This window comes from Anopheles bellator, chromosome 1, assembly GCF_943735745.2.
Source record: "Anopheles bellator chromosome 1, idAnoBellAS_SP24_06.2, whole genome shotgun sequence".
NCBI lineage: Eukaryota > Metazoa > Arthropoda > Insecta > Diptera > Culicidae > Anopheles > Anopheles bellator.
The window spans coordinates 41,253,053-41,314,000 of NC_071285.1; the positions used below are offsets into that span (position 1 = coordinate 41,253,053).

At 48.9% G+C, this 60,948-nt stretch overlaps 5 protein-coding genes across 5 annotated transcripts; 2 read left to right on the plus strand and 3 right to left on the minus strand.

Annotated features, from left to right (window-relative positions):
- The first annotated feature begins 4,505 nt into the window (after positions 1-4,505).
- LOC131206088 (Krueppel-like factor luna) lies at positions 4,506-25,910 on the plus strand. Its single transcript, XM_058198482.1, has 3 exons — positions 4,506-5,556; positions 5,638-5,790; positions 25,735-25,910. Exons 1-3 carry the CDS (start codon positions 4,515-4,517, stop codon positions 25,908-25,910), a joined length of 1,371 nt encoding a protein of 456 aa, XP_058054465.1. The 5' UTR covers positions 4,506-4,514.
- LOC131206087 (carboxypeptidase N subunit 2-like) lies at positions 17,223-19,230 on the minus strand. The gene is made up of 2 exons (XM_058198481.1): positions 19,057-19,230; positions 17,223-18,991 (listed from the first exon to the last, which is right to left on the minus strand). The coding sequence occupies exons 1-2, from the start codon at positions 19,086-19,088 to the stop codon at positions 17,392-17,394; spliced, it is 1,632 nt and encodes a 543-aa protein (XP_058054464.1). The 5' UTR covers positions 19,089-19,230; the 3' UTR covers positions 17,223-17,391.
- An 8,602-nt stretch (positions 25,911-34,512) lies between the features above and the next one.
- LOC131215607 (uncharacterized) lies at positions 34,513-42,959 on the plus strand. The gene is made up of 5 exons (XM_058209998.1): positions 34,513-34,611; positions 34,677-36,112; positions 38,990-40,301; positions 40,764-40,916; positions 40,988-42,959. The coding sequence occupies exons 1-5, from the start codon at positions 34,586-34,588 to the stop codon at positions 42,855-42,857; spliced, it is 4,797 nt and encodes a 1,598-aa protein (XP_058065981.1). The 5' UTR covers positions 34,513-34,585; the 3' UTR covers positions 42,858-42,959.
- Positions 42,960-44,690: 1,731 nt separating this feature from the next.
- LOC131215608 (WD repeat-containing protein on Y chromosome) lies at positions 44,691-45,050 on the minus strand. Its single transcript, XM_058209999.1, has 2 exons — positions 44,883-45,050; positions 44,691-44,807 (listed from the first exon to the last, which is right to left on the minus strand). The coding sequence occupies exons 1-2, from the start codon at positions 45,048-45,050 to the stop codon at positions 44,691-44,693; spliced, it is 285 nt and encodes a 94-aa protein (XP_058065982.1).
- A 4,552-nt stretch (positions 45,051-49,602) lies between these two features.
- Positions 49,603-54,930, minus strand: LOC131215609 (breast cancer type 2 susceptibility protein homolog). The gene is made up of 5 exons (XM_058210000.1): positions 54,390-54,930; positions 52,790-54,208; positions 51,832-52,672; positions 50,761-51,757; positions 49,603-50,691 (listed from the first exon to the last, which is right to left on the minus strand). Exons 1-5 carry the CDS (start codon positions 54,928-54,930, stop codon positions 49,603-49,605), a joined length of 4,887 nt encoding a protein of 1,628 aa, XP_058065983.1.
- Positions 54,931-60,948: the final 6,018 nt, after the last annotated feature.

The window sequence follows — 60,948 nt, forward strand, 5'->3', positions numbered from 1 at the left end:
GCTATGAACCTGGAGGAAAAACTTAAAATATTGTATACCCAGTAACACTTCAATAAATGACATTTAAGTCAACGGTTTAAATTTCCTAATCAACTGTTTAACTATTCATGTTTAATAGAACCAAAACAAAATACCCCAAAAATATGAAAATATCCCAAAACATTAGCTTTCATTTCCCAAAATCCAATTTCCACCTAGTTCAACATTAAAACAGAACGACAATTTAGTCAGCATTCAGCACACCTTAGCCACGTTTATCTGTACGTTAAATTATATCGCAATTGAATTATCACTGATTCGTACAGATTTGGCCCTACCACACCCGTTTAGGCCAAATGTGAATAAACTCGATTGGCGAAGGAAAAACTGCTCTAATGGATGATTGTCCCAAAACCTCCGAGCGGTAATTAAATTAGCGTCCCAAAGAATATGCTTGCGCTGCGAAAGCATTCACGCGATGGCTAATAATTTTCACACTCCCGTCACGGTCTCAATGCTCGCGGCACCACCGAGGCGATGTGTCAATAATTTCGTTTCACTGATGCTGTCCTCTCCAGAAGAACCCCTTTCTCCGGGTCCCGGCCGTTCGACCGGCGAGTGTAAACCGAGCCACCGCGGCATCCAAGGGCAATTCGCGCGGTAATCGTCACCGCGTCGCGAAGGTGCTTAGAGCGAGATGATAGCCAATAAATAATGAATGACATACGCGTCACGGTGGGCCGCTTTCGAGGGCGATAAATCATGGCCACCTTCTACCGGCATCCAGGATCCGGCCGCACCACAGCACCGGGGGGCCACGCATCCCGGAATCCGAAATGGGCCTCGTTTTGGTTATAAATCAAATTTCAGACATCATTTACCCTTAATGACTGGCGGGAACCTATGGCGCACGAGAAGGGGGCCTTTTTCCCCGGCGCCTTCTCGGGAGGTTGATTTTCATTCTTTCTCCACGCCGGCCTACCCCACAGGCTGTGCGCCTCATCGCAATTTTCCACACCGACAACCCATTAACCAATCCGGCGAATAATCCACCTGTTCACGGCCGTCGTCGTCGTCGTCGTCGTCGACGTCGTTGTCCTGGCCGTTGTCGATGGCCGGCCATATATCTTCCGGAATGCCACCCCTGGCAAGGAAGCCCGCAAGCCAGTTCATCGCAAATGGCTTATAAATAAGTCAATCTGTTAAGTGTTCGGCTTTATGGAATCTGCCTCCGATGGGGGCTCAGCCCGGCCCGGTGCAAAGGTGTGCCAGGAGTAGAAAGGTCGATTAGTGGGGCAGGATTAAGAATTTTCCGACGCTCCCGTCCCATGTTTTTCGTCGCCATTTCTCCTCGGCTGGCCGATTTTCACCGTTAGTCGGGATCTTACGCCCCTGGCGCTCCGCTCATTCACGGTGACGTTTTTCTTTCGATAGAATTTCCCCGCGTTCCACGGAGGGTCCTGGTTTGTCCTGGTTTTTTCTTCTCACTTTCTTCATAACTGGCCACCCTACGGCAAGGGATTTATGGACTTAAGATGCTCTAGACGGGATGGGTACGATACCTTGCAAAGCCCGTCACTGTGGTGGAATGTCCGGGAAGCCAAATACGGACCAATGGCAATAAAAAGGACTAAATAACGAACGCTCACAAGGGCCCGGCGATACATGGCTGACTTCCGGTCGAACAGTGGTACGATACTTTCAATAAAGATTAAATTACGGGTTCCGCGTGCCTTCCAAGAGCACGGTATTAAGTCAGTCTGCCGATTGGATCAGTATTAGTAACAAGTTGCTATTGAGCAACAGGAAAGGATGATAAAGAATTCAACGAAAACAGAAATCGAGTTATGTGAAGCTCTAGTTCTTTAAAATTGCTGCTTGCGCATGAATGTTTCAAAGAGTATCCCAAGATTTTTTTGTATTTTTAAACAAAATAAGACGCCTTTTTTCGTTCATTATGTATATTATTTGCCACACTTTTATCTACTGCAATCATACAAAGCCTTCAGGTATTATTGTTAATCAGATTGTCTGAGGTGTAAAATCTTTTACTGTGTTCCTTAATTGATGATTTTATTTCCCTTCTAATTTTGGTAAGCTTTCGAATCAATGTGACACAGAAAAGCCACCGACTTACCAGTTTCAAGCAAAACTGAATTATAGGCCTATGATGAATTTCGAATTAACTTCCGAATGTGATTATGAGAGAAATTGTCGTCTCATAAATGAAGTTTGGCCGTACCGACAATTCTTCAGTCCAGAATCGAACCACTTTACACGATCTGAAAGCATTAACGATAGCCTCGAACGAGATCGAGTCGCAGACCCTACGTTCCTGTTCCTTTGTTCCTGACTGTTGTAAGAAATTGTTCAAATGAAACGAAAAGATAGAACAACCTCTCATTAACCTATATTAAAATAAAATACTAAAACAAAAGCTGGTTGTTTAAGCCGCAACATCTTCCATGTGAAATTGCGTTAATTATTCAATCAACTCGCTAGAAGTCACGCACGCAGCGCACACCACGCATTATGGAAGCAACAGGTTAGCCCTAATAAGCAGCCGGTTTAAATACCTTCGCCAACGGATCGTGCAGAATTATCACGAGACACGAGCCTCAAATGCTTGTGGAGGGGAATGTGCGAAAGAGGGAAAAAACCATCCAGCCTTCAGGGAAAACCCCAACAATGCGTTCAACCCCAACTAATCCCGTACTAAGTCGCAGCCAGAATTGTTCACCGTCGCCGTTTGACACCTGACGCGTGGCGGCCGTGGGTAATGTCCCATTAACAACAACTCTTCCAACTTCCAACATCGCGAAAGTCACCAAATCAGGCCCGGGAGCTTAGCACTCCGGTCTCACCTTGGCGCGTGGCGCAGCAACTGTCAACCATCAGCGCGCCACGCTTTTACTTAACGTAAATTTTCCCATTAAATAAATTTAAATATACATAATTTCCTCACCGTGGGGGCCACACCATGGCCCACTTCCGTGCCGCCCCCGTGTCGGGTGGGGTGGGGCGGCAAAAAGAAAATAATCCAAACACGAAAAGTGCCACCGGGGAAAACCGTAAACCGCCGCCAGCCGGCGCATTGAGGCCTCCGAAATCGGGACAGCCGCCACGCCGATGTCGCCGGCGTGCCCAAGTAAAAAGTATTTCGTAATTAAGAAGTTTACAGATTTTCCGGCTCCCCTCTCGGTGGTCCCGGCGCCTGCACCGTGGCCGCCATGGATTGTTTTCCACGCTTGAGCTGGGAAAGCTTTTTCGTCTGCATAAATTGTATTCATATCTTGTTTTTAATTTTGATATTGTTTTAATTTTGTTCCGCATTGTTTTGCACGCTCTCTGTCCTTCTCTCTCTCTCTTTCTCTCTCTCTCTCTCTCTCTCTCTTTCTTTGGCCCACGCACAAACGGAAAATTGAGTGCCGCTCGGGTCCTTAAGCATCCTGGTGGGACACTCCACAAGATGGGCGCGCGTCAAGGACACGGCAAAAACGGAGATGAATAAATATATCCATTACCGTCCTGACACGCCTCCGGACGGTTTACAGGAAGGAATTCTTTGTTTTCCACACCAACACCCCCCCAACGCACCGCCGGCACCCGGCCAACGGGGTCGGGGTTGGCTGGGTGTGGAATGCGGGAAAACTGCGGGGGGGAAACTTGAGAAAAACACTTTATCTCACGACGCTCGGCACGATGGTGTGAAAGATGGAAATCGGAAAAGTTTATCACTCAAGCCGGGCATCGGATCCGGAAATCGGATATCTCCGGGCACCACCTCCCCGACGACTGTCCCGACCCTCGTGGCAACCGAAGCGCATCCGTCGCAGCACAAACCGAGCGCGGCTCACATTTCACGCGTTTCCGAGTTTTCTTTTCCGAGACCGGTGGGGCGGCTTTTCATTTTTCCGACTTTTCGACAACCGCGTTACACCGGTACACTGTTTTGTGGACACCGTCCGCACCCGAAGAGAAGACTCCCGGTGTTCCCGGGAGCCGGCGGGAGCCGATCATGATGACGACAACGACCACGACGAGTTCGACGATGATGGTGGAAGTTTGTTGGAAAGTATTTTCATTTTCGGGCGAGCAGCAAAATTCGATCGGGTTGCCGGTAGTTGGCGAATAGTTGGGAGCGCCCAAGCCGGGCCACGTGTTTCCGGCAAAGTCCTTCGGGTTTCCCAAATCATTGCGATGATGGCAAACCGTTTTTCTTGGGGACATTGGATGAATAACTGTCAAATCAAATCTTCACCAACTTCGCCACTCGGCTTCGGGTAGCGCTCTGTGTCAATTTTCGGTCGAAGTAGGCGTCAATTAACGGCGAGTGTTCCTGGAGGTTCCGTGAGAAGTGTTTAGTAGAGTCAAGAGGCGATTGGGCGCTCAAGCGAAAGTGTCCAATTTCGGACACACTCGAAGGTGATCCAACTCTGGGCTTCCTTGGCAACTATTTGACAACTTCAAAGTGACAGCAAAATGACCTACTCCTCTCTCTGTCTCTCTCTCTCTCGTTGCAGACCTGCTACGAAATGGAGCGATACCTGAAGGACGAGCCGAAGCTGCGGAAGTACAAGAAGCTACCGACTGACACACCGTGGGACCTGTTTGCGGCGCCCGGCCCCCTGCCCGGCTCCTGGAAGGTGGAGGTGGAACCGTACTGCTTCGACGACCTCAACCTGAACGACCGGACGTCGGACGCGCGGTCCGAGTCGTCCTCTTCCTCGTCCTCTTCCTCCTCCTCCTCGTCGACATCCTTCGCGTCCGCCCTGTCCGAGGTGGGTCTGGTGCCGTCGTCAACGGCAGCAACCCCCTGGCCGACGGGCGCCGGCGGCACGCTGCTGAGCTGCGCCTTGGTGGTGAAGAAGGAACCGATCGATGACCCGGATGACGATCCGGAGTCGGACAGCTACCTGGACAGTGAGCCGAGTGAGAAGTACCGAATCAAGGCTCGCATCATCACCACCTCCGGCGGAAGTCCCGCGGATCCCGACGGCATGGCTCGGGTCAGTCCAGACCAGCAGCCCACCACCGCCATCACCACCGCCACCGCCAAATCGTCCGCCGAGCGTCACCATCACCACCGTCATCACCTGCACAGTAACCATCACCACCATCACCATCATAACCACCACAGCCAGCCCAGCAGTCACCCGCATCTGCACCCGAGCGGGCTCGAGCTTCGGTTGGTGGCGCGGGCGACGACGGCCACGACGGCCCCCGAGCTGCTGCCCACGCTGACGCCTCCCTCGTCGCCCGAGTCACACCTCAGTCTGAGCGCGAAGGACACGGCACTCGCGGTCACGACGTCGCTGGCGTCGATCAAGAAGGAACCGGGCGTAGGGACCGAGGTGGCGCTCCTCACCGACCGGCCCGCGGGCCAGATCCTGCGGGTATCCGCCGGACCGCACGTGGTCCGGCTGACGACGACGGCGGCGGCGGCGGGGACGGCGGCGTCCAACGGCAACGGCGCGGTCGGCAAGAGCGTGGTCGGCCTGGCCCGCGTGATACAGGTCAGCGGCCACACGGTCATTGCGCAGCGAACCTCACCATCCGCCTCACCGAGCGTTACCAGTAAGTCCAGCGGCCGCGCCGAAGAGCGCCCGGGAAGGCGAGCCCAGGGAACTAACGTGTCCGCCCGCCACTCCATTGCAGCGCCACCACCGCCCAGCTCCAAGCACCAGCACCATCGGCAGCAGGACCACAGTCCGGACTCGAAGCGGCGGATACACAAGTGTCAATTCCTCGGCTGCAAAAAGGTCTACACGAAAAGCTCTCACCTCAAGGCGCACCAGCGAACGCACACCGGTAAGTGCCGCACGCGGGTTCCACGGGACCTTCGGGGTGTCAGGGGTTTTTGAGTTGAGGTCTGTAAGGATTTCGGGCAAGATCATAGGGTCATATCCATATTCATATCATATCATATTGGGACTTTGAATTCATGTGGTTTTACAAAACTGCTCACTAAATATATATTTTTTAGAATGTATTTGACAGCTTCTGCCATAAACGCATCTAACGCAGTATAGCTTTTTTAATCAAAGTGTAAACAAGACCCGTTATTAAGCATCTGAAAATATCGAGTTTAGTTACTGCTGTTGCAGTGTTTTCACGGGGAATACTTCTTCATTACTTCAATATGAAGAAAAGTGCTACCGAAAGTCATCACATTTTAATGGATGTTTATGGTTAACATATCGCAGAACCAAAACAGTTTAATGATGAAAAATTGCCAGCATTGCTCGATCGGGATACATGTCAGACGCAACAAGAACTTGCAGAAATATTAAGAGTTGACCACACAACAGTTTCCCATCGCCTGAGTGCCGTAGGAATGATTAGAAAAATGTCTCATCGGGGAATTGAAACATGAATTGAAAAAGAGGGCCTTTGAAAGAAGGAAAACCATTTGCGAATTACTTCTTGCACGGCAGAAAAGAAAGGGGTTCTTGCGCCGAATCATCACTGGTGATGTAAAGATTGAGAAAAAACGCCATTAATGCGTTTAAAGCAAACTTTGGCCAATAAAAGAACCAGAATGGGATAAAAGACATGATAAGATTCTTCTTCTTAATTTTTAATCTTAGAAGAACGAAACGGGGTCGTATTTATTAAATTTACCTAATAGTTAATTTGATCGAACTTAACAAGGTTAGCTTTAAAAACATGACGGAATAGCTTTATCCCGGGCTAGCTCGGCTGCCAGGTTCACTTGTTACGAAAGTATTGAAAAAGGATCTCTGAGTAGATCGCTAAAAAAGATACGAAGTTCTGTCATCGACATGGAATCGAGGAACTACCTAAAAGACCGAAGAAAGTAGTAGTTCACGACGGACAATACTTGAATTAAAGAATTCATATGTTTTGTTGTATTTAGGCCACAATTGTTGAATAAAAACCGCAAGAACTGATTCAAAGTTCTAGTAGAATTTCAGGCGTCAATCACATCAGAAGTACACTCACCGCCATATAGCTTACGGAAACTTATAGAAATCGCCCCTGTTCAGTCCAACTAACCAGACCACCGCGAGACTTCACTACGTCCATTGTGCCCAATATGTCTCGGCGAGTGTTTAAATTGTATTAAAAATTTAGATCGTCCTTTTGCGGACATGCCCACACGCGCGCGCGCACACGCTAACCGCTAAAACCCGAAACACCCGGTCGGAGCAGGATCTTGGCCACCGCCCGTCGCCTCCCGGCCACCTTCTTCGTCAACCGGGCAACCGGGGAAAGCAATTAAATTAGATCAACGCATATCGCCGGAGCCCCTTTTACGACGGCTACCGGCGGCTCTCTCTCGGTGGCTCATCAATGATTCATATGCGAAGAAGGACAACAGCCGGCGGTCGGGCCCCGTGTAAGCTCACGCAAAACCGACCGACGGTATTTATTACAACGCCATGATTTAATTATTCAAATCAATCTTATTGCCACTGTTGACAAAGTTTTTCCCTTTAAGACCATCGTCTTAAATGGCTCATCCGATGTTTTCGGTCACCGTGTCGAGCCCGAGAGCCCCGAGATCGTTATTTTGGCGGGGCCGGGCCCCCGACGCCCGACCCGTCCAGTCCGATTCAGTCCTTCGTTCGGGTAAAGTTGTTGGTTCAAGTTGAATAAATTAGCACAACTTTTGGGCGGGGGGGCGGGGGCCCGCCCGCTCGGACTCGGTGGTCTGGGTGGCTGCGGGAGGAGAGCGAATGGACGGAGTCACGGACGGCTGCCGTAGGTTTATGTGACCCGGTTCACTAATTTGGCCGCTCGCAACTTTCGCCACAACGAATACGTCCGAGGACGTCGCTGGACGTTCCGCTTCCGTTTCTGTTTTCGGTTCCGGATTAACTTTTACGCGTCCGCGTGCTGCGCCGTGCGAGGGTCTCTCTCTCCTGGCTGAGTCTCCTGACTGGTTGTGGAGTCTTTCAATCAAACCCTCAGACAGCGCTCCGGGTCCGAACTGGCGGGGTACACTCTCCGAGAGCCGTAGAGTGGTTGTCGGTAATTTACGATCGGAGATTAAAGCTTCGTCCAAGGTTCGGTCCTGGAGTCCTGAAGGTGTGTCCTGGAGTCGGGCGTAGTACAAGACAAATTGTGGAAAGTTTCCTATCGACCATCTTTGGCGACTGGATACGTCGGGGTCACTTTCCGGACTTTCATCGGCACCTCTGCAGTGACAACATCAAGTGGTTCACTCATTACCTTAAAGGTAGTGGCGAACTCCGGACACGTTCGTTCGGTTTCGTTTGTTGCTTTAATTGACACTCAGCCACGGCGCAGTCAGTCTGTCTGGCTGGCTCGCTGGCTGGCTGGCTGGTCGACCAGCTGTCGGGCGAACAAGGACTCTCCGAAATCCGATAAGAGATTGACGGAACCGTTGCTCGCCCGTTAGGGCCCGCGTGCCGTGTGGACTTCCTTCGCCAGACATAAATATCAATCGTTGAGACACTCGAGGCGAACGGCGCTGGGCGAAAGAATGGTCGGCGGAGACGGCCATTAGAGGGCTCCGGCGTTGCTCCCGAGGGCTACTAATGGGTCCCCCGTAGGCCGTTAAATGATAATTTCTGTTTAATCCTCTTCGCTTCGGTTCGGTCTGTGCGGCCCGAAGTGGGACATTCCGACCCTTCAGTTTACCGCAACCAACGCACGCACACATACACAGAGGAGTGCGCCATCCAAAATGGCAGCGCGCCCGCCAAGAGGCGGCGCAAAATGGCGGCAAAATATTTATCCTAATAATTTTTGACTCATGCCTTATCTCTAAATCACCCTCATGGAACCACTTTCCCGGTGGCCGGAGGCACTTCAAAACACCCCGTGACCCGACACCGTTCCGGTGCCGCCCTCGACGACGTTTATGCTCCATCTTCCGGCCGCGAACGGAAGTCAAAACGTCTCGCGCGCCCGCCCATAACTTCTGCCTGCCGGAGTACGCCAGAGAGTACCCGTACCGGAGGCGGAAGGACGCCCTTGCCCCGCTGCCCCCGGTAACCCTCGCTCTCGGGCTCAAGTTGTTTCAAGTGAAGTGTATCCACTTCGCTCCCGCGCCCGATAAGCGCCGCTGTGCCCGCCGCGGAGTGCAAAGGGACAACGATAATTATCCTCATAAAGTTCTCGAAAGCCCTCGTCTCAAGCCCGTCCCCACAGCGTGTGTATGTGTGTGGGGAGGTCGAGTGCGCGGGAAAAAACAACTTTCCCAGACGCAGAAGGACTTTAAAGTGCGCCCGTTGTGCCATGCCGTGCACACACTTGAGGCCCGAGCCGCCAAATCGATCCGCCTTGGTCGGTGAATTTTCTTCCAAATTCCACCGATCGCTTCGCTTTCGAGGGTTTGGTTTTCCGCCCGGTTCAGTGGGCGATCGATTAGCCAGTGGCTCGCGAAACAAGCGCCAAAATGGACTACTCCGAGCTCTACCGGAGGCACCGTTGGGGCCCTTTGGTAGTCGAATGAGACTTAATTTAATAAGGAACAAGAAAAACCACCGCCCTGCCCGGGGGGCGTGCTGGGCGGCGCGTGGGCTTATTAAAATCATATTTTATGTGGCAACATGTTTTGTGCCCACCGGGCGACCGTAGTGCGCGGCCCCCCCGGCGGTCCACCGAGGGAAGTGTATCATCATTTCGGACGGTACCGGTAACGTGCTCAACGTTTTTGTTGGGGTTTCTGCCCTCCTTTTTTTTTTCTCGAGCGCAACATCAAAAATTCTAAACCGGCCCAACCGGGCGTCGGTGCTGTAACTTTGGGGCCCGAAAAAAAAAACCCCCCCCCGTTGGCTAATCGGGCTCGGGGGTTCCGGATAATGCCGGGCGAAAGGCGGTCCGGGCGAAGTTTCTGGTTAAAATTCTCGCTCGGCCGCCGTGGCACTCCCGGAACCGCAGAAAACAATTTAACCTCTCCGTGCGGCGCACATGAAACATAAAATGCCATTTACATCCCGAAGGGAAACATATTTCGGGCTCCGGGCCACCCAAAAGATGGACCGGAACGGGGTGCTGGGTGGTAGAAAGTGCAGCACATTTCTTGATGCTGCCCCACTGATAAGTCGAGTCCGGGCGGCGTGGAATGTTGTTTTATGGCGCGCCTTTGGATACGTTGTCTGCCGTGGAACGGTTTTTTTGGGGAGCACCTAAAAAGGGATGCTTCTTTTGGAACCGTCAACTTCATGCGTTATTTATGACATAAATGTTCGGTTTTACTTGATTTATTTGGGAAATTTTGTCAAGTGAGTTTACTCAACGTTTCCGGGTTTTATGTTTTGAAGTGTACCATTTTTACTGTTGCACAAGATGATCGACGAACATGCACGACATTGTAGTTTTAGAACTTAAAAGATCAAAGATCACGGTTACCATTTGCGTCACGCGACAGAAAACCATTTGGTGAGCTTTTACTAACACTTTGTATGGAAAAGTATTGGCTTAAAATTACTTGCTTAATGTTGTATCAAGTTGAGGAAAAACAAATCCATTACTTTCTCGGTAACAGATAGCTGCATCAAGCATAAACTGGCCTGCCCTCGAAAATGTCGGTACAATCATAGACATAATCGAAGTTGATGGGCAAGTTACTAGTCACAGCCCAGGAGCTAATAATCGATCATAAAACAGTTTTAAGCCATTTGCGCAAAGCTGGATTGAAATCGAGCCCGATTTTTGGGTACTACACCAACTAACAACAAAAACATGAAACATCGAATTTTCATCTGTTTAACCTTGTCCAAAGAAATTAAGTCGATCCAGTTCATTAACCAGATGATAACTGGTGATGAGAAATGGGTTACTGTGCAAAGAAGACTGTGGTTCCACTGTGTGTTTGGTGAGACTTGAAAGGAATCATTCAGTAAGAGTTGCTTCCGAATGGAGAAACACTAAATGCAGATCTCTTTTGTCGGCAATCGAACCGTTTGAAGCTGGCGATTGACCAGAAACAGAAGAGGAGTTGTGTTCCATCAGAACAACGCAAGGTCACGTCTGAAGTGACTCGCCATCAGCTTTGGGGACTTGGTTAATTCTTGAGGAATGAGATGAGATGAGAAAATTGTGAACATCGCTTTCTATAATTTTCCGACAAGGTACCAAGACCTCTATGAGATAGACATTATAAAGTTACCTTTTAAATGACATCAAATTGTGAGATAAAAGGTTTCTTATTTGAGAAAATGTTTTGAATTTGACGCAAAAACAATGGTTTCCTTTTTCTCTAAGCTAATGATCTTACTTTGAAATAGAATTGCTCTGAACTGTTCTAGTTTTGTTCTGTTAGTTAGTGAGGCGCTAATGTTAGTTATGTTGCGGTACAGACAGAGGATCAATTTCAGCTTTACAAATCTGTTGCTTTTAATCCAATAATCAAAAATTAATCTAAAAACGATGAAAGTTCGGCGAAGCAAATAACTCTTCCGACGGGTAGCCTATTCTTTTGCGGTTCGCACGATTTGACAACGATTTGTCTTTTTAATCTGCATTTTAATTCAACTTTAAACGGTTTCGTCACCTTTTTGTGGGACAATAAGCGGTGTTGAAGGTGAAACTTGAACCGAAACCGGAGCGACAAAGCAAATTATAAATTAACAACTTGGTAATGACGAATGGTTGCCGCTGGTAGGCAAGTGCCGACCGTGCGCCACCATATGCTAGCATAACACGCAACATAATTTCAATCAGTTCCACAAAGGAAGACCTGTGCGCGGCACCGGCTTCACCCGGACGGTTGGCACCGGGTTGGCCGCGCAGCAGGTTGTTCCAGCGTTCTAGGAGCCTCCGGTTCACCGTTTCTCCACCGAGCGTCGTTACTCGGGCAGCATGGCGACGTCGACGTTTGAAGTTGCCGTGCGCAGCATAGCGAGGCACCGCACGAAGCATCATGTTGGGTTTCACCATTCAACGGCACGCGGCCGGTACCGACGCGGCGTAAGGGAGAATGTTTTGAATTTTTCATTAGAACGGGCAGATTTTGCCCTACGAAAGAGGACCCGAGTCGCTGGTCCCAGGGAATGCTTTTCGTATCATTCCACGCTGTGTGCCATTCCGGCCCATTTCGGTTGCCCATTCCGGGGCCGTGCCATTCCAGACATTGCTCGGCACGACGGTTGACGGGAGCCGGGGGATAAGAGGGACCCTGCGCACCCTGCGAGTCACGCAACAGTCATCACCAGACCACCTAGGGCCTCGGCCCGGCTAGGTTCGGCTTGAAAGACCTTTTAAAGTCTTTCGCCTTCAACCGGAGTCCCTCGGAAGCGTCAGTGATTGGCGAAGAAAAAGAAGGAAAAGGGAAAACGGTTACCAAGAGTTATACCGAGAACCGTGAATCATTCAAAAGCTCGTGTGTCGCCCCCGAGTGGGGAGGTAGAGGCGAGCGGGGAACGCTAATTGCTGGCCGGCAGCGCCAGGCGCCACTAGCGAAGAGGCCTCCGCTTCTGAAGGATTTCAATTAGCGATTAAGACGACCCGTTTCACAGCCAGCAGCGGAACGAGTTGAATGGTTACTGTGGGTGTACTTCACTTTTTTGCGCGTTCCCTTTTCCGAACCGTGGTCCCGTTGGAGGTCCTTAAAGACCACCCGTCCAGCACACCGCCGTCGCACGTCGCACGCACCGCGAGGGTCGCACGCCCGCCAGTACACGTCAGTCGAACCGAACCGATTTCCTTCTCACTCTCATCGCTTAATCCTTGCGCCACTTTGGCAGCGAGACAGGGATGTGGCCGCGTGTAACACAATTTTTAACTCCAACGCCACCAGCGACTGACGGACTGGGCTGAGTAGTATGTTAATTAAAAATTAATTAGTAATTATCCTTCAATGATGGCCGGGGCCCGTTATCGGTCCGGGCGCAGATTATCGGCGAGCGATTGCCTTTGTGAAGCGAACGTAGCCCTGCCGCCTGTCTGCCGTTGCCTCTGGTCACGCTTCCTTGGCTGGCATAATTAATTTCATTCAGTTGGGGTCTAATTTTTGTTTTTTGGCCACTTCTTTTGTATCTCGACTTGAGTTTGGGAAATTCGCGAGGGAAACCGCCTTTGTAATGCGCCGCGCAATCCTTTTGAATGGAGCCACCCATTTGTCATTCGCCCTTTAACGTTGGTGGCTACGAACGGAACCGAAACGACGAGGTTGAGGTCGCTGGGCGTTCAAGTTATGAACTGTAGGCAACGGATAAGGTACCCATTTTCCGGAAAACCCAGAACGTTCCGGGCTCAGGCGGCACCTCAAGGAGCCAAATGGTGTACAAAGGGCGGCCGACGGCTTTCGGCTAGGCAGACAGCTGTCCACCGCTGTCTCGGCGGGATTACGCCGGACTGAAGCACCACGGTGAAGAGATTAGCTTCTCCGCGCGTTCCAGGGCGCGTTCCGATGCACCGAAAAGTCGGTCTGTATGTGGAGCTTACTTGTGTGTGTTTCGCGCGCCCCCGACCTCGATTAATGATGGTGCCAAAAGCAGGCAACTCTCCGAGGAGCTTTGCCGAGGACGCTATCACCGGACGGAACGACACGGAAACTTTTGCCCGGCCGCAGCGGGAGGTCCAGGGCCTGAGAAACACGGAAAGCCAGAGCCTGTCAGCTTTACCGCCAGTGACCGGTGATGGGTGGTGGGAGACGGGGGGATTTGCTCCATCGTGACCGGTTCAGCCGCAGGACATGCTTTGCACTTTCTTCTGCGGAAAAAACGTGGTTCACTGAAGACGAGCCGACGTCTTACTTTGTCCGCGTCACGCACAATACGGGAGCAACAAACTAGTTCATTTTCTGTTCTTTTGCTGTTTATATTTAGTCGATAAGGACATTTTTCTATGATACTGTGTTATTGAATAAGTTTTGCGCTTCAATAGCGGTGGGCGCTGCTATGAGCCTAAATTAATTTTGTTTCATTGATTTTGATTTTTTGTTTACAAGGTAATACTTTCACACGTCAACATTAAGACGTGTGAAAGTATTTTTTTGGAAAAAGTAACGTGCAGTGATTGAATTTTTGTTTCTGGGAGGTTTAAAAGTAAAGAAAATTTGTGAACGAATGTTGAAAGCATGTAAAGACTCTTCGCTGAGACTTGGGTCTGTCAGCGTGATCCTGAATCAAAATAATAGGCTAAAGAATGGTTCTTCGGTTCTGAAACGAGTTCGTGTCCAGAAATTGGCCCAGAAGTTGTTGGCTTCAGTTTTTTGTGATGCGAAATGATTTTTGTTGTTGTTTTACTTGCAAACTGGTAAAACAATAAATTCTGAATATTATTGTAACCTTTTGGACCAGCTGAAGAAAAGAAATCGTTCAAACAAACTCGGTTTGCCGAAGAGTGGTTTTCATCAATTAATGACGTCATAACAGTTGTGGAAGCGTTTTTTGCAGCCCTTCCATTCTCGCTTCAGGGATGAAATTCATAAATTGGAATCTTGTTGGAACAAATTAATTGATATTCAGGGAGACCAAGTGTATTTCAAACCATAAAATTGAGTTTTTCTTATCGAAGCGCATAATTTATTGATCAAAACTTGGTAATTTTCATTGCATCTCGAGACGTTATGACAGCAGTATCGATGGTTAGAAAACACAGTCCAAATGTTATGTTATTAAAAAACGAGCCCTTCGCGAATTCTGAACCCAAATGGCATTGCTTATATCCTTCTTTATCTCCTTTGGTTTAAAAAAACACAATCTAAGTTTGAAGGTGGTTAATTGTTGAATCCTAAAAGGGGTACAACGAAAGACTTTAAATGATTGAATTCATTACCTTCATTTGAATTGATGATGGAAAACAGTGGAATTTGGTTCTTGTTTATTTTTGGAACATCAATCAACATTCAACGAAGAAAAGAAGACCTTTCGAGGTACACAGAGGAACAGAACTACCACAAAAAGCAAGACGTTGCAAGCTACAAAAGGAATAAAGTTAACAGCCAAAAAATGGACGTGCACAAAAACACCGCAAAACAAACAACCAGAGATCAGCTTCCCGTTCGAATAACCCCGGAATAGAATTTCCGATTGGTGAAGAAAATAAACCAGGCATTCAAAGTCTTGAAGTCACCCATTTGCATAGTGTTGAAGCATAGATTCAATACAAGGATATTTATGTAAGAAAGGGAAAACTATGCTTCTCGTGCTTTATTCTCTCTTTCTAAAGTTAGACCGCTCTGGTCTACTGCTGTATTGCGACTGACTCTCTTCGCTCCGACCTCCTCCTTTTATACTCGAAGCTGGTCTCGGGGTTGTCCTCCGCTATCTCTCGCTCGAGACCGTCCATTCTCTCACTTTCCACTTCTTCCTCATTCCCACTCTCACATTTATGTCCCCTTTTTAAAAAAAAGTACTGACAAAACACATGAAAACTTAAGTTTCTTAGGATTTTTTTATCATAAATTTGGTACTTTGCCATTATAGGTGAAACACAACATCATTCAAATGGCCGCCTCGGAATCTATGGCAACATTCGATTCTCATAAGATATTTTTCAATTTCGGGTGTTACCTCGGCCATAACTTGGCGAATGTTATTTTTCAAACGCTCCAAAGTTGCAGGCTTGTCAGCATAAACACGATCTTTTGTGTAGCTTCACAAGAAAAAGTCCAACGGTGTCAAATCGCATGATCTTCAATCGCAAAATAATCCTCGTCGCTTATGAAAATTTTGCTAGAAAAACTAGCGCTTTTGAATCCCCCTTTTGTAGTCAGTTTTAATCTACGAAATGTCTACGAAATGGATAACCTTTGAAAAAAAAAGAAAATCATAGCGAAGATCATATTTATGGATCAACGAGAAAAGTATGGTCTAATCAATCCTATGAATCAATCTCTGATATCTTTCGTATCTTTTGAAGCTTTTGTAAGTAACAATTCGCAGACAACTGGAGCGGTGCGCCACTGACACCCAAGATTAATGGATGTCAAATGCCTCTTTTTTGTACTGATGTTTGTCTTTTTAGCAACAAGATTAGGCAAAACCTTCTCCAACTTTCCACCAGAAGTCTCAGCATGTTTATGTTGCCTGTGTTCTGTTTTGTTCTTCTTCGGGTGTTCCTTAAACAACAATTCATAACTCCCCGTGGGTGACATTCTGCGACTTCTTCACCGACTGGCAGTATCGATTTTTGCCACTCGGGCCGAGCAAACGGTTGCTTCATGGCGTGTGCTTCGTGTTGACACCGAACCACTTTTTAGTTTTGTCATGGTTCAGAAAGTTCCCGCACCACAACGACCGGGGACGGATAAAAGTTCCAAATCAGCCGACTAGCGGAGCCTTTCCCTCCTACGGTGTAATATTTTTATTCTGCCCAGGACGCCGCGTGTAGGTCGCTCGTCCACGGAACCGACCCGGCGTTCCTCTCGACCTCGACGAATGTCAAGGTACCGGTTGCCACTAGATTGGCATCATTTTATCCGGAATTTTCCAATACTACCGCCACGGTCGTTAGCAACCGGGAAGCCATAATCAGGGCTCTGCCAGCAACCGGGAAGCCACGGAATCCGACGGAATAGGGTTCGCCCGTGCGACGTGCTAGTTCCACTGATATGAGCAACCTAATCGTTAGCACCCAAGCCCCGTTATTAGAAGCTGTAGTCGGTTGGCTGGAGCTGGCTTCAGGTCCGCACTGCAATCTCCAGCTCGGGGCCAGCACGATAAGAATGATTGTAATTTATAACCAAATGTGCAGCATTCGCTTACGTTCACGCCCGGATCCGGAACAGTAAACCACGCCCGGGCACCCTATTGCTTCCGGCGACCGACGACAAGTTTTTCTTCTCGCCCCGTCCCGGCTGGACCGGGCCCGGTAATGAAACTGGACACGGGCTGGTGGTTCATTTGCCGGGAGATTAATAGTGAGAAATCGCTGTGAGTGTTTGGCCTGTTTAATGAATGTTTTACTTTCTCACCTCCGGCACCACAGCGCGCCCCGTGAGACCCACCGGGCGCAAGTTAATGGAGTTCCGCAAAGTCGGCTGCAACACCACCGGCTATATCATCATCAGCTCTCTCTCTCTCGCTGGGCGTTGCTCATATTTTTCTGTCCGAAACCCCGTCAGTCCCGGCCCGGAGGACCTTCACCGTCACTTCACCGTGCACGGCAGTCTATAAAATTTATCACATTTTTAATGGATAATCATATTTCACGCTGTCCGGGCCCGGGCTCCGCAATGGGCGCTCGTCGTCAGGATGCACGTGCGCCAACGCACACACGCGCGCACACTGCACCGAGGACTGCTGGGGAAATGCTAAACGAGGTCATAAATAAATTGCACAAAACCAAACGACGCCGATGATGGCGGTGAAAAGAGTGTAACGGAGAGTAGCGTTGCGAAGTGCAAAATACCAGATCCGCGCCATTGGCCTGCCTTTATTTTTCTCACAGGCGCTCCTCGCCCTCCTGGCTAATGGAGTCGTCTGACTTCGGGACGTCTCAGAGGGTTGGGTCCTGCGGTTGTGTTGACTATTGAATGATCAACGTCTGGCCGGTACGCGACTGCGTGACGGGCCCGCACCTGGCTAGCTGCGCTCTGAGGCTAGCCACCTCAACCTGGGACCGGCGCAGGGCCGCCTGTGGGTCGGCCGAGACCGCCGTTCCCCGGCTGGCCGCATCCTGGAGGGCCTTGGTTTTCGCCTGTTCCTCCTCGAGCTCCCGGGACAGCCGCCGGTTGGTCGTCTCCAGTTCAGCCGTGGTCGCTCGCAGCTGGCTGACGACCTGCAGCGCTTTGCGCAGCATATCGGTCATCTTGGTGACGTCACCACCGGCCGCCGCTGGGGACGGCAAGAGTGGTTCCTGCCTGGAGGTGGTAGCAGCAGCTCGCTCCCTCTCTAGTTCCTGCCGAACGCGGACCAGCCGCTCCATGTAGGGAGCCTTCAGCTCCCGACAGCAGAGCTTCCCACGACGGACCTGGTCAACCCGGGGACACGCGCCCGTCGTGGCGTCCCCAGCCACGGCGATCGTCGGTTTCTTCGCCAGCGTGGCCTGGATCTTCTCCGCAAACTCACACTGCCAGTCATTGTGGGCCAACGTGACGGATGTGAGTCGCGGCCAATTCAGGGCGTTCTCGTGGAGCTCCCAGTTCACCAGACCGTTACCCTCCAGGTGGAGCTTCTGGGTGGACGCCACGCCTGACGCGTTGGCAGACGGTAGCGTGGTGAGGAAGTTACCCGACAAGTCCACCACCTTCAGGGCAGGATGGTCAGCCGAAGGACCCCCGAGCGATGTCGTTACCGTGAACAGCCTGTTGGCGGCCAGGTTCAGCTCCGCGAGGGAACGCATCGACCGGAACAGCCCCAAGTCGACCGTCTCCAGGTGGTTGCGGGAGAGATCAAGGTGAGTCAGCTTGGCGAACCGTGCCAAGCCGGACACGTCGCGTAACTCGTTCCCGGCCAGCTCTAGTCGTTCGAGGACGAAGATGAAGTTACTGGCATCGGTGCTGACGGTCGAAACACGGTTCCGGTTCGCTCGCAGCACTCGCACCGATTTGGTCACGAACACCGACTCCAACCGGTTGTCACTGACGTCGAGTACCTCGAGGGTCCTCAGACTGGCCAGCGCTTCCCAGGCTGCGATCCCACCGAGACCGTTGCCCGATACATTCAGCAACCGCAAGGGCGCACCAGCAGCAATCGCTGCTCCGTCAAAGTTCGTCAGCGAGTTGTTCTGCAGATGTAACTCCTGGAGTGCGGCCAGCTTGTGGAAAATGCCCGCCGGAAGCGCTTCCAGGTGGTTGCTGGACAAATCCAGTGCCGTTAGCTTCGTAGGACGCTCGAAGGAACCGGTTGGTAGCGTCTTCAACGACACATTGGCCACCACCAACTGCTCGATGCTGGGGAACTGCTCGAAAAGGCCCGCCGGGAAGGACACGATGGTGGACTGTTGGAACACGAGTTTCCGATCGTTCGCCGGTCGGCCAGAAGGGACCAGCGAGTCCCCTTGCCGTAGGTTAACATCCTTCAGGATGCATCCTGCCGCTGGTGATGATCCGGCCGCCGGGGAGCACTCGAGTCGCACCGCCTTGCCAGCGTTGGGCGTTTGTTGGCCTCGCAGGGTGGCTACAATGCTACACCGACGGACAGGACACTTTAATTGGCATCTTTCGCGCGACAGACCGGGAACAAAACTCACCCAAACAGCAGCAATCCGCGCAGCAGTAGCATCTTCGCGCAGGGGCGCTCGCCAATCGAACTGACCGACCGAAACTGGCCGCCCGGCAGTTGGACTGGGCACGCTTCGCGTTGATAACGGTTGGCGAAGGTTATCGGTGGGGAGCACCGAGTTCCCGGAAAGTCCGGTTTTTGACGTGATTCGGACGCGACCTTACCTATACTCGACGGGTGACTTAATAAGACTTGCCGATGGACGTCAAATGCTGCGGTGCACGGTGTCGTGTCGTGCTGTTTGTCGCTCGCAGGTCATTTGAATTAGAATGAAGCCTGACTTAGACTGAAGCAGCTGTTGGCCGCTCCTTGCTAGTCTATAATTATACCACATGGGATGAAAAGTTCAGACACCAACCATTTTTTTGGCGATAATCTTATTGCATTCAGCGCTTTTCCAGTCAGTACTAACCTTGAAACGAAAGCTGTAACATTTTCATGATACCCGTAAGTTTATAAGTTATTGTACTAAGAGTAATGAGCTAGCCGACATTGTAAAAATATACAAGGGGTGTTCAAACATTTTTGCGACATTTGAATTTTCTCGGGCTACGTACATCCGATTTTCTACGTACATCCGATTTTCCGATTTCTTTGTGCCGTTAGGTTGCTACACATCTCAGTAGGTTATGATGAAAAATTCGGCCATTTCGAGTAATCGGTCAATGTTTTACAGCTGTTTCACTGTGCACGTGTCTTGGGTCATCGTCGACTTTTCTCTTTTCCGAAAAAAGGATGGCAAAGAGCCTTTATCAAATTTTGTGTGAAAAACGAAATTAGGAGCTCGGACGCTATCGAAATGTTGGTTGTGGCTTATGGTGAAGCTATTATGACCAAAACTAGCGCTTATCGGTGGTTCAAATTTTTTTCAGAGGGCCTAGAAGCTGCGAACGTCGAAAAGCCAGTTTGGTAGAATGTGAACAGTTTTGCTTACAATTTTCTTCGATTGCAGGGTCGTGGTGCTTCATGAGTTGTTGCCGGTAGATAGAACGATCAATAACGAATATTACCTGCAAGTTATGCGCAATTCGCCCGAAAAAATCCGTCACAAATGCCCGGAGTTGTGGGAAAACCAAAATTGGCTATCGCGCTCCTGTTCACACATCGTGGTTTCTGTGTGAAATTTTGGTCAAAACAATGTGCTGCATCAATTTTCGGCCCACAAAGGATGCCTACCGATACTGTGTTCCCCAGATCTGTCTTCTTGTAACATTTTCCTGTTTTCAAAACCTGAATTACCTCTTCGTGGTCAATTAGTTTTAGAGTACTCAAAAATCGACGATGGGCCAAAACACGCCCAAGCTAAACAGCTGGCAAAAACTGACTGATAATTTAAACTGGCCAAATTTTTCACCATAAGCCACTGACATATGTAGCAATCTAACGAAACAAAAAAAAACGGAAATCGGATATACGTGGCTCGAGAAAATTCAAATGTCGCAAAAAAATTTAAACACCCCTCGTAAAAGAAACGTGTTGACCTGATGTTGCATGAGCATTTCACAATAAGAAAGCTCTGTTCAAAATACGTGCCGCGTTTTCTGATTCAGCAGAGCAGCGAAATGTCATCAACAGTGAATATTATATTGCGTTATTGGAGTGTTTGAAGGCCAAAATTTTGAACAAACGACAGCATATGACAAAGAAACAAATTCTGTTTCATCAAGACAACGCACCGTGTCATAGGTCAATCAAAACAAGGGCAAAACTATATGAAATGATCTTCGAATTGCTGCATTCATATCCATCTACAACCGCCGGGCTGGTTTGGCCTGTTCCAAAGACAAAGTCTCTGTTGCTTTCTGTAACGTTGTGGAGATAGAAATCGGATGTTTGAAGGAGGATTATGGTTTATTCATCAACGTTATCTCGATTAAGTCTCCAATCTGTATTTCCCTAATCTCCGTAGCCAATTTCAAACACAAACACAATGTGTTTTTTTTCTTAGTCTTGGGACTTTTCAGCCCATGTGTTACTTATTTTTGTTTCTTCGCATTAGTCTGTTCTGCAAAAGAATAAGTTGCAGTGTGCAATTTATTAGCTTTTTGAGTGCCTCCCGTCCAATAGCTGATCAGCGATTGATTGAAAGCCAAACCAATCTTGCCTAAGCCAAGGTTTTGGAGCACCTCACACAATACGGCACACAAGGCCACTAATTTTATGTTAATAGTTTCAGTAGCTTCATGGAAGGCTAGAGAAGAACGTTAGACCCTAACTTTCCGAGTGCTTAGAAGGCAAGTTCCGGCCGGTGGGGGATGTGTAAAATTTAATTTTACCAGCGCCGGCGCGAAAAAAAAAGCCGATACTCTCATTAAAGAGTCAGCACCAGCCCGCAGGTTCGCCGACAGCTGGCCTCTTTCTTTTAATGCGCCCCGCGTCCCCTGGTTGATCGGTTCGCGAACACAGGAGCGTAGTAATTTCTGTTCAGCGCTTCTCTGCGGCAGCTGCGTGGAGTTTAGTCGAAAAGTTTACGAGACGCTGCTGCGAGCTGCATTCCGAGCACGTAGCTTCCGGCTACCCGGCCACGTGGGAGGGGGCCAAGGATCCGCACGCCGACGACGGGTACAGGTCGTCGTGTGCTGAATTTTCTTAAAAACCTCCCCCCCATCCAAACGTGGTGTGTGTGGGAGACACGGAACTTCGGATCGGTAGCGCATAATTACATTACCCCCGGCTGGGTCGTGTCCTTTTTTTCGCCCCGGCCCAAGGATACACTCGGTTCCGTTGCGGGCGAACTTCCGGAACTTTTTACTTCACGAAAGCGTGTTTTTCTTTCTGCCGGCTGGGGCGAAAGGAAAGGCGCAAAGTGGCCACATATGTTCCTCTTGTGCGCAACGATATGCGTAGTGGTTGGGATTCACCCAGCCACTGCTGCTCTCTCACCGAAACATTTACCACGCGACGGATAGGGGATGTTGGGCGCTTGGTCCCTTGGACCCACATCCTTCCCCCCCGCGACAACTCGGCACCCCCAGGGCCCCTCCGGGAAGAGCAGAGTTCAGCGCCACGCGACCAGACGTTATCCAGATAAATTCTAATGTCTATAATTTAGTTAAAGGGTAACTTTCTAAATGTAAATATATGTATCCTGCGCAGTGCCGGCGGGGTGGTCCCCCTTGCATGTTCCACTGTGGCTCAGGACCGCCGGGTCCTCCCGGTGGGGATCGTCGTTGCTTTGCATCCGACACCCGGTCAATCTCGGGCGGGTGGCCCATTTGGAGAGCAAGGTGATAAAATGCTTTTATCGCACCCTGCCGCCCGCATCCGGACACACGGGGAATCGTAAGGACTCGGACCCGGGACAGGTCCCTAGCACGATGGCAAGGGCGGCGACATTAGGAGATGGGTTTACTTTTATCGCTGCCTAGATTTCGGTCAGCCCGGGGTCAGCTCACGATTGGCACGCATCCTGCGGGCTAAAGTTTCACTTAGCCCACCATCTCTCTCTCTCTCTTTCGCTCTCTCTGGCTCTCTCTAGCTCTCTCTCTCTGAGAAGCCGAAAGGATGATGCTTTATACCGTGTAGCTGCAAATGAAAACACGTAATTAGTTAGGATAATGGGATTATGGGCGGCTGGCCGAAAGGGTGCAGCGCAATGGGAAGAAAAACGAGATTTAAGGAGGGCAATTAACATGCGTGTTGGAGTGCGTGTTCGGCGCCGGCCGCACAACCTTTGTCCGAACGCAGCCCATTAGCAGCGTACGCTAATCGTGGCAGCGCAGGAATCGTTACGAGGCCGCTGGAGCTAATCCTTGGCCCCTTTGGTTTCCGCTTTTATGCTCAAGTTCAAGCTAATTTCCGGCCCCAATGTATGTCCGGGGTGTGTGTGGGTTTTGAAAGGTTCCTTACCTAAGCATAAGCGAATTCCATTTTTTTTTTCCTTTTGCACCAATTGGGACAATTTATTGCTTGTTTTAGGCTCCCGCGTTAAGCGGCACCGGAGAGCTGGTGCTAAGGTGCTTAGCCCCTCGCACACGTTCCGTGCATTATGCTGCATGGGACCGGGCGCGAAAGTCGTGCCGTGGGCCGTTGGGGAAGGCAGAAAGCCCCATAACCATTCATTGACTGCGGGTAAAATTGAATGAAATGTAATTTACGAGCACCACACGGCAACAGTTGCGAACGGTGTCGGGATGTTTTTTTGCTGCTTTCAGATAAAACGAACACCTACTGCGCTGGCTGCGGGGCGTGAAGGAAGTGGCCAGACAGCAGGACTCGTCGGCAGCAGGTAGCCGTTCCCGTCCCCGCAGCCTGCCAGCCGGTGGCGGGTCCATAAATGTCTTCATCTTGCAATTAAAATGAATTATGCACCATTAGTGATATCCTCCCTGCCACACTCACATACACCGGGGCGCTTCCGGAGGCGCTTCGGGATCGAAATTATTGTTCCGCAGCGTCCCGCCAGCCGGGCTTGGCCGGTGTGAAGTCATTTGTTGAGTTGCCGATGCAAAGTGCGACTGATCTCTCCGGCTTGGGCTTCACTCACTTCACGGACCGGGACCGTTGGAATGCTCCGCCGGGTTGCAGCGGGAGAGATAAATTACGGCAAATTTTCCGAGCTAATGCGCCCATTTCCGTGCAAACACGGACCCTGCCCGGACCGTTTCCGGCCCGATGCATAATGAAAGCGCACGCAGGAAATGGAGCGCTCCCATAGCAGCGCTCGGTACTCTATTACCCGAGCGCCGCGCCGGGTTCGGAAGATGAACCACACCTGGCCAGGAAGAACCTCACTCTCGCTCTGTGTGTGAAGATTTTCTTTAATAAACGACCCATTCCGGAATCAACTACACACTGCCTAGAGGTCTAGCGCTTTATGTTTTACATTATTAAAACGAGATACTTTCGGTGCCCTTATTTGAGGTAATTTACACCTTCCGGACCACGGAGTGTATTATCGAGGTTGCTTTCGACTTTTACGCGTTGATTCGCGAGATTTACGGCCGAGCAGGAAGATGGAAAACTAATCCGTTGGGAATTTCGAGAAAAACAGCTCACACCCATTCGAATTATGTTTAAGCTCTTTCCGAGACTCTTTCGATGTTTGATCCTTTTTTCTGATCGAATCAAAGTATTGATTTTAGCATTTTATTATAGGCAATGGTTTGGCATGGAATGTTTTTGTGACTCGACTGAACACTCGCTCCTTTATGTTAGAACCGTTTGCCACGGTCGCAGTCATTCTTCGGGTGCCTGGCGAGTCATTAATGAATTTACAGGGTGAAAAAGTGATACACTCATTCGAGTGCCCATCGTTTTAGTTTTTACAGCTATAGGTCCGATCTTTGTGTTTCGTTCACCAGACAATTGTAATGGATTCTTATGGATAAGAAATCAAGATCTTGCATCTTCAAAACCTCACAAACATTCAGATAAAGAGGAAGCTGTCAAATCTAAGCTTGTCCAGATTATTCATCCATCAGGACCATCAAACGTTTCAAGGAAACTGGTACAGTTGTCCCCAAAAAGAAACCGGGGAAAAACGGGCTGTACCGACTTCAGTGGTAATCAAAGAGGTGAAGGAGCGTATTCGACGAAATCCGGAGGATACATGCTAGGAAAGTTAAGTAACGTAAAGCATATGAGTTTGAACACTTTTTAGAATCATTTAGTCAAAATCTGGGATGAAATGCCGAACGAAGTCGAGCGTGTGGCGTGTGACGCTTCCGAAAAGCGAATTCGGGCCGTAAAGAAAAGCAAAGGTGAAAAATTTGAATTGAGCTAAATACATTGTAAGTTTACTATTGTAACATGTTATTAAAACAGCTAGAAGAGAGAATAAAAAACATTCTGATTTTTACGACATAATTTAAGTGTATCACTTTCACGTTGCCACCCTTTATGATCATTTTGCAATTGTTTATTGTACAATTTCTCGCAGTAGAACTGGAAAATTCCGCCCGAAAGTGCGCTTTGTAAAGTTTAAAATTTAAAATTACGTACTTTCTGCTTGCAGGAAATGTAGCAAAAAACAATCGTCTTTGAATTCCGAACCATTTCGAAATATCTCTCTGCCCACAACCGCCTATTCAGTTGTGCTTTCCGCGGATTCTTCCGATCGTTCCTCATTAGGGATCATCAATTTTGTGGTAGAATAATTTAACAATTTTAACGGCTATACGGATTTGCCACGGATTGCCGATCCATTGTGGAAGCGTCAGTGGTTCAAATTCTAATATTTCAATCTCTCTAGAATCGTTACTGGGGCCCTCGTGCCGAAATGCTTTATGCGGGATTTTCGAGTCTCCGCTTCAGCCGTGTACTCGTGTTTGTGAATGCACCTTCACTAAGCTGCAATTTTAGCGAAGCAAATGGCTCATTATATTCCTTCCGGCCCGATGCCCGCAAGCGACCGGAAAAAGGATCTTACAGCTAAGTAACCCAGGCCCCGCCAGTGTGCCATCGCGGAAATGGCGGAACGTGCCCGGAATACTAAACGTGCCCAGTCTAAACGCACCATTAGCCGCCACTCGACAGGATTTGGCTCCTCTTCGCCGTAATAATGATATTGCATGCGTTCGAGCAATTTATGTACTTCGTTCCGGTCGCTCGCCAATTTTTTTCCTTTTTCCACCGGTTTTTGGTTTTTGTTACTTTCTGCACCCACTAATCGATTGCGTTTGATTTTCATTCGTTCACTTCGCAGGAGAAAAGCCGTACAAGTGCTCGTGGGAGGGCTGCGAGTGGCGGTTTGCGCGGAGCGACGAGCTGACACGCCATTACCGGAAGCACACCGGCGCGAAACCGTTCAAATGCCGGCACTGCGATCGATGCTTCTCGCGTTCCGATCATCTGGCGCTGCACATGAAACGGCACGCCTAAACACCAGCATCAGCGAGAGAGAGAAAGAGAGAGAGCTTTACCGGAAGAGATCAGTGCAGTGAAGGCGAGATCAACGATGCGGCCGAGAGCGAGAGATAGGGAGAGAGTGGGAGCTTTTCTATGTTGGCTGAACGTGATACCAAGCAGTGCGTGAATATTGATTGGTTGAAAGCATAACGACGACGGTGACGACAAGCAGCGACGACGACGGCGGCTACTAAACGAGCATTAACCGGCGAAAGTGGACCGGCCAGCGAAAGCAAGCGAAGTCGTGCATAATGATCGGCACCACCATTAATGTATTTCCCATCGCACACACATCGTAAACATAATCATCCCGTCGCGATCATCTCGAGTTCAGCGAAACCGAAATCGGACAAACCACTAAATTAAACGGCACACAGGGAAATCGAAAAAAAAAACTAAAATGAAAAGTGAAGTCAACCACGCATACAGACCAGATGCAGTCGGGTGCATGGAGCAAGAAACACATCTCGATGACGCAGCTTAGCCCAAAGTCCAAAGCATCAGGTTACCACCACCAGGGAGGTGGCGAAACCCACGAGTTGGTGGAAAACTCGCACCGAAAGCCGACACCTTCCGCTCGGCTCGCCACTCTAGAGTGGTTAAGTGTTTCCGTACAAGTTAGCGTTTGTTTGGTTTGTTTTGGTTAATTTAATGCTAAGTGTAAGGTTTTGCCTTAGTTTCCATCTTTTCATGTTTCGTTCAACCGTTCTTTTGTCTGTTTCAGTTATTTGTTTTTCGTTCACGTTTTCGTTCCATTTTATATACGTTGAGTTGAGGTTGCAGCCAGTTTTTGTTGGTATCAACCTTTCTTTTCATCATTCTTTTACACCATATTTTGTATTAGTAGTATGTCGGCCCACGAAGTGCATTCCTCTTGGGAGAGAAAGTGGCAGAGCATGAGTATTTTCTAGTTTGGTCTAGGAGTTTGTGTAGTCCGTTCGCTTCGATTGTGCCCAATCGAAACGTAGAAAGAGTTTGCCGGGCACAGTTCTGTTCCGTTTGTGTTGCCCACTTCCATTGAAACTTTGTTGTTAGTGCCTAAATCTAGACCAACAGTTGTTTAGCATTACACCTTAGGCTTAGTTTGTAACGAAAGTGGCCATTAAACCATAAGTTTACCGGTTTATTGTTTAGCTTAATTGTTCATTGTTTAGATTTCTACCGTACGGTATTCCATGTAAGAAGAGATAGTTCGAAATTAAACTCTTGAAAACGTACATTATTTTTCATTTTATTATTATATCACTACAATGTTATTAACAAAGAGAGAGGGAGAAAAATAGAGGGAAAACGAGAAATAGAACGGTCCCGTTTCGGACACGTTTGAGAGGGAACCCGATTCGACTAAACATCACTGCCAATACAAGCGATACCGTAGCCAAGTGCAACTGCGTGACTTTAAGGGCAGCGAAAGCAAGAAGCCCGTACTCTAGGGAAACACTCACAGCAACAAAACTCACAATCACGTATCACACAGCGGCCGCGCGATTTTAATTCGCGTTACATCATCGCCACACTCTCCGAGGTTGATCTTCAGTTCAATTCCACTTCGACCGTTCTGCGGGAACATCCCTTCCTTATCTGTGGCTCGAACCTACATTAACCTCCCTGGCCGGGAGACATTATCAAACACAAAACCACCACACACCATATGCGCATTGCCAGATTGATTGCTGCTTTTCGATTCGGTTCGGGGTCGGATCATGCTCGAATGAAACGAAAGTATACTTTATCGCTGATCGCTTCATTGTGGGTTTGTCTGCGTTGCCGTTGTGGTAACAATTTGTTCACGGAAATCGACAACATGGCGACTACTAGGAAGACGTTATTTATAATCCTTAATCGGGGAGAAGCGTAAGGTTGTTTGCAAAATTATAAGAAATCCATTATTATCGACGTATAACTTGCTCACGCTAATAAGACTTACCGCCGTACACGTTATCATCATCATCATCCGCACGGTTGGGGTCACCTCGCACGACGCTGCACACGCATCTAAACATCACCCACTTCAACTCCCCAGCGTCACAAGATTGTCAGCCAGAGACGGCCTTTTTCGTAACGAAACAGTGGAGGCATCGAAAGAGAACAAGTTCCCTGTTGCGCCCGCCAGAGATGCCCTGCCGTCCGTTGCAAGTGGGCTGCAGCTTTTAGTAAATTGTTGTGCGTGAGCTCAAAAAAAAAGATGACGGCATCATTTTGGCTTGGTTTGGAATAGAAAAACAGGAAAACAAATAAAATAACTCACGCTACACTCAGTATGCGGAAACGTTAGCAGCGGAAACCTATCAGAGCAAAACAGAAAAAACGAAAAGGGAGAAAAAAGTGTGAATGTGTTACACATTAACATAAATTTAACAACAACAAAAACAAAACGAAAACAATAGCGCGCATCACTAGCAAAACAACATTTTTATACGCAAACAAAGCATTGGTGTAAAACAGGAGAAACTAAATGAACAAACAAACCAGAAAGAACGTAGCTAAACTTAAGGCCAGAAACAGGTTGAGCTGTTGTGGCGGGCGGCCGGCCCACCTATCGACGAACAGTATTAGCAGTGGCGGTGCATGGGTAGCTGTCTGTACCCCGGGCAGTACCTATTTTAGAGCAAAAGAAAAAAAACCATAAAGAAAAATTAGCATAATTCTTGGCGGTGCGACAAAACCACAAACCAATGGACTAAAGCAGGAAACAGGAACCTAACTCTAACGCAGCGGCATCGCGCAAAACTCGATCACACCCACACCCACACACTCTCGCATGCGCGAAACAGTGAAACCAAACAAAGAACAAGAACAATGTGTCAAAAAATAGTATTAACCAAAGACTGGATAAATTTTTAACGTGTATTTTAAAAGTAAACAAGAAAAGTGGAACCTAAAAACTCTGTAGAACAAAGGTGTCGAACCGGAGGGCAGGGCAGGCAAGGGGTTCGTTGCCGCATTCCTCCACACTGACAAGCGAAGTTACTGATTTGGTTCGCTTGCGTGATTTTCGTGCGCAATTGTGTCACTTACGGCTGGACTTTGCGCCATGTAGCTCTGCACCAGACCGTTTTGTTCCGTTGATCACTGTCGTTCGCTCGATTTGAATTTCGGTTCCGTGAATTCCTCTCACGCCCCTCGAAACACTCGAAATGCAGAAGCTAAGGACACGCTTCCAGGATTAGAATAACGGCGGCAGAAAAGAAAGCCGGAGCAACAGGGAGAGACGAAGCCAAGGATTTGTTGACGGTGGCCAGAAAGTAGAGTAGCAAAGATTGGATGTGTATATGGACATATATATTTTTGAAACACATTTTCCCCCGACAAATAGTGAGCGCAGTGGACACGCAGGTTGAAACTGGAAAAATCCCCACACACACCCACACACACGAGCACACCACGACACAGATGGACGCCAGCATCTCTCCCACAGACGGCCGCGGAGCGCTACGAAGTCGAAATGCCGAGTTGTTCGTTCGTCGATTGACTTCGGATCTTAATGTTTTAGTGCACGTAACGTTTTAGTGCTTGTTTTTTGTTGCAACCTTAGCCCATGCAATGTGGCCAATGTCTCACAGTAGACTTTGGCGGATCCTTTAATCCTTGTTTTTATTTCTAGCCCAAAAGTGAGCAACGGTTACGCTGTGGCCAGGCGAAACGAAAGTTTTCTACGAAATAAATCAATACGATGTAAAAATTAACAGGCTATTAAAACCTAAAACGTAAACTCAAACAGAGAACCAGCAACGTAACGCGTGATGAGATAAAAGCAAATACAATAAAACATAAAAGAAACGAATTTTATACCAATGACGATGATGATGGGCGCCAGAGCGGAAAAGCGTTCGGATGCAGTTCTCGACTGTCAGTGATCGTGTCAGGATGATGCTAAAAAGCCGTAGTACTCCACTCCACGGGAAGGAAGTAGGGCATCGAAGGAAGCTAGGAAGTGATGTGGGAACGGGAACGACGTCGTAAACGAAAAGCATATATTTGCATTTGCTTTGCCCTACCGGCCCATTATGTGGTCCATTAGGTTGCGAACGAGCGTATCGCTAAATATTAGTTGTTTTCCTCCCGTGAAAAACCGAACTACACCCTCTATGATCCGTTTCAGCTAACGTACACATATTCTATCGTAATTTTTCAAAACGGTTCCCTTCGACGGCTCCCGGGGCTTGTTCACTCGCCCAACCTATCATTGCATTCCGAACTTCCCGAAGCAACACACGCGACCGCTCACTTCCTGGTCCAGGACACACCCTGGCTGGTACCACTTCCGGGGGGAACGGATAAGGAAAATAATTACGCAGGAGCCAAGGCGGGCGAAGTTGTGGGTAGCAAACTGTAGCGAATTCTCTTTAGCAAAACTCGCCTCGCCATAGTCGACGGCCCATCGCATTAGCTCTCTCTCTCTCTCTCTCCGCCATAGTCTTTCCTTCTCTCTTTCTCTCTCTCTCTCTCTCTCTGTGCCGTGTCGATTAGCTCACTGTTCTTTCCGCACCAAGAAAGCCCCACGTCCTGTGTGCGTGTTGGTGTGTCGCTTCTTAGAAGACGCGCTTGCTTCGATCTTCTCGGTTGCTGCATCCCCCGTTGCTGTCTTTTGTCGCCAGTCGCCTACTTACTCCAGTAGCCCGTAACCGTAGAGAAGAAAGTGGAACCGAAACCTAGACGCGTGGCTGTACATAGAGGATCGGAGTGAATAGTTTTGCGGGGAGCCGAACCCCCGCGGGTGTACCGTAGCGTGGCGGCTAAATAGCTAAAGCAAATAAGTAAACCGTAAGTAAATAAGTGATATTTTCAAGTAGTTTGCAACGACGGATTTCTAAAGCCGCCTGCGCGAGGTGTTGATCGAAAGGATGCGAGAGACGGACGGTGGACAGTAAAAGTGGGTAAGGGGTGTGTAACAAGAGAATCAAAAGCGCGAAAATCCATAGACACAGCAAATCAGTCAGCCAACGGAAGGGTGTAACGAGATCGCATCGTAACCGGCAAATCAAACGAAGGCAGGAAGTGGCACGAGGCTGTGCGGCAAGTAGGGAAAGCGGAAAACCGGAACAGAGCAGACCGGGAGCAGAGCAGAGCAGTGATGTATCAATCCCGACATCCCCATCGTCAGAGAACAAAAAAAAAACAAAACCATGCATAGAATTGAAAAGAGAGAAACTAATGGAAGCTATTTTTTATGAAAGTTTATAACTGTAATTTTGTCTCTAGTTGATAGTGTGTACCGTGTAAATGACAAGACAAACGAGAAACCCGATGCGGAAAGGTTGAACCGGAGAAGGAGAGCCACTGCTGCTGGCGAAAGAAATCGCAGGATCGGAGATCGGCCAGACTTTAGGGAGGGACATCGGAAGGGCTCAGGAAAAGGGGTTCATCCAGCACCCAAAACGGTGGCAAAGCAGAGCCAAGCGCTGCGAGCCGCATTAAAGAACGGAAGACGATCGATCGATCGCGGTGCGGTGCGGTGCGCGCCAAAGAAACGTTTCTGTTAACTTCTTCAACCATTTTGAGTGTGTCTGTGTGTTTGTCCGAAACGCTACGCGAAACGCTTGTTATTACGCGCATTTGAGTGAGGATTGAAGAAAGAAAAAGGAACCGCGGCCGAGCTGGGTTGATAAGCATATAAGTATTCCATTCGTTACGTCACGTTGCCATGTGTTTTTGAATATTTAAATATAACGCTAAGTACACATTACCATTACCGCAACCCGCCTGAGGGGGGAGAGCGAGGGAGCGCCGCGCGTAAGCATGTTGGGGGGGGTGGCAGAAAGCATTAACTTAGAACATTATTGCATTATCGGAGGCGCGCCGCGCAAAGGTTTAGTAAATTTAAGAGAGCAAAATCGTGTGTTAGTAAATGTTGATCCCTGTCCCCGCTCCGGTCCCGGGCAATCCCCACGATCCCCCACTCCGCCCCTGTGGCTTCCCAACCAACCGACCGATCTTTCGTCGTGTTTTGCGCTTTCCAAACTGGCCGTACTCGCTCGCTGTGTCGTTTCGAATGTTGCGTTTCCCTTTTTTTTTTTGGAGCGGAAGCGAAGCGAAACTAACGCCGCATATGCTACCGATGCGGCGTGTCCTCGGTGGCCGGATTCGTTTAATTTCCATCACAATCCACACTCACTCACGCACACTACATTCGAAACACCCACAGGGCATGTCCACACACCACTTCCACGTGTGCTCGAAGCTATTTGTCCCCCGGCAAAACGGTTTATCTTCGTGCGAATTCATGTATCCGTTATATGGCGAACGTAAAGTTATCTTTGAGCAAACGAAAAGAAAAAACATAAAAATTGTGAGAGAAAAGAAAGGACACGACAAACGATGTTTAAATTATACTTATCTGTAAGGCTTTTAAAGGATCATTACAACGCAGCCACACGCGCGCAGAGACTCATCACACGCCCCGGTCCCGCATCCAGGATCCCCAAATGGCCCGTGTCTGCCGCGGGTGTGTTCGTTTTTTTGGTTCATCGTATGTTGAGTGATCGCGATCGCATTAGGTAAAGTGGAATAACATTACGTGGGGCAACATTTAGTTGATGCCAACTATCAAACCGGCCCGGCATAGCTGGACCCATCGAAATTCGAGGTTCGAAGGTGAGAAGTCCAACCGGCGACCCATCAACCCCGAGTGACAGAGAGAGAGAGAGAGAGAACGATTTAGAAAAATTTTATCAATCACTCTTCCAGCTAAGGCGAAGAAAATGTGGCAGACCGAAAAACAGTAGAGCATATTGACGCACGTGGAAAGCGTGGAAATCCCTAGATCAATGTGTTGAGTAATGATGGCTCTTCTTTCCGTTGGTGTTTGTTAAAGAATTTTTCATTTTTTGCAAAACATCGATCACAAGATCGTCGAACCGGGCGTCATTGCCATTCCAAGCATATATTCCAGCATCAGTTGTCACCCGGTTTCCGTTTGTGTGCGTTTAAGTTTGCCTTTCGCTTAACCAAATTAGCGCCACAAGGGGTGCTGTTGTGGAAAGCCGCCACGTGGCGTCCACTGAAACGTAAGGGGAAGCCGTAACTCAACGAAACGTGTGAGTAGCGATCAGTGGCGTGTCGAGGTTACCGAGGCCAGTTATCAACACAGCCAGCCCGGCGAGGAAGGAAAAGCTAAACAAACGAAAACCACACGCAAGACAAGACATGTAAAGGGAGGAGGTTGTAAAGAAAGATGAACTAGATTGATTTAAAGTAGGTCGATGGGCACGAACGAGAAGGACGTGTTGTGCAATGGACGCGAAAAAATGGGAAAATAGTAGAAGAAGAAAAAAACAGGCGCATAAACGAACGAAAGGGAAAATGTAGCTTATAACTCTGCTATGTGCATATTAAGTTTAAGAATGAAAAAGAAAAATAAACGTACGTTCCTGTTACAAAAATAAAATCCGCCCAACCTGTGTCGTGCCCATGCCTGTAGTGGATCCGAAAACGAAACACCCAACCGCACTTAACATTACTATTAGTGGGTTGCTTTCGGACGGACCCGTTGAGTTGACGATCGTGTTTGCTGGTCGTCTTTAATGTTTGTGCGCTGCAAATGCTAATCGTCTACTTCGCGGAAGTATTTTAATGATGACGAGGACGAAACGAACTCATATGTCCAAGTACTATTCTCTCATGGGACTGGATGGTGCTCTAGAAGCAAGAAGCGATTTTATAAGAAGCTACCTAGTCTAAACCTATGTCCTCCTTTTGTCCTCCTCATTACGCTTTTTTGGCAAGACTACCTTGCTTTTACTTTAGGTGAATGTAAATTTCAATGGTAAATTTCAGATTGCAAAAAAAAATAAGTTTGCATTTTATCTTAGAGGTTAGACCATCGACTTTTGTGCCTGAAAATGACGTTTTGCGATGATCATTGCTTTTCTGCAACCTACTGAAGAAAACTGCTACAGAATCGCATCAAATGCTTGTCGAAGCTTGTTTTTGGGACATCCTCCAGTGCTTTAAGCTGTTTAGAAATTAAAAAAACGGCGATTTTAACTTCACAAGTAAAGAACGTTGGAGGACATCATAAAAGGACTTTCGGATGGGACCAGAAAGGTGTGGTGTATCACAAGCTGATAAAGGCTGATAAATGATGAATGAGCCTGATAAATGAGCATACCTTTGCGGTTCACTTAATGTCAAGAGCGGATGTCAATTCGTGTTAACGATTCGTCTCATTTTGAATTATAAACATAAAGCATCGTCACAATATCGCAGGTAATCGAATCGAGCTACTCTTAAAATTACTATCGTAATTCTAAATAGTTCACCAATTCACAGTTCCGCGCGAATTACTGGTACAAAAAAACGTTTCAGAGAAGAAGAATTCGAATCGATGTTCCGTCCGCTTCTCGAGCTTCGATTCGAGCCGGGAGGCCGCAGTTAATCTCTGCTGATTTCGATGCTACTATCCCATAATACCCCCCCACGACACGGTCTTAAAGGTCGGGCATCGTGAGCCTCCCTTGCGGATCTCGTAACCGCGGCTCCCCCTTGGCTCCCAATCAACCCCCGACAGGGCTGATAAGGCGATGCAAGCGCCCGGTCTGTCGGTGTGCGTGCGTTTGTGTTGGTAGGATGGCGATCGGCGATCGATTGTCCCGTTTCGAAGCTGTCAAAACGCAACATTGGCAGCTCGGTGGCGCAAGGTAGCGAGAATGAGCTCGCTCTGGTGGTACTGCTAGTGAGTAGAGAAAAGGGAGTTGCGTAGAGTTATGGTCAACAGGGCCCATCTTGATCACCTTGCAGCTTGATCGCGTTCAGTTTGCTTGCATGGCTGGTGGACAGCCGGCGGGAGGCCAAATTTAACTGCACGCTAACGGCCAACTACTACGACTGCCTGTTCCGGGATGTGGTGATCCGGAGCGAACCGGAAGCGGACAGCATCTTCTTCGGGGTGCAAAACTTCAACGACACCAGCATCGCGTTCCGCGACTCGTCGATGGTGGTGCTGCCGAAGAAGATCTTCGAGACGTTTCCCGCCATCCAGTACCTGTCGAGCGATGCGTGCCACATCCAGAAGCTGCTCGGCGGCACGTTCGCCAACGCGCAGCGCCTGCAGGAGCTGCACCTGTACGACAATCGCATCAGCCGGCTGACCAACTTCGTCTTCAACGGGGCGCTCCAGCTGGAGATCCTGTCGCTGTACAACAACACGATCAAGCAGCTCGACGAGCACGCTTTCGACGGGCTCGGCCACCTGCGGTTGCTCTACATGGACGAGAACCAGATCGAGAAGCTGCCGGAGGGGCTGTTCTCGGGCCTGGAGGAGCTCCAGATACTGGAGCTGCAGCACAATCGCATCAAGGAGATCGGCGACGATCAGTTCGTGCTGTGCCCGATGCTGCGCGAACTCAACCTGAGCGCCAACATGGTAAGCACGTTCAACATGACGCAGCTCGCATCCCTGAACAAGCTCGAAACGCTGGACATTGCCCGCAACTACCTGGACGAGGTGTTCATCACGAAGTACGTGCGAACGCTGAACGCCCAGGAGAACCAGATCAATCGCATCGTGATGGATCAGGGCGACTTTTTCCAGCTGACCCACCTCAACCTCTCGCGCAACAACATCGCCAACATCAACAACATCTTCAAGCTGCGCAACCTGATCGAGCTGGACGTTTCGTACAACGAGCTGGTGACGCTCGACTTCGTCATCTTCGCGTTCATGAAGAACCTGAAGGACATCAAGCTGAACAACAATCGGCTGTGGATCCTCGACAACGGGATCCCGTCGCCGGCCAAGTCGCTGCGCAGCCTGAACCTGGCCCACAACAAGTTTCTGTATCTGGACCTGGCCGTCCTCGAGACGTTTCCCGCCCTGGAGTACATCTACCTGCACGGTAACGATCTGATCGACATGACGCTCGAGGAGATCGAGCAGCACTTTCCGTACCTGACGCTCGTTTCGTGCGACAACAACGACTGGGACTGCATCAACTTGATGCACATCGTGACGCTGCTCGAACGGGCGTACATCAAGTGGTCGAACGGGAACCGGAACTGCACCCGGCCCGAGCAGCACCGGCTCATCTGCTGCACCACGGCCGAGCACCATCTGCGCGAGAAGATCGTCCGGTTGACGCGTGAGATTTACCGGTCGCGCAAGATGATCAAGCAGCTCATCATGGAGAACGCCGAGCTACGCAGCGAGGTCGAGATGCAGTACCTGCCCGGTGACGGTTCATAGGGGCATTCGGGCGAAGAAATAGGATAAACACAGGATAAAGGTTCTCAATAAATTTATATTTAAAATACCCCCTTGAATTCGATGCACTTTGAAATAAGGAAAATAGATCTAATAGGGCTACCTTAAAGCCTGTCCATTTAAATTGCGTTTTCAAATAATGCGCACAGCGCCCGACGATTACTCCAGATGAGATGATGGCCACTTTCATCATGCATTTGGGTATGCAAATGATTCGCTGGCGCGATCATTTAAAATCGGCTCTCTCCACTTTTACGGACACCATTTTCTTCCCATTCTCAATTACGGTCGCCTCGATTGGTCGGCCGATTAAATCACTCGGAGGCCGCCGCCGCCCCGCGGTCAATATTTGTTACCATTAAATCAAATCGAAACGGACGTAACAACTCCATTAAACACCCAGACGTCGGCCACGACGTCGGCACACCGGATGGGTAGGTTTCTCCGAATCAGGTTCGCCAAACGCATCGGCATGATGTAACCAGACGCGGGTACCGAAAGCACATCGAACGCTGATTGACCGATGATCGATCGGTCTCGGCGGGCGGATTTCCGAAATTCCGGACCACGGGACCGCGCGAGAGTGAAAGTGTCAACAGAAGGCGTCCAGCGTTCATTATGTTGGGTGCGCGCCTTAATGACGCGCGGTTGATGAGATGGACATCGTGGCCGGAGGATCCAACGATCGATGATCGATGACCGAACCGGGGTGCAGCAGCGAGCAAACCTTTTCCGGCGTCAATCACTCCACGCGGAAGGTTGGCCGATTTGCGTCACGCGGAGCCGATCGTTAACCCTTCGATTTAAGGAACGCATGAAAAAGATAAAATTAGTACTGTGTGTTTGATGAAGAAAGAGGAGCTGGAATGCTCTCTACTGCCTTTAAGACACGATAAAATGCAACTAAATGACTTGCTCCAATTTTATTTTTTTTCATACATAAAATGCGTTTCAAATTATTTAAAATTAATTTCTAAAACTCTATTATACTTGATCTGGTCAATAATGGCAATTGAGGTCGTGTGTTGCCGTTATGTTTCCGTTTCCAATTTAACAATTTTATTTGAAGATTTTTACACCGTTAAATATTTCAGTCCATGTTTTCAGCTTCAATTTCGCCGAAGAAGCAATCAGCCAACGTTTCTCGGTAGCGTACTCCATCGGTTACGGCGGCCTTATTTTTTGTTCAATTTTTTTTTCTATTTATTTCTTAAATGGGCCGATGATGCAGCCAGACCAAAATCCGCACCATACAGTCACTCTTTTGTGAGTGCATTGGCTTCTCTTGCACGACATGTGAGTTTTCAGTGCCCCAGATACGACAAGTCTGCCTATTAACATAACCACCGAGGTGAAAGTGAGCTTTTCAAATTTCGTACAGTTTGAGTTGAAAGCCCACGGCTTTGGAAATAAGTTTTTAATATTTCCCAATTTTCTACAAGCGTATAGCGGCCCATTTAGAAAATGTCAATGTTTTTACTAAATGTTTACAACCTCCAGAGTGAAGTTTGATGCTTTAAAACTCAAGAAATTGATAGTTACAAATCCATACACCAAAGAGTGCCTTGATTCCCGATTGCCACAAAAAAAAGGCCGTACAAAAGTGCGTACAGAAAAGATTGACATCATGCAGCATTCGGTTTGGTGATCGGAAAGTCCAACGGAAATGCCAAATCTCAGGACCCCGTCGGAAAATATGTATGAATATGAATCGTTATCGTTCACTGTTTTTATATTTGGATGCAAATGTTATCACGATTTGAAGAATCCACTATTAAAAGTATACCGACACTACCGACGATTGACTATTTACCGTATTTTTCCGTGTATAATGCGCACCTTTTTCCCAATTTTTTTAGCTCTAAAGTCTGGGTGCGCGTTATGCAAGGGGAGTAAAAAATTTGTCTCCTCTAAACTTACAAATATGCCCCTTTTATGTACATATTTTATGGTATTATTGAATAAATTATGAAATGGTACATTTGTTAGGAATATAATTATCCATACAATATCGTCATTAAGTCATGGCAGGGAGTTAATACAAATGTTACTGTGAAATCATTCAAAAAATGTGGCATCAGCAACGCTATGGATGGATCTGAAGATTTGAGGACTCTTCAGAGAGTGACAATGAGGAGTACATTGAAGAGCAATTAGCGAATATCAATTTGTCAGACAGCCGTGAATCTGAGTTTGAAGACTATTACGAAATATAAAATACTAGTATGTCGCATCGTATACGTATACGCATTTTATCTTATGGCTACTGTAGAATATTTATAGAATATTTAGAAAAATACATTATTATCATTTGGTATTTGTTCGATGTCACATATCTGAAAAATGTATAATAAAAAAAAAATTTCCATTTTTTTCCCTTAAAATATGGGTGCGCGTTATACACGGAAAAATACGGTAATTGGATTGTCTACACTATCACTGTCAGAAGGCTCAACGTGTAGCCGCTTTTCTTTATTCTGACTCTATTCCTCGCTCGCTGGAAAACGGTTGATCGATCAGACCCGAAAATGGTGAAAACTCTTTCTCGCTGTCTCTCTCAATTTCCCGATCTGCGATATCTTCAATCCGGCGCTCGCCACCGAAGGGTTTACGAACCCGGGCGATCGGCGACGTGAGGCGCACCGAATCGGCGTGTTTCTCGCCTCATTACATTGCGGCCAGCCAGCCCAACAAATACCCCAATTCACGCGGTCCCAACGACGGATAATGGGCAGTGCGCGGTTGTCGCTGAGGCTTTCGCTTTTTTATGATTGATTTTTTCACACGCTCTCGGGCCGTCTGGTAAGTAGGCTGTCCCCACCCAGATTTTGGCGCCCCCCCACCCCCAAAGGTGGCCACGGAGTCTCGGGTCCACCGCTCGAGCGGCCGGCCGGACAGTTTTCGCCGAACCATCGCCCCGGACGGAGAGTGTGCCATGTCGACGCACCCGCGAGTGTAGAGCGAGCGATGGTGACCAGGGACGGTGGCGGGGACCGGTGGCCGCTACTGTGGTTGGCCGTCTTCACGCTGAAGCTATCGCTCGGCCCGGCCTTCGGCGAGATCGTGATCTGCAACTACGAACAGTTCCACCTCTTCGACAGCATGTACCGGCCGCGGACCGACAACTTCTGCGTGTTCTCGGACGTGTACCTCGGCCAGGACGTGCGCGGGGCCGACTTTCTGGCCAGCAGCCTCGACTACAAGCGTGTCGCGTTCACAAACTCCAAGTTTGCGCAGGTTCCACCGTCGCTGTTCAAGAACTTTGACGACATCCGGGAACTGTACGTACGCCGGTGTTCCGTCGAAACGCTCAAAGTGACTCGCCAGCTGGAGAAGGTGTTTGCCGGCAGCAACCGGATCGCGTCGGTCCAGCTCGATGGGAATAGCTCCAACAGTCTGCGGGAGCTGTACCTGGACGGGAACCGGTTGCGGGCGTTGGCCAACCTGACGCACCTGCCCAACCTGGAGGTGCTGGTGCTCGAGAACAACCCGCTGCTGGGCGATGTGGATTTTACGCAGTTCGCCCGCATGGAGCACCTGTGGAAGCTGGATCTCGAGCGGATCGGTATGCGCACGGTCCGCAATGGATTGCAGCGCCCTCTGGAGGCACTCCGGCGGCTCGATCTGTCCAACAACGAGCTGACGTACGTGCACGTCCGCATGTTCCGGACGTTCCCGCGGCTCGAGCACCTGTGGCTACACGGGAACCAGCTGTACTTTCTGGAGGCGGACCAACTCCCGACCGTGATGCCGGCGGTGCGGAGCATCGTCATCGACGACAACTACTGGGGCTGTGGCCATCTGGCCGTGCTGGGGAAGCAACTCCGCGACCGGGGCATCATCATCCGGCACGGTGAGTGCCGGACCCGGGCCGTCCATCGGGTCTGCTGCTCGGACGTCACGGACGTCGTGGACTTCCGGTACATCATCGAGATGGGTATCCGGCGTGAGGAACGCCTCGAGCAGGACATGAGCGAACTGCGGACCGTGGCTGGGTTGCTACGGCAAGATCTGGAGCAACTCCGTCACCAGCTGGCCGAGTTGAGCGGTAACCTTACGGAGCCGGCCGTGGAGGTCACCACCAGCCAGGAGTCGGCCGAGTCGGGCGGCTCAAGCGTTTCGGCCGAGGAGGACTACGAAGACCAGGACGATCGGAGGGGCGTGTGAGTCAGCGACCAGTCAGCATTAAAGTGTGTAATTTATTAATATTTATTCGATAGTGCGGTAGGTGAAACAATAAAGTGCTCTGTGAGTATGTTAGGTAAATGAAGGTCCAAAGGAATGAAGCATGAGAATCGTCCTTGACGGTGTTGTGGATACCAACAGCGACATCTACCCCGAAACAACCGGCAACTGCTAGATCCACGGTCTGGGACAGTAGCTGAGGCAGGAAATCCCCGCACAATCGGCCTGTGTGCAGCGAACCACGAAATGTTTTTACTTTTTCGAGCCATTCGCTTATCGCCATCGCTTCCCAAGCATCGCACGCTCACCAAGATGGCTTCTGAAGGCTGCGAAGAGTACGCTCTACAGGTGGCCGATGGCTGGACCAAGCTCACTAATAAAAGGCAATCATCACCCGTTGCCGATGTGGTGGTACAATCGCGTCGTTCCTTTGACTTTAGATGCGCTTATCGTCGGGAAACCCCAGCGCTGTCGAGATGTCGGAACAGTCCGCAACTCGATCCCGTTCCCAGTGGGCTCAGTTTCTACTTTCCGATCGTGCAAAGTGGTTCAATTCCTGCAAGCATGGTGCCGCTAGGCATCCTTCTGCTGAGGTAGTGCGCAGTGAGTGATAAGCACCCGTCCCGGTCTTGCTCTAACGCTGGATTTCTTGGCCGCTTTCTAGTATACTCTTGGCCGGATCACCGATCGTCGTCGAGTGTCAATACGGCAGGGCCGGTGGGTATCGGCAGTCACAGCCCGCTCCAGCCGGGCATTATGGCGCGTCCGGAGGGTATCAGACCGAGCGGTTCTACTGCATGGAGAATAATGACGACTATGACTGTATATTTAAGAACGTCCACACGGCACGTCCACACCAATCGGGTGCAACGTCGTACGCCTTCGGTAGTGGTAACGTTTCCTCGCACGCCCGGCTGGCATTCCGTGATTCGACGCTCCGATTCCTCCCCAAAACGCTGCTGGATTCGTTCCCCTACGTAGAGGTGCTGAATTTGGAAAGCTTGCAGATGGATTCCATCGAGCCGAGAGCCTTCCAGCACGGGGAGTACCTTAGGAAGCTGTTCATGAGCCACAACCATCTCACGGTGCTGGATGCGGGAATTTTCGATCACCTGAGCTCGCTCCAGCTGCTCGTGATGGATAGAAACGAGCTGGCGCGACTGCCAGCGGGCGTGTTCGATTATCTGGCCAACCTTACCATGCTCTCGATGTCGAATAATAAGCTGCTGCGAATCGAGGACGCCACCTTCCGGTATGTGCGGGGTCTGGAGTACCTGAACGTGTCGAGCAACCAGATCGAATACTTCAATCCGAGCCAGATCGTGAACGCGTCCGATATCGATGTTAGCTTCAACCTGCTGACCCATCTGAATGTCCCGGCCTGGCTGACGTCTCTCTACGCGCAGAACAATCGCATCCAAACGGTGCTCGGACAGAGCAGGGTGCTCGAGGTACTCCAGCTGTCACACAACAATCTGTCCGATCTGGAGTGGCTGCCACGGTTTCCGGGCCTCCAGCAGCTCGATCTGTCCCACAACGAGTTGGAGGAGGTGAAAGCGATTCACTTTAGGGGCCTCACGAACCTGCAGATACTGCTGCTGGACAACAATCGGTTGTTTACGCTCGACGTCAACTCGGACTCGCTGGGCAAGCTCAAGGTACTCGATCTGTCCCACAACCAGCTGGTGTACGTGGAGAAAAATGAGCCACTGTTCACGAAGCTGCAAGAACTGTACCTTCACCAGAACGCCATCGTGTCGCTGAAGCTGAAAGCCGGTCATGGCATAGCGAACATTAGTTTGTCCCGCAACGATTGGGATTGCAAGAACCTCCGTACCCTGATACCGCTTCTGTCGGCCACGACGGTCGGTGCCGATGAGGAGGGTCACTGCAAACCCCAGTACATCTCCGAGCGTGTGCAGGGTGTGCAGATTTGCTGCAAAGAGAGCAGCACGCCCTACATCGACCGGCTGATGGAGCAGATCCGACTGACCAGCGTGTTTGAGAAGAACAAGCGGACGAACGATCGGTGCAGCGTTGAGAGCGATCTGTTGAACATGGTCAAAAGCCTGGACAGCGAGATGAAGCAAAACAGCCACATTTTGACCACGTCTTCCGCCAAGCAGCTGGAAGCGATGAAAAGCGACGTCGCAGCGCTCCGGCAGGCGGTGTCCGACACGGATCGTGTCCTGGAGGACCTGCGGGAAGCGGTCAACCAAAACCTGCGCCGCTTCAATGTGCCGCGCGAAGGGTTCGATTCGCTCGAAACACTCATCGGAAAGCTGCTGCGGAAGCTGAGCGATCGCAACCGGTACTGGGAAAGCCAAGCCACCGGGGCCTGGGCGGACACAGAGGCCAAAAAGGCCGAAATGGAGGAGCTGAAACAGCTGATTGACGCCAAGGCGGTCGATAACGTGGGCAAGAGAGGTCAGCTGGACAAGCTGAAGAAGAACATACAGGACAAAAAGAAAGAATGTCAAAAGCTGGAGAGTAGCATCCAGAGAAATGCACATGCCCAGCGGAACCACAAGTAGGGGGCTAGAAATACTCGAACTGGGGTTTCGACATTGGGTTTTTGGGTTTTGAACTTCGAAATGAATCGCGAATCGTAATAAAAGCGAACGAACAACAAGCGATATCAGTCTTTACACTTTGGGAATTTCTGGGAAGGTGGTGATTAATATGATTAAAAATTATTATTAAATGGTTAATTGATAATGAGGATGAAAGATCGAATGCGCTCAATTAAAAATCAGTCTAAACAACGCTTCAGTCGTGTAAGTTACGGTTCTGCAGTTTCAGGAATCATTGGAGACTTTTTATTTCATGATCAGTTCCTTATGTGGTAGGCAAGAAGATCACACGCTTGTCAGAAATGCATTCATAGACCGTAATGCTTTGTCCATTTGCTCATTATGGTTAATTAGGCACGCCTTTAGCCCCAGTTTTACAGGGTGTTTCATTAACGATGCATGGTTTTGTTTGGTTATATAAAAAAACGGCGGAATATTTTTCAATGGTTGAACATTTGTTTGAAAGGATCATTCATGTCATTTATGTATAAAATATAATTCTGGTTGCAGAAAATTGGGAAATATAAAAAATTTATTTTCAAAGTAGTAGGTCGCCAAATCATTCGTCAAAAGCACATTTCATTGAAGATCATTTCCACCTCTATGGCCATGTTAATAAGCAGTATTGTGGTTCGGAAAACGGAAAACAACGAGTGACTGTTTGGTGCTGATTTTGGCTACCGACAACCTCGAGACCCAAATTCAACTTACTATTGACGAAATAGGACCAGATACAATCGAAAATGTACTCAAAAATAGGTCGACCGAATGAGTTACTGCCAAGCCAATCGTGGTAAACATTTTATGAAAATTGTTTTTCACAAAAAAAATGAAAGGAATGAACCTTTTAAATAAATGTTCAACCATTAAAAAATATTCAGCCGTACAATCAGGAATTTCTCAAAGCGTAGCGAAGAAAAAATACATTTGTTTTTGATTGGCGTGCTCAAGATCGGATGGCATGCCCAGAAGAGACTTCTGAAAGTGTTTGTTGAATGCTTGCGGTGGATAGAAGAGCATTTGCAGTTTAGAAGCTCACCATACGTTTATCAATTCGTTTTGGTGTTGATTTCCTACAACGACCAGTTTGAATACGATGAGCACGACCTTCATTTATTTTATGCTTTGATTATTTCATTGACTGCTGGGCCGCTTTTAACGAATAATTTTGCATTATCCTTGTTCTTTATTTGCTCCATTAGTCGGTCTATAAACTGTTATTCAGCTAATTTTCCCACAACAATCTGGTTTTGCAACAAACCGAATACCTTCAGCTTGCCAAGCGAATCCGGTCTAGCTTAAGCAATGGATTGTCGTTTAGCAGAAGTTTAACCCTGTATTCGTTTTAACCCCATATAATAAAATCATGAAATCATGTTCATGTTAAGTTAGCTAAAGTTAGCTTTAAAATGCAAATTTGATAAATACGGTAGTTTTTCAAATAATAAAATAAATAAAATACTGAAATAGCTGGAAAACGTACGGAGATACGAAGTGGTTAAGATTAAACAGATGACGGGCTGGTTCAGTGTGAAGTGAATGTGAATTTTTATTTTCATTTTTCAATTTAATGCTTCAATTCAAGGACGTGCGACATGCAGATTTAATTAGACTAAAATAAAGCTTAAGCTTCAGAATGATTCGATCCATATTAACGGCCGGTCCCTGCATTGCAAAGCAGATCGCGATGGTCGCAGTGTTATTTGAGTTGCGAGATTAAAATGATGGGTGTTGCTTTTTGATGAAGTTAAGTTGAAAGAAAGAAAGAACACCTTCCGTAAATGCCTTCGAACTTCAATCCATCCAATTTTCCACCGCCTTTTCCATGCGAGCTTTCGTGATCAGTTCCGGCGTTGGGGGACGCACTATCTCTCCGGGCGGATGCAGCACCAGGTGGCAGTAGATTGGAATCTAAGAACCGGGGCCGAATGGTTTGAGAAAACCGTTTCACTTTAAGCCACACTATGGTTACAGAACAGCACTTACATAGAGCAGCGAGAGATCGAAAACGGGATGGTCGGCCGGCCGAGGATGCACCGGGAGGGCGAAGTGTCTCCCGATGATCGGTTCCTCCAGCGGTTTCCCGATCTGGCTCAGCGTGGCCAGATACTTGAGCTGCACCGTCCGAGCCCTCCGGGCGTCTTCCGAGGACATTCTTGTGTGACGATATTTCACCGAGTTCCGCCACTGACTGACGGATCGGGAATACACCGGTACTGGCAGTAGGCCTGTGCGGTGGGTTCTGGTGCCTAGCAACACGACAACGAACGCCAACCAGTTGCCCGTTCCGGAGTGCTCCAAGGCAACCAGTTAGTATCGCCCAAACAAAACCCACTGAAAGCCGCAACATCTTCCGTCGATAAGGTCGTTCGGGTGGTAGGAAGGGACCTGCAATAAAGGGACAAAATGCTCGGATCGCCCTAGGATTTATCGTCACGCACAGGAAGCCAGAGTTGCCAGAGGGTGGCGAGGAATCGCTTTTTTATATTTTATTTACTTCAAGGTTCGTGCCATAGTTTCGCGATTTTTATCCGGAGTTCGTTGTGCTTAGAAAAAGTGCTTTTCGGAAGGAAAAAAATCGGTTACCTACATCGAGGAAATGGCCATCTTCCCAATTCTGTCTTGATGTGTTAGTGTCCGATTAGTACAGTGATCACGATTACGGCGGTCCACGGTGGACGGCAACATAAATCACCCAAAGCACCAGGGATGACCACCGCTCGGTTGCGCGTCCTCCACCGGAAAGGGACGCGAAAGGAGTTCCGAAATAAATTATTGGCCGCGGCCACCACCGCGGGTGGGTCACGAACCTCGTGGTGGAAATATGTTTCGCCGTTGACCCTCGACAGATGCCATCCCCTTGGGGTGAACCGCTGCGTAGGAACGCATCCATTGCCCGGACAGAGCCCAGGCCCACGGGTCTTAATTATTAATTTTTCACAGCCACCGGCAGCGTCATTAATTATTTGCGCGTCGCCAAAGGAAGCAGAAGGAAGCGCGAAGCGGTGGTGTAAGTGAATAAAAAACGTCCTTACTTCGCGTGTCCTTCCGGTGTGACGATGCTAAGGCGATGCTTTCGCCCGCAGATACGACCGCCGTGTGACAGAGGAAACCATTCGCATGAGTTACATCTCTCAAACTTAAGGCGGGACCAGCAATCGAACAAACTTTCCCCCGTCGTCGGCTCCAACCGGGACCCCGGCAGAAGTGCAGCTTTTCCCAGGCACCAACAAAATAAAAGAAACCCATTGCATTAATGCAACGTTACGGGGGATGTACCGACATGTTCGACAACACGGCGCACATTCCGGCATCTTCGAAATCGAATAAATTTTATTTACTTTCGTGAGCGAAGAAGGAAAAAATGCCACTTTCGGGCCATCAAAGCCGTGAGTTTTTCTTCCGTAGGTTCGAGTCGGCATCAAATGCCAGCAGCAGCGCGCCGGAGATCTCTGGGAACGGATTCAAAGCTCTGCATTTACATCCCCACCAATCGTCTTACCGATCTCGCCAATCTCTTGGGAATTGATTTATCTCGGCGACAAAAAAGTCCGAAACGGAAAAATTGGATGAAACACATGGCCCACATCGGGCGAGCGGAATCCTTTTACGGTGCAACTTTCTCGCCGAACCGGAGCAAAAGCGTTTGATCCTCGCGCTGCGTCACGCCATCTGCTTGGGAGCTGTGTTCGGTTCGATTGAAGTTTGCTTTCGTTTAAACTTTGCTTGCCAAGACACGAAGACGTTCCCGGGTGAGGATAAGAGGAGACCGAGACCGGGTTTCACTTCTGTTTTGAGAACACGGTCAAATTAATGTTCCCATCATCAGTTCGTTGCATTACGAAGCGGATATTGGCGAAACATACGGCACGCGACGTTTTCCAAATGAGATCATGACGCGAATGGCCAACAAGGGTACACCTTAAATTCTTAATTTCCACTGCAATCGACAAGTGTAATAAAGGATTTGAGGGTAGTTTCAGAGAGTTAAACGATCTTTGCGTAGATCCGGCGAACCATAAACGCCTGAATGTATGCAATCGTAATGGCAAGGGAACGATTGTTTTGATTAATAATTAGCCTCGTTCTCATAGAAATTGATAGAGAAACTTTGTCGCCAAAACTTGATACGCTTTGAGTTTGTCACAGGCCACTATTTCAACCCCGGCCACGCTGTGTAACGGTGCAAACGAATTCGAACTGTGCAGGCTCGTTCGGAACGGAATTTCACTTCCACGCCGAGGCTGACACCCTTCAACGGGGTCAACATAGCGACATAGCGATTCGACACTTGGCAGTGATGGGCCGCGATCCGGCGATAAGTTTCATGTCGGGACCCGGCTTCATGGGGACACTTCGTTGAGCACCGAAGAAATGCAATCGAAACTCGGCGCTGAAATCGGGCTGAAACTTCTGGCCCCGACGCTTCTCGAGTTCGCCCGGCCATCGCAGAGTGGTGCTGGCACTTTGCAAACACTTTCGATCCGCATCGGCCGGCGCATCGACTCGCATGTGTGTTCGCACACCGATGATGGCGAGGAATTTGTTGAACATTTATTGGATTTTCGCTATGCGCCGGGAGATAGTTAGGATGATAATAAGAATTCGTTTCGTATTTGAAATTGGATGCGCCCCGTCCCGTCCGTTCCGTCGGCAAACCGATAAGAACCGGACTAAGATTGCCATCGGAGGCGGAAGGCGGTGAAATGAACCGTCGAAACGCGTGACGTGCTGGAGTGAAATTAAAAACTCTGCCCAAAACTACGCCTCGAACGTCGTCGCCGGCGTCGAACCGGAACCGGAATCCGCCATCGGAATTCGATGTGGTGGCGTGGCGTCCCGTTTACGCTTAAGTAGCCGCGTGCGGAAGCTTTCCGAAAAACTTCGCCCGGAAATTGATGGACCGTTCGTGGATGAGGACCCGCTAATGTGGGCGTGCTTTCTGGCCGTAGATAGCCGAAGCCGGTTGTATCATTACAGCGCAGATTGTATTCCCATTTTGTAGTAATGGTAAATTATTTGCCTGCTCCATTAGCAAGGAAAGCTCAGTGCAAACGGAACGGAACCGAGAGTGTGGAAGGCTTAAATTGATTCCTTTTTCACATGAAAATGAAATACTCTAGATGCTGGCTGTAGATGCATTGCTTTAAACTGTAGAACTATCTTCTTTATCACATTACGTCCAGTATCCAGTTTATCCTTGGAATTGCTGGATAAAATTAAAGGGAGACAGTCAAGGGAACAACTACCAACTACGTATTTATTGATATTCTTGGATCAGCATCTTCTGCGGAAAAATACAATCAAATTTCCGACCAACGTAATGAACAACCTTTGAATTTTATTTTATGTGTGAGGGCTAGCCTGATGGGGGGCCAGCTGTGTTATAGTAGTCACTGTAGTGTTTCTCTTTAAGACCCTTGGCCTGTATTTATTTCCAAACAATTTCTCTTCAAACCGCAAAATCCGTCGTTAGAATTTTCTTTATTTCCACTGGAATAGGAAAAAAATTGGCCACCGAAAGAAATGGGGGAAGAAAGTAAGGTAAGACCCGTAAAATGCTGCGCCACTTCTTAGCCATTCCAGTGTAAGCCGATCGGATACGTCACCGGAAAGTCCGATCGATTGAAATGGAGGAACAACGGGATGTGGGGAAGTCCGATCGTCTGAAACGCCGGGAACAGCCAATATGTTACGTATAAAAGGCAATTGCATTCGAACGTTTATGGTTCGTTGATAATTACATGTGGCTACATCTCGGTACTGGAGTCCCCAAGCCACAGATTGCTTTGAAGATGGAGCACGTACTCGGATGCTGGTCAAATCTCTTTGGCATGTTGCTACAATGGCCAGATCATAAGTACGACGCAAGTGATGAATAATGGGAATGCATTAAACATTTCATTCGCGATTACCCAATTTACCCTAATTGCTAAAAGGTACCGAAAAACTAGACCGAATCGTACGTATGAATCTTTTCTTCACATGCAACATTGCCACCCAAAGGCTGTCTCATTCACCGGGAGCTTCCATTGGCCATTTGAGAACGGTGCTGGCAAAATTCAACAGCTTGTTTATTAGAAAAGTTTTATTTGTTCGTCCCGAACCAGTGTCAATATGGTCCGAATCGACCGGTCTAGCAGAAGAGGACGACCTTCCCGTACCGGCGGGACGATTATGAAAGTGGCCCCAGGATCCACAACTGTCCCCATCTGTCCTAATCGCACCCTGGATTGATTGTTGCCAGCTGTACACACGTCCAGCACTAACTTTGTACCGCATGACGAAAGTGTGGTTTGATTTCGAGTTCGATGGCAAACGAACTGTGGCCGCCTGGCAATCGATTGAGGTCAACGATGGTTGTGCTATTTGCTGTCAGTGACCAGCCTGTACTCAAACAAACACGTACGTCGCATCGCATCCTTTTTGAATCCTTACTGCGCTATGGGAGGAAAAAAAATGAAGAGAACCCTGTTAATCTGTCCCACGAAACACCCCGTGGAATTACACTCTACGGTTACTATTTATTACTGTACGAGGTACATTATACTTGAAAAATCTTGTCGACTTGATCACGACACAAACAACGGAACAAACAATAAATCTGTAACTGGTTCTAGCCATGAAACTTCGCACGAGTCGAACAAAGCAAAGGGAATCCCTTCACTTGGGCTTCCTCACAGGGCTGAAACATAACATCACCCCGCTACTGGCGACCTTCCTCGTGGTTCGCTCCGTTTAGCCGATCCTCAAGCCGTGCCGGTGTTTTGAAGCCCTTCCGCAGGATCGGATTCGTGCGCAGCATAATCGGTGTCGTCTTGGGCGGACTGGCGTAGATTGTGGAGAGTGTTTTCAGCTTTCTTTTCGTTAAATTGTCACCCAGTGCCACACCAACGGGAGTTGAGGTTTGCTCCAGCCTGTTTAGCGAACGCTGGAGGTAAGGCGTTGACACATTGCTGTTGTTTGGTGTCGTGGTTCCGTAGGGCGGCATGGTTGCATCTAGCAATTCACGAACCTTCTCCGAGCACCGCTTGAAGAAGTGTTCCCGATCGATGGCGTTCAGCTGCACCTGAAAGCGATCCCACTCGGTGCGAAAGCGGGCACTTCGTGGGTTCTCCGTGAACGTGGTGTACTCCGTGGCGAACGATTGCGGGACGGTGCTGAGGCGGTTGAGGGTGCGCCACTGAAGGTTGGCCACGCAGAGCACCTTCTGCTCGGCGATAAAATCATCGTATGCGTACTTGGCCAGCCCGTCCCAAAAGTTTACGCACAGGAGATCCATAGCGGTGTCCGCGAGGTAAATCGATTGAAACTTTTTCGACTCCACCATTCCGACCACGATGCCGACCGTGTCGAACTCGTTGAACGGAGGGCAAAACGTTTGCCCGTCGATACTTCCGATCGGAGTGATCGTGCGAAACCACGGTTGAAGCGGGCAACATTCCACCCGAACGGATGAGGGGTCCCGCGTGTAAGTAGTGCTCTTGTGAGTTGTTAGCTGTACTTCGCCGTTTTTCGTTCCGTTGGCGGTCACGTTACCGAACACAACGACAGATTGCTCCTGGAGCAAATTCTGAGTATCCTCGGAAGGGCGCCATATCGAAAGCAAAAACACCTTTTCCGGTTTGACCGGATCCATTAGCCGTACCTTCAGCAGCCCCGTAACGGAGGATCGATCTGGGGGCCGTTTGTCGAGCTGTGCCTTTACCCGCTGCTGGATTTCGTTCTGCAACGCTTCCTGTCGTTGCTGCTGGAACCGTTCGATCAGGGTTCTCTGCGAGCTGCTCAGATCGATCTGCAATGGTACAATGGAATGAATGAGTTGTCTGGCCAGTTGAGCAACAGTGGCGCGCACTACACTTACATCCAAAAACGAAACATCGAGACCATTCTCCAACAGCTCCTGCAGTTCCTCGCACGACGTTCCTTCCATCAGGCGAAAGTTCCTATTAACCGAGCAACGAGCTATCCGTTCCGCTTCGACCTCCTGCTGCACCTGATTGTACAGCTTGTGCAGAATGTCCAGCTGACCAGACTCATTCCGTTTGCTGTGTCTGAGCTGCATCCGCTCCGAACGCAGTGTCGACGGTTGGCCTTCGGTCGTTGACTTTTCAACGAACACCATGGGGTATAAACGCACGACCATCGCACGGAAACGGCAGACGAGTCCACCACCATCAAGCACACTGTTACACGGAATTGTGAACGGTTTGGGGTGCCGATAGTAGCCCAACTTTACCATCCACCGTACCCGTCGGGTGGCGTTTGCGTGAATCTTCAATCGAACTTCCGGCGGTACTTCTAACGGTGAGCAACCTTCGCTATGGTTCGTTAATTCTGCACCCTGGATCATGAGCTTCGTTCCAACTGTGATCTTCCCTCGTGTGACCGCACTAGTCAGCGGACCATCGATGGTCGTGAGCACCGCGTACCATCCATCGCTCAACTCTAGCCCATACCCGACCCCTCCGACGAATGTAAAGACTCGTGACACGAACAGCACCATCCTTCGGATGGCAATATCGTCCTTCTCCAGCATTCGCCTCAGCGAAGAACGCTGCGACAGGTCAATCTCGCGGTGATATCGGTACTGCAGCTGCTGAAAGACGTTGTCCGGAGTGAGGACACCGGCAAACCGATCGCCAAAGTTTCGCTCCAAAGCACTCAGTTTGCTAACGATCCACCGCCAAGCGTTTTCCACCCAACCGCAAGGCACGAGCCTTGGGTCAACGCCGGGTGTGGCCAGGAACGCCAATTTGAATTCCTCCAAACCGACCGTCGAACGTTCGCCGAACAGCAAACAAGCTTCCCCTTCGGACCCGATCGGCACTCCCGTTACGTTACTATTGCACACAGTTTCCCTGTTAAAAAAAGGGAACGGAACGTTATCAGGTCGACACCAAAATATAAGAGTTGCTCACCCTGTACTACCTACCCGTAAAAGTCAATTATATTGAACCGAAAATCTATCGAGTTCTCCACCGTAACATCCATCGCGGGAGTCACAACCGAAGGTCCTTTCGGCCGGGTGCCGTGCCCTACAAATTGTTCCAACGGAATACGATTCTTCTGTAGCTTTTTGGCACAGAACAGCGACACCACCGGACGGCACAACGTGTCCGGTTTGTTTTCCACAAACTCGCGCTGCTTCTGAAGTGCCACTAGACGCTCACTGCGGACGGTTTCTGGCAGACCACACTCCGGTTCCTCTGCCAACAGTTTCGGTAGCAGCATCTCGGGAAAACTATCGTCCCAATCGCCACCACCAACAGACTTATTGTTGCTTTTAGCGTTACCGCCTTCAACCGTCGGTATGGTTTGCGTCTTGGGAAGCGTTTCTGCGTTACCGAACAGCTCGTGAAAGTCGCTATCATCGAGCGCGGCAAAGAACTGATCAACATCGTGCACAGCAGCCGCTGTGGAAGTTAGCGTGGCCGCAGGAGTGCTCGTGTGTTGTCCCATCACGATCGGATTGGGTTTCGACGTTTTCGTCGGTGTTTCAGGATCCGGCGAATGTTTACGTTTGCGGTCGACGGCTCGACGAGGCGAACATCGCAGTTCAACACGCTCCGCCAGAGGTTTGAGTTGGCCACTTTTTACATCCGATGCAAGTTGATGAAGCTCCTTTACACGGAAATTCGCCTTCGGTGTGTCGGGTGGCTCATTTTCTCTGTCGAAATCGCTCCACATTTGTTTCGCTCTCTCCAGGGAGCGGCCCGACACGGTGATGGTTGTGCCGCTTGCACGCTTAAACGTTGGGAAAGCACCATGATGCTCTTGCTCTTGGTGCGTTGTAGGCATATTTTCATCCGTTCGTTCGCCGTCATTAGCTAGAAGGCCCGGTTTTGCTAGAGGTCCCTTTGATCCGGCGATCGAACTTCCGGCGGCTGTACTGAACGTCGGTGCGCCTTGAACAGTTTCACACTCATTTTCTACTTCACTAAAGATTGCCCGGGCTCTTTCGAGTGCCTTCTCCGAAACTAATATCTTACTACCGCTGGCAGTACTGAAACCTCCGCCAAAACGAGTTTCGTGTATCGTACCACTGGCCTTCGCTTCTTCTTCACCGAATATTCGCTTCCCCCGGTGAAGGGCGTTGGTCGGCATCGACATTGTACTACCAGCGGCTGTACTGAATCCCCCGCCGGTATCACTGGGTTCTGTTTTAAGGAACATATTTGGATTGTCCATCTGTCCTTCTTCATCGGCGAAGAAACATTTTGCTCTTTCGAGAGCTTTAGCCGAAATGGTTATTGCATTACCAGCAGCGGTGCTGAAGCCAGCGAAATGTGGCATTGAGTTTGTAGTTGGCGTTCGTTCGGTGGCCCCTTCCACGGCTTTCTCCGATGCCTGTAGATCCTCGATTTTGGGTTTTATGTCCACTTCAACAGCCACTTTTATGTCCTCTTCATGTTTGGCCTCCTCCTCAGCAAAAAGCGCTTTCGCCTTCTGGAGAGCCGCATTCGAGATGGTAATCGAACTTCCACCAGCGGTAATGAACCCAACGTGCACGGGAGGTTCCGGAAGCGTCCGATTTTGCAGTGTTACTTCCTCAGGATCTACTTTTTCGGGAGATTCCAACAAAAGTGGAACTCCATTCCTTCGCGCATCAGAAGGTTGATCAAACATTAGCAAATCGTAATCCTCCTCCAACTGTGTCACTGGAATCGGAACAGCTAGGTCATCGAGTTCTTGGTCGTCATCGAATGGTGCTGTTACTTCGTCGTTGCTAAAACTATCAAACGAGTGGTAACGAAATGACATTGGTGAAGCTGGTCCAACGGTTGTAAGTGTAATCTGTGAGGACAAATCAGGTGTAAACCCGCAGAACGTAGGATCATGTTCGATGGACTTGGACGACTGCTTTTCTTTCTTATTCGCTTCTGCTTCTTCGTGTGGAGCGCTAACACCATCATCGACGACTTTCGAAAAGAAGGTAGATAATTGGGTGAGATTTTCCTGAATGTGGACACTGGTGTGCTGGAGGGCATCGGCACCATCCAGTGACCTTTCGCCATCGCACTCAAAGTGATTCGTTACACCGGATATTTCGGAACCACCTAAGGATTCATCATCCAACACCGATTGGGGACCGGTTCCAGAGGATTCGTCCGATCTATAGCTTAACCGGCGTGCTTTTAGTTTGCGCTTAACATTCTCATAAACTCGATCCGTAGGTTGACGTCGTACGGGCCTTGGAGGACTGGTGATGTGGTCCTGCAACTGAAGCACCGTTTGGAGCACGAATTTTGAATTTATCACCGAAAAGTCAATCTCTCCCGTATCGTGTGTGTCCGGGGAGAAATCGTGCACTATCGAGGTCACGGTATCCATAATGGGCAATGGAGCAAAATCTAAAAATTAAATTAAACTTCATAATTTTTCGTCGATGTTTAACCGTATTTTCTTGATAATAAATACCCCTTTGTACTGGAACAGTTGACGCAACAACGCTCTCTTCTGCTGGTGCCGGATTCACAGAAAGGTTACTACGATCTGGCTCCTGATTATCGTTCTCCAACGCGTTCAAAATTCCCACCATTTGTGTGTAGCTCTCTAACTGCGTGAAACTGTAATTATCTTTTTTAACCTCCACTGTATCAGCGTCCACCGTTTGCGGTGCGGGGCCATTATCCCGCCGCGCCAGCTCTGCAACGGACAGAAACTCTCCGAACGTGCAAGCATCCATATCTTGCGAAGGCACTTTACTAACACGAATGGCATTTGCTTTTTCCAGCAAAAGGGCCCCGGCCAGTGGATCCCCCGTGACCGTTTCGAACTGGTCGCCGGTGTCGTCATCAAAGTAGAAGGCTAAGAGGTTTGCATTTCGCACACCGCCAACGAGGGGAAAATCCAAACTTGATTCCGGTGCTGGATTCGATTCCTCGTTTTCGTCGGGGCTTGGGTCACATGAAGCCTCAGGAGTGCTCGGTGCGTTGTTTTGCGCTTCATGAAGAGATAAACGTTTGAAGGAAGCCTGTTTACGGCGCTTTTTCCGCTTTACCACTTCCGGACTTGCAGGCACTTCTTCCATTACTGATGAATCGACCACCACAATATTTTGCCCGCCAATGTTTTGTTTTGTTTTGAATCGCAAGCGTTGACAGCCAGCGTTGACAACGTCAACGTAGAGATCCTGCGCTGAAAACAGCAAACATGAATCGGCGTTACGGCGGAATCAGGAAATATTTGCTATAGCTACAACGTAACTTAACCGATTTTAATGGGTTAATTTTTTGTTAAGTAAGGATTAAGGATTCAGGAAGCAAGTGTACATAAATAACCGCGAAAGTTGCAGTTAATTTATTTTTAGTATCAATTCTCTGATGAAGAATGAATGAATGAAAACAAATAATACGCGCTGATGTGACAAATTTCTAAACTTCTAAACTGAATACTTTACAGTTTAACAAACTTTGTATTGAGGTACATCCCATTTTCTGGAAATTCTTTCTGGAATGCTCAGCCATGAAGAGGATCTCTATGCCGTCGTAGCGTTACTAACCGTTACAAAACGTCAGAAAGTCCTCAAACCCGTAACGCTTTGGGCTGTAGAGAACCTTCAAACGTAATAAAACACGCGCACGTTTAGGTATTTTGAATCTGATTTAAAAAAGTTTCTTTGTTCTTTCTACTGTCGTTCTGTTTCAACTTATTATATATTTTGCTGTTTTTCTTAATGTAATACTGCAAGTCACTTGTTTTATTGTTTACTATGTGGATGAAATTGATATTCGGCTTTCGTAACGTTTTGGATCATTTTTGGAAAATTTAAGGACATGCTAAAACTTGTTCACACTCACTAGACCTTCATGACCCTCATCACTAAAATAAGGTTCAGAAGAGCCGCTTAAAAAGTTACTTGAGCGAGCAATGCGAAAAGCAGTGGAAGAAAGATGAATAATAAAACATCCTCCGAACACGTACGCAGGTACGCATGGCTCACGTTCACGGTCCCCGGTTCGCTGTTGCATAATAAGATGCATTTTGATTTTCTGCCGCATCCCAGTTCATCGCAACAGCGCAAGAGGCAAAAAAGTAAACAACTACCATACGTTGGGCTGCAAAAATCGAACACCGAACTGTGTGGCCGCGGTCTGCATAATTAAGCAAAGACGTCCCAGTTAGCACCTGGCACGTTGCATATTAAGTTCATTAGTGAGTGCACTGCGTCAGCCGCAGAGAGAAAGGGGAAAAAAATGGCGCCCAGGTGACACCTGCTCGACGGTGGTCGGAGATTTGACAAACCTGTGCAAACCGAAAGGCCAACATCAAAAAACGGACAAACAACGTACGAATCGACGGACCTGAAAACAACAGCCACACAGCAACAGGAGCCACACACAAAATACCCTTCGATCCTGTTTTTTCATCTCTCTCTCTCGATCTCATTCTGGCCTGGCGTTATTACGGCGCAGGTTTACGAAGCACCTGCCCTGGCGCGATCGCCATGCAGGAAGCCCGCAACCCGAAATCCTTCGAAAACGACGTGATAAGCATCATTTTATATGGCTCCATTTGCGTGCGTGCGCCGTTTCTGGCCCGGCACCTGGTTGGCTTAAGGCCTCGGCGGAACGCCGGCTGGTTGCTTCACAGAGCGAGTCACAGCGGCCCGCGACTCGTTTTTAAAACGATTCGAAATGAACCCCTCTCCCTTTACGAGCCCCCGAAAATTTTATGACTTAAAACTAAACATTTTGAAACTATATTCGAAAATGGTTCATTTCTCAAGGCAAACATATGAGCCGGAGAATATTACAAAAGTTCGATTTCGAAAATTTCAAATCTCGTTCGTTCATATGCAATTGATTTCAACCTTTACTCGATATTTTGGAGAATTGACTGCCTGATTGACTGGCAAAAATTACGCCTTTTGAACTGTAGTAAAAAATCATCAAAAATGCCTCAACAATTAATATCTTACATTTTCGTGACCGATGTTTTTGTATTTTCTTAGTAAAAGTTTCACCAAACGCGCAAACGCTCATTTGTGCAGCACTTTTCGATTTGGGAATGTATATAACATTCTGCGGCCTAAAAAAATGTTAAAATGTTCAACCGTTAACTTCTTTTTTTCAATTAAATGCCAATGCTAGGTGCTAACGGTTCACGATCCCTTTTTACTTAATATTACGATTGATCGTTTATTTATCATTAAGAATGAAGGTGGAGTGATAACACATTTCTGTAGCCTGGAAGGTTAAGTTGTCATTTGATGGTGTTTGCAAGTACTGATCGATCGCCATAAATTTCCACTTCCGATTGTATCCAAATATACCGAATGAAAAAACAAAATCATATGTGACCTAGCGACAACCGATGAAACATTATTATGAACCGTGAACATATTCGCTGTCAGCTACTGTTCGGTCCATACCAACCGCTACAACCGTCCAAGAACAGCTGCTGCTACTGGTCACTTCTAGCCACAACATGTGCAACCGTTTAGCTAAATACTCCGAAAAACCGCACAATTATAAACGCCATCAGGTTTGGTGGTCTCGTTTGTTGCTCCCAACCCAACCTAGCCTGGAGCCACCCAACCTAGCGGCGCCAGGACCGATGTAACGGTGCCACCTTCAAACGAATTCCGGTGGCAAAAAAATGGGTGAGTAAATTCAAAATGCCCGCACACCACACATAAATCATGCAACGGGCATGCGGTCGCCACCGAAAAAGCAATAGGAACCACCACGCGGGGAAGCTCGCGCAAAAACAATAGCGAAAAAGAACAAAGATGGGCCGACCGACCCACAAAGTGCAACATCCCGATCGCGCGGCGTGAAGCTCGTTGAACCGAGCATTCTGCATCGGCTCGCATTGTTTGCACCGAGTCGGGCCGCGAACCAAATGGAAACAAACTAAACGAACGGAGCATAAAATCAACAGTCCCCCACCCAACGCAATGCTCGGGGCCCCGGAGCCAATCGGTTCATAATTTATTCGCACACCGCAGCTAATCCTTCGAATCCTGGCCGACTGTAAGCGGAGCGGAAACAACAAAAAAGGAAGTGCGTGCATGGGCAAAGGACGGGAATCATAATTCCCTCCGCGATCGTTGCGTGCGGGGCGGCCGTTGTTTGGTTCGCATAGGCTCAGAAATACATAGACAAGAAAACCCAATCCAGCTGCCCGGATCATAGACTCCCCGTTTTTTTCGGGGGGGCCGGTTGGCGTTCGTAAGACGGCAAGGCAAGTGGTTTCACTTAAGCAAAGAGCCCCCGAAAGGCTAAGATAAGAACGCCTAACGGTCTCCGAGCCCCCCAGGCAATCGGGTATATGAGGAATGAATGAAGAAAGAAATCCGGCGCCCTGTTATCGCCGCTTGAAGCGCTTGCTTCCGGTGCTGGTAAATCCTTCCGTAATTGAAAAGGATAAAGTGCAATAATGAAAGTTTGAGACGTAGCAGCCCCCGGCGTGGAAGGTGTGGACCGGCCGTGAGTACGTGAGCCGGATCGGATTGGGTCAAATTTGGCCCGGGCGGACGAGGTGAAACAACATCGCTTGTGCTACCTTTCCAAGGTGGGACATCCTCGGACCTGGGCCCCTTTGGCCCGGCAATATGTTGGGAGTAATTTTTTCTCTCATCTCCGCCAGTACCATTCCTTCGCCATCGTCGTCGGCTTGAACCATCCAATTATCAGATTATTGTGTTGGGCTCCGAGGCTTCCCTCCCCGCCGATAACCCGTTGCTAGCGCTAGGCAGGACCGGAACCGGGAGCCAAAGAAAATATGAAACTAAACAGATGTCACGGACGGTACGGTAATTCGGTTTCGGGTGCTCCTTGACGTGCCGTGCCGCAGAGTGGTTTCTTTTTGGGCCCGTGCGCTCGCTCCGCCAGCCAAGGATTTCCCGAGGCGACATTGATCAGACATTGGAAAGCTACGTTTCTTCGTCGTGAAAATGATTTTTCCCTTTCGTCGTCGGCAAGTATGAATGCTTTGAAGTGCATAGACTGCCCGAAACTGTATTTCGGAACCGAGCTCGGCGTAAGAATTGAAACGGAAAGATATTATGGTTGTTTGAAGAATTTCCATGTCCATTCCATGCCCACACACAAATTTATAGAAAAACCGCCACTCATTTAGTGGCCATTTTCGCTCGAGCGGCGGGTGGAAAACTCCCAGCACACGGAAAAAGTGCGGTTAATGGTCAGTGTGGATGGAAATTCTAACGTAAAAAATAACGCTAACGAAGTGGTCGGCGGTGGAAAGAGCAATAAACGGCGCCAAACACAACGAGGACGGTTTTGTAAGCCTGTGCGAAGTCGGAAGTCGAGACGGGACCCACCGGAGCAAGCACACCCTTCGGCCCCGGAACCGACCAGCAACACAAGTTGTTAATAACAGTTATTTCATTTCATAAATGGCTGCGGCTACGGTGGCAGATCAAGAATTAAGCTATCTCCGAGCGGGAATAAAAGGCGGAAACTCGCGAGCGCCAACCGGCGAGGAATGCCGGTGGCGCGAGCCAGAAAGGATGCGAGCCGACGGCCGGAGCAGCAACGGTAATAGAGCCATCGGCGAGTGCGACGATGCGGCAAGAATCCCGGGCATCCCGGCAAGTCGGAAAGTCTTCAAAGGCGCCTTCCACCGAAGACGCTGTCCGTCGGCAGCTTCCAGCCAATTATGTAATAAAAGGAATTCACAAAAATGTAATAAGAAGCAAGTTCGATGGACACGGCTCGGAAGTTACAATGGACAAAACAATATCCTTCGCGGGCTTTTCGCCGACGGCCGAAACCGAGCAGATGCCGGACGCCGTGGCGCGCTGCACGAGCAAATAGCTCGCATACTTGCGCCTGAAGCAGCGGAAAGCAAACTTTGGCCCGACCACGACGACGCCCGTCGACGATGAAGTCATTTTTCCGGGTCTGCCCACCGACCGACCGAACGATATTTAATTTGTTGCACTAAACTTTAAATTAAATTGACTCATTTTGTGGATCATTTGTTGAGGGTGTGCCGGAATAAAAACCGGACACCCGGCTCACTCCGCGGTGGCAGGGACATGTTGGCCGCCTTGGCTGTCCCTGTGGGTGCCAAAAGTTTGTCGCACTGATTAGAGGATCAACGATGAAGGGTCCCACTTTAAAGGAGTCGACTACGTCTTCACGACCCAACGGATGGCGGCGGCTGAGCTTTGACCGTCCGAACGACTGTAAGACGGGCAAATAGTCGCACTTAATTTCATGTCCAACGGTTCTGCGGACGACGACGTTCACTTAGCTAATTGATACAAGTCGCAAGATTATGGTTTTATTAAAAAAAAGGGCGGACAAGTGGACTATAATCCGCACACAATTAAATTAATGGCTTTCGCATATAGACGCTTCGATTGCGCTGCAGATACGGCGCCAACATTTACAGGCCATTACGGAGGTGGTCAGGTGAACACGTAGTTGAAGTTTGCGATTTTCTTCGTTTGAACATTATGCCTGATTTCAAATGAACCTGTTGCGAACGATCCGACAACTGAAGTTTATGTAAAATACCGTAAGGTGCTCACTTATCTGAAGTGTTTGGACAATTTCGTAGTTTGACCACTCCAAAATGCTAAGGAAAACGGTTGCAGTTCAATCAACACACACCGACGTTATTAATATTATTTTTAAAATATGCACCAAATAAAATCAACTATTGACTTTGCGAATACGGCCTTTACTGCTGTCCGTTACTCTAACTTTAATCTTAACGATCACATTGACGCGACAACCCAGCGGAACGACGGGATTGCACTGACCCTTTTCATGACTCTAGGGCGCTGAAATCTCTGCATTGTAGCCTGTCTTGTGTTGCCTGTTATGAAGGATGCGTCTGTGGGTTGCTCACCTACCAGTCAGAAATGGGGTGAATCTCGTTAGAAAGTATTCAAACACGGTTTACGCGGCTGTCCTACCGACGTCTTCCCTGGAGACACGTTTTTTCAGTTGTTGTCCCTTCACATGCTCCTCTATGGTACAGCTCTGAGTTACCAAATCAACCCTCTGCCCTTACATCGAGCTCGATTCTCAGCGTTAGTGACCCACGCCACGTGACCTATTGTTTCGCT

Excerpts from the sequence above, each read along its gene's own strand:
- LOC131206088 (XM_058198482.1), top strand. The coding sequence starts at position 4,515 with ATGGAGCGATACCTGAAGGACGAGCCGAAGCTGCGGAAGTACAAGAAG. Across the intron at positions 5,557-5,637 it reads CGCCTCACCGAGCGTTACCA|CGCCACCACCGCCCAGCTCC; the intron begins GTAAGTCCAGCG and ends ACTCCATTGCAG. Across the intron at positions 5,791-25,734 it reads GCACCAGCGAACGCACACCG|GAGAAAAGCCGTACAAGTGC; the intron begins GTAAGTGCCGCA and ends TTCACTTCGCAG.
- LOC131206087 (XM_058198481.1), bottom strand. The coding sequence starts at position 19,088 with ATGCTACTGCTGCGCGGATTGCTGCTGTTTGG. Across the intron at positions 18,992-19,056 it reads CGCGGATTGCTGCTGTTTGG|CATTGTAGCCACCCTGCGAG; the intron begins GTGAGTTTTGTT and ends CCGTCGGTGTAG.
- LOC131215607 (XM_058209998.1), top strand. The coding sequence starts at position 34,586 with ATGAGCTCGCTCTGGTGGTACTGCTA. Across the intron at positions 36,113-38,989 it reads GCAGTACCTGCCCGGTGACG|GTGGCCACGGAGTCTCGGGT; the intron begins GTTCATAGGGGC and ends CCACCCCCAAAG. Across the intron at positions 40,917-40,987 it reads CTAGGCATCCTTCTGCTGAG|TATACTCTTGGCCGGATCAC; the intron begins GTAGTGCGCAGT and ends GCCGCTTTCTAG.
- LOC131215608 (XM_058209999.1), bottom strand. The coding sequence starts at position 45,050 with ATGTCCTCGGAAGACGCCCGGAGGGCTCGGACGGTGCAGCTCAAGTAT. Across the intron at positions 44,808-44,882 it reads TCGATCTCTCGCTGCTCTAT|ATTCCAATCTACTGCCACCT; the intron begins GTAAGTGCTGTT and ends CCCGGTTCTTAG.
- LOC131215609 (XM_058210000.1), bottom strand. The coding sequence starts at position 54,930 with ATGGAAGAAGTGCCTGCAAGTCCGGAAGTGGTAAAGCGGAAAAAGCGC. Across the intron at positions 51,758-51,831 it reads AATATAATTGACTTTTACGG|GGAAACTGTGTGCAATAGTA; the intron begins GTAGGTAGTACA and ends TTTTTTTAACAG. Across the intron at positions 50,692-50,760 it reads TCGATGTTTCGTTTTTGGAT|ATCGATCTGAGCAGCTCGCA; the intron begins GTAAGTGTAGTG and ends GTACCATTGCAG.